The sequence below is a fragment of the Lygodium microphyllum genome, chromosome 7, assembly GCF_053477565.2.
Source record: "Lygodium microphyllum isolate KBCC chromosome 7, Lygodium_microphyllum_v1.1.10, whole genome shotgun sequence".
NCBI lineage: Eukaryota > Viridiplantae > Streptophyta > Polypodiopsida > Schizaeales > Lygodiaceae > Lygodium > Lygodium microphyllum.
The window spans coordinates 103919913-103992001 of NC_141141.1; positions in this window are offsets into that span (position 1 = coordinate 103919913).

Genomic DNA, 72089 nt, shown 5'->3' on the forward strand with positions numbered 1-72089 from the left:
AGGCCGCCTAAGAAAGTCCAAGGAGTAACTGCAGGAGGGTCATCTCCCGGTATCCATGTGGATATCTCACCCCAAAACTAGGTTTTTCCTTCTTGGTTTTATATCAGTTTTAATTCAATCATGCAAGATGAATTGTTAGGGATAAGATATATTTTGTCCTAGTTATTTACGATGAAGGAGTTTAGTTTAATTGAACATGCAAAAATGATAATGTATAAAACATAGTTTCCTTCAAATAGCATCATGCATTGAAACGAATTACGAGCAAGATTATCTACCTACTGTAGTAGTATATTTCGGTTAAATCTTGAAGGTATAAAAACTGCATCTTGGACCATTAACCCCTATTCTTTTTTGCAACGAATCATCATAGAAGATGAAAGTCATGAAAGGTTTCTTACGTTGCTTGAACTCTAGGAAGTTATCATTGCTAACTGCATATCTTAGCAAGGAAAATATTGTTATTTGGCATGAGTTTCGTTCGCAAGGAAAAGGGAAGATTAATTGAATTTACCTAACCTCAAAGCAATAAAGTTTAGGACTGAAAAATCAATTGTCACAAGGATAACAAATCGTGCTGAGGTGATCTCAATATTACCTTCTAAAAGTTCACCGAATTAATGTAAACTTAGAAATACCTATGCTGCGCAATATGCCTTGGGAATGATTTAAAAACCAAGAAAAATTTATACCTTAAATACTTGCCTACCTTCCCTGATTGTAGGGTCAATAAATCATAAATATAAAAGAACTAGGGTTTGTCCCTGAGGTTCTTAAAAAGAGACCCTAGGTCTGACAAACGTCAACTTAAGAAACTAAAATGGATTGTTTCATCGCATATTACGATGCAGGACTTGTTCAACAAGTACAAAGTCACATGGTCTTGTGATTGATTCACAAGAAGAAAGGTTAAATACCCTCAACAAGGATGGCGGATCCTTACGCAAGTTATCTTGCAAAAAGGATGTATTCTTTGATATCCTTCTAAGTAAGGAAGGTTAAAACCAGAAACTAAAGTATCCAATGAACTTTAGGGTTGACCAAGTTGGGTTAATAGGGTAACCCAGAATATAAGGGATCTTGCCAAGTTGCAAGACACCCGGGAATGAGTGCTGATGCATTCAAAAGGAAAGAATCATTCCTTAACAGTTTGCCAACAACAAGGTTGATTAATGGAAATGTTTGTGCTTGCTAGAGATTTTAGAGCACTGTTTGATTTATGAATTACAAATTAAATGAATATCTATACTTCAGGTTGAAGGCCTGAAGGGAGTGGCAGCTTTAGTTACCCCGGACTATCTGCCTAACCCTAACCAAGGGGGTTGTTGACCGCACCGGGAACGTGGACCGAACCCGCCGCAAGAGGTCTCTCCATTGAGCTCTACTTGGAGCAGGAACACGCTTGGGTGCCGGGGGGGCTCTGGCCGTAAATCCCTCGCCTTCTGGGTCCTGCGCAAGAGGCTAACGTGACTCAGGATTGGATCTCGAGGCCCGCATACTAGTCTATGGGCGGAAGCTTGAAATAGTAATCCCTGTGGATTGCTGGATAGCCTTCGGGTGGATTATGGATAAGCCTACGGGCGGAACTCCTTGTATTTCAAAGTTAAAAATGATGATATGTTAATAAAAGACTTGTTTGATATTGTTTTTCTATGTCACGTGATAAGATTACGTGAAGGAACCAGTGCTTAACGGATTAATTAAAGAAGCTGATTGTTACATGTCCAAATTAATGTGTTAGATAATTACATAACTAAAACAAACCGAGGAAAGTGCGGAGGATGGGCTATGGTTCCGTCCCAGAGTTGGGTGGTCCCGGTTGGCCGTGAACTTTTCTCAAATCTCGAGGAATAGCGGGATGATCATCAAAGGACACGAACAATGAAAGCAACAACCTAGAGTTATGTCTTACCCAATTTACGTTGTTTTAGGGGAACGGAATGGGACTATGCCTTATGGCAGAGAGGTTGAGCTTTGCATCCCCGTTTCCCATTCTCCTTGAACCAAGTGCAGCGTGAATCCGCTTCGGACCTGACGTTTCTGCATAAAGTAGTTCACTTGGGCCAACACTAGTTGCTGTTAGGTAATGACCAATCAGGAAAACCCTAATTCCGGTCGATCCTAAGTGGAGACGGCCAGAATACTTCCACTACGTGGCAGACGCGGGAAGCCCTAGATCGCAAAACCCGTAACATTCCATGGGAGTGCCAAGCGGAGCTTTCTAGACATCCTTTCCGATGGACTGCTAAGACGTGTCCTGGATGATATTAGTGGACACGTTACAGCTACATGTCTCTAAAATAATGAAAAATTAAGCTATTTTCTTGTGGTAAGTCGCGATTTAAAAATAAATAAATTCTACTATTATGTTTGTCATGAAATTGAGATACATATAGACTAGTATGGTTGTCATAATGTAAAAATTATATTTAGTACATGCAAAACATATAAAATTAAGAAATATGATAATAATTTATAGAAACTGTGGAAAGTAATGCTATATGTGGATAAAATAGTGTGTACTAGTTGCCATGGTTGGTCTTGGCTACTTTAAGACCATAAATTACAAAATAATGAGTATTTATAATATAAATAATTGCAAAAATTTAGAAAAAAAAGTAAAAAATAGAAAAATATTTTTTAATTCAAAAAAATGAAAGAAAATAGTAGAACATGTTGAGATGTATGGTGGACTATGGGACATGAGTTTTAGCCTTAGTCTACACCCATTCTCCAAATAAAGTGCTCGTTTCAGGGGGTGTCTCCTATGGGAAACGACACATAATATAAATAACACAACATAATGAATAAGTGTCAAATGAGGATTGTCATGCTACCTTTTTGCTTCAAAAACGGGCTCTAAAAATCCACTCTTAGTACTCTATATGTTAAGATGGCATATCTCATGGCTAATCCCTAGGGTGTAGGAGAGCATAGAGCCACAAGATTCAATAGAGGGATGCACTTTGTATGTGTAGAATGAGGTGAATTAGTGACCTATGTATGGAAAGATCCTTGTGCTTGGAGTCGGAATGGACAAACCATTTGACACTCATGTCCACAAATATAGTATTTAGATAGAGCAATTTAGATTATCTAGATGCTCCTTGCCATGAGATTGTGGGGGTTGTTTGGTGTGTGTAGGAGCCCGGACTAGAGCCTTAGAGGCACTGTTGGGCCCCTCTTTGGTCCCGACAGGTGTGCATTTGGAGCTAATAAGTTGCAATTTTTGAACCTTGGCTAATAAGGATCTAGTCAGTTAGTGTATGCCAAAAAGTGTCAAGGTAGATCTAATTTATATTGATAAAAACCATCAAGTCGAGATTCAATGTCAAGAAACAACTAAAAGGGCTAGACAAAGAGTAAAGATCCTTAGGAGGTATTCTCCTAAGCAAAATAGTCAAATATCACTAAGATTGAGAGGTCTTATTGACCCAATTAATATCTTGATTAGTCTATTAGGGGGAGGAGAAAGCTTTAGCATTCCCCTTTCCTCAAAAAGTCACTCTACTCCAAGTGGAAGTGTAATCCCCATGATACAAAACCCTAGAGAAAACTCGGCCATTATTATGGTACAACCAAGTGTGATACTTGGTAGGAATGGCAGATTGCTAGCGCTTATTGGTTTTTCCCTATCCATTTTTAATGGGTTAGTAGAAGAGGATGTGGAACTCCACATTAGCGAGTTCCAAAAGTTAATTTTCAATTGCCAGATTCAAGATGAAGAACATCTTATGATGTTCTTCAATATAAATTTGAAAGGAAGAGTTGCAGTGTGGTATAATGGCTTGGAAGTCAAAACTATAACTATGATAGATCTATTTTATGCAACCTTCCAAAGGGAGTTTTCCCCTAAGAGACGTGGTCAATATTGGCTACATGTAACACATCAAGAGCCTCATAAGAATTCTCGAGCTTATGCCAAGAAGTTGAAGGACGTGTTTTGCAAATTGCAAGCCTCTATTCCCATTCCACATGCTTCCCAACTACAGTGCTTCCTACATGCATTGGATTTCCACATCCAAGTACGTAGTGTTTCTCTCGCTAATCCACAAATGAATGGCCATAGAAGAGAACAAACTCTTTCAAAAGTTACCCATAAATTTAATGTCACGGTCAGACATAATCTTCATTGGCATCCCATGAAGTTTGAAGACACTATCCATAAACTGATCAGCCACTTGCTTTGTTCGGATGAATGGGCTAATTTAGTCAACTAGTCTACAACCATATAAATGCTATTACACACATGCTTCATTATAGGCAATCCTGTAATAAAATCCATGCTAATGTTGGTCCATTTTCCATGAGGAATAGGTAGTGGTTGCAGCAATCCACCAGGTAGAAGTGTGGAATCCTTGTTTTGTTGATAGGAAAGATAACTCATGACATAATCTTTAACTTCCCTCCAAATTTCTTTCCAATAAAAGATCTTATGGATATTATCAAATGTCTTGAACAAATCATGATGGCCTGCTAAAGGTGAAGAGTGCATCTCTTGCAAAAGATGGTCTCTGAAAGATGAATGAGGAGTCAAATAGACCCATCCATGATACCAAAAAAGACCATTATGCTACTTATAATTTGGATAATCTTTTTCTTTGCCTTGCTGAAATTCCTTCATCATTTTTAATGCTTTCTCGTCAAGCAAGTACTCTTCTTGAATGTCATGGATCCAATCTTTATGCATAGTGGAAATAGTGGAAATGGAACACACCTACATTCTTAACAAAGCATTCGCTAGTACATTAACTTTTCTAGCCATATATGATATCTCAAAGTCACCTTGAAGAGTGGCCAACCATCTTTGTTGCTTTTGAGACAAATTTGGTTGTAAAAGAAAGTATTTCAGCACATAATGATTGCTTTTGACTTTGATATGACTACCATAGATATAGTGATGCCACTGTTTAATAGCATACAATATTGCTAACATGTCATGCACATAAACATGTAGTTGGTGCTCCTTGTCATCAAGCTTTCGACTCTCATAAGCTATGCCTCCATGATCTTGATATAAAACAACCCCTACCCCTCTTTCATAAGCATTTGCACATATAATAAACTTCTTAGAGAAGTTTGGCCATGCAAGAATAGGTGCTAAAATTAGAAGAGCTTTCAGCTCATTAAAGGTTTTGTCAACTATGAAGTCCCAATAGAAAGCTTCTTTTTTAAGCCTATCCATAAATGGAGCCACCACATGAGCATAATTATTGATGAACCTCCAATCAAGAGAAAAAAATCCAAGGAATCCTATCAAAGATTTTGAATTTATGGGGGCAAGTCATTCATTAATACATTTCACTTTGTTTGGATCTACTCTAATTCCTTGCTCTCCCACAATATGACCTAAGTATTCCACTTGAACTTCCATGAAAGAACACTTTACCATCTTGGCAAAGAGTATGTGTCTTGTTAGGGTATCAGAGACCTCTTGCTCATGCTTTAAATGCTCATCCTTGGACTTTCTATAGATAAAGATATCATCAAAGAATACAAAGAATATTTTGAACAAGAATTACTGCAATATTTTGTTCATAAGGGCTTAAAAAGTAGTAGGTGCATTGGAAAGACCAAAAGACATAACCAACCCCTTTCAATCCAAATGGCTATTTTGAACTCATCTCCTTCCTTCATTTGAATTTTATGATAACTCGAACTAGTAACAACGTCAATTGGTCCCGTATCTAAAGTGATTAAATCCACTTTTAGGGTGCAAGTAGGAAACAATTCAATAGAAGTACATGGACACACTTCTTTACTAGACTCATAGAACCAGCTACAACTTGTATCTGCAAGGATGATTCCATATCAATGGGTAGCAACTTCAGCCCACTCAAAGAGTTGGTATTGACGAAGCTATGAGTGCTACCTGTATCCACAAATATTTGCAATCTTTCCATTAATGATACCTTTGAGTCTAAGTGTATTTTCTCCTTTGCAGCCCATCCATGCATCATGTGGAATAGCACATAAGGAAGAATGAGAATCATTAGTGTCGAGACGAATGGAAACTCCTCCATTAGATCAGAAATTTTCTCATTGTTGACATCCTCTTCTTTATGCATTACTTTCACCATTGGATAAGCATCAACATACAATGAATTGCCCTCTTGTTCCTCTTTTTCTTCACCTTCCACACCTTGAGTAATTACTATGTTGATTTTGGAAATTTTTGTCTTTATACTTTATCTTGTGATCTTGGGACCACTCCTCTCCACATTTAAAGCATAATCCTTTTGTGTGTATTTCCTAAGCTTTTCATGAGGAAGGAAGTTATTATTGAAACTATTTTGGGTAAATTTTGGAGTACTTTGAGCCCTTTAAAATTTTCATTTTTCCTTAGCCATATTTTTGAAAATTTGACCTATTTTTTGGAGCATAAGTTCCATCCTTTTTAGAAGCATAAATAGTGAAAAAACTAGCACTTTGCTATAATTACTATTATGACTATTAAAACCCTTGTTTTCTTGCTTGAAATCCTCTCTTTCTTGGTTGAAAACTTGTCCATATCTTGTAGGTTGATTGGAAGAATTACTCCCCAAACTTCTTTGTTGAAAATTTTATGCATCTATCTTGTAATTCTAAGAATATCTTTCAACCAATTGAATTGCTTCACGCAAAGTTTTGGATTGTTGAGCTCCACCTTTGATGACAACAAGGGGTCAAGACCAAATATATACTTGTTTAGCTTTGCAAAATCTGAAATGATCTTAACATACATAGAGAGATTCAAATAGGTATTTGAATAATCTCTAATGAACATCCCTCTTTGATCCCATGCATACCATCTTCTTTGAAGTCTTTGCTTTTCTAAAGGGGAAACAAAAATATCAAGCATGGCTTGCTTGAACTCTTCCCATGTGGAAAAGTGTTGTTTAACCTTGCAGATATATCGCCACTAAGTATGAGCGTAGCCTTCAAGGTAAAGAGCCAAAAAATAAATTTTCACTTAATCACTTCAAGGATAAAGAGTGAAATACATCTCAAGTTTGTTTATCCACTCCTCTCACTCAAAAGGTGAAGAAATTTTCCCCTTGACGTTGGTGATATTGATATTTTCTTTGTACTCCTTCTCATTGTTATATGGATGGCTATATGAGTGTTTCCTCCGTGAATCTTTATTCCAATAATGTTTCCTAAGGTAGGGTTGTCCAAAACTAAGTGACGAGGGTTGACCATTTGAGATGTGCTCTTTACTTGAATGATCTTGGATTGATCTTCTTCCATCATTCTTTCCATCAACATGAGCTTGGTTATTATTGACTACATTCCCTTTAGGCACATTAGTGGGTTGATGATAAAGGGATTTATAAAAGAGATTACATCCATGATAATCTTCATTCATCCTAATGTCATCTTGTTCATCTACATGTTTGTGATCATAACTAGGACTGTTGAACTGAGGACTTAAAGTATAACTGCCATGAGCTTGTGACGAAAATAAGCCATCCTTCAATTTTGATGGTTCATCTCTTTTGCAAGTAGGCATAACAAACTGAGTACTTTCCTTATCAGAATGGACTAGCTTGGAATTGCAAGACACTCTATCAAGGTCACCAAAAGATTGGGATTCTCTTTGTGATTTGTTGTCCATGTTTCTTATGGATGAAATAAGCTCTTCAAATAGAGATTTGTTGCTTTGCTATAGTTTAGTAATCCCCTTCTTCATTTGTGTCACTCCTTGAATCAACCCATCATTCATTTGTGTCAAATCTTTATTAAATTTCTTCAATTCATGAGAATTCCCTTCATTCATGTAGCTCAACTCTTTGGATAATAAGTAGTTAATTGACTAGATGTGGCTCATGACTAGCTTCAATTGTTTGATGCGTGTTGTAGCAACACCTACACTAATTTCTTCATCTTCTTTCTCATGATTTTGAGCCTTATTAGGGTAAATTTGACCCTCATGACACTCTCTAACATCATCATTTATTGCTTCTAAAACAAAATCCTTCTTCTTATTCCTAGCCATTGAAAGAAGAGTGTTGTAATAGTGGATTGCCTATCAATAAATCCTTTATTTATCCCCAAGTATATCTATAATCCAAGTGTTATATAGCTCAATAGGAAGCTTATGAGGTGGCAATACATCAAATTAAATAGGTTTCAACTTGGGGTAAAGGCCTAGGTGAAATAATATCAAACATTGTTACCCTATTATGATATTCAGGTGTTGTCCCATTGTATCCCTTATTAGTAAAATTGAAATATCTTGAGCTTTTGATATCAAATCGATGAGATTTTTGATTCAAAATGGAGATAAATATCCCCTTTACGTATGGAGCTATCAAGTTCCAATTATGGATCAATAAATAAATTTCTTCAATAAGATCCTTACTATTGTATAGAAGTTTCTTACACCCTATCTACTACATGTAAATGTTATGTTTGGAACTCTAAGAACTTCCTAGGCACAACAAACCCTATAAACACCTATAGGGGCTTGGAAAGGGTTATGGGGAACTTAGGGGGATCAAAGTAGACCTATAAAATAATATATGACTACTATTTAAACTTGTAAGACAACTTGTACGAACCTATAGGTATCAAGAGAGCAAGAAAACCTTGCTTCTCTTCCACATTGCAATGTCTAAATGGGCTTCAGATATTGCTGTACCACTATCAACCACTACCAAAGATAATGTACCTACACCTAAACTTGAAATTTGTGTGGGTTCTAAGACTTGAGGGATGTGCCAAGTTCCTCCTCAAGCTGGTTGATGCACCCCTTTAGCGTCATAGCTAGGAAGGGGGGGTCACCTCTCCATTGTCTTCCTGACTCAACTGGCATCTGCTTTTTCCTCATTTGCAGAAATGAGCATAGCAAGTACATGCTACTTGGCTAAGAAAACTATGATGCTATGCATTAGCTGAAAAACTCTTTGAATCCTTTAATGAAATGCAAGTGGAAAATAGAAATTGATTGAATTGAAGTGAGCTAAGGATAGGGTATCACCCTTTGCAGTGATGCACTACATTATGTGTATTCCACTTACCATTTTTACTAATATTTTCAATCAATATGTAGCATCAATGATCAACCAACATATCAATTTCCATGTTAGGTACAAAATGTACATAATGAATCAATGCTTGTAACCAATTTTGACACTAATCTTGAGTGGATAGGATAAAGAAATATGAAACAGTCACAATTAGCCCTATGTTAGGCTTTGTATGCTCTTCAATATCAAGCTTGATGATCAATTACTCTTAATCTCCCTTTTCCAATAATAGGATTAGCTTGCCAATAGGATAATAGGATAATAAGAGAGTTTAAAAGCATTAAGTAATAATAATATCTCTTGTTGTTGCTGATGATGAAGAGTATTGACTACGCTACAACCAATCAATCCCCCATATAATCTATCCCCAAACTGATCAAGATTGAGTGCCATAAGTTCAACTTCAATCAAAATTTGGTCCCATAATTCTTGCCCAAATATGTCTTCACCTTCGAGTAATAAAAAGTGCTCCACTGGATTATTAGAAATTTGTGCTTAAGTAAAGGACTTCAATCACCATAGGAGAAGAGACTTTGAGTAATGAAGAATCACTAATTCTTGATGGAGATCAAGAATTGATGAAGAATCAAGATACCATATATTCAATTGTCCATGAGAGTGAAAATATCACCAATCTTGATGTTATGCTTCAAAGTTGGCCGAATCTTGATGATATGGATTTCCTTCCACCTTTCTTGAGTTTCACACATCATAAGCCCCATGGATCAAGCCTCATTGAAGCTCAAAATTGAAAAAAATTGTGGCTCTTTGTCGGGACCTAAAATGGGCCCGACATTGGCTATAGGCACTAGCTGGGCCTCTCTAACACTCACAAGACAACCCCACACAGCCCTAATCGTTGCTACTATAGATATTGCATTTGTAGTAGAATGTAGTCCAAAAATTGCCCTTCCTTACTTCTCAGAGGGAAATCCCATACATCTTAGTATAATATACCACATAACACAAACATAGGAGGAAACCTCTCGGCTGAATGCCACGGCCCCACTGCAGCTCTCCTACACCTCGGGGATTGGCCCTCGATGCTTTGCTCGAACATAAAGAACATACAAAAAATCTCCACTGTTATATATTTTGAATGAACCAGGAGATTTGAAGTTTCCTTACCAAGCTTGCCCCAAGAAACCATTCATCACCCTACAGCTTGCCTTTCCTTACACACTCCACATAGGTCGATGTTTGAAAAATAATTGCAATGTGTCCAGGTTTGATACCATGTTATGCTCAATGCAAGTGTGAATGGCCATTGTGCTCAAGCACTTTATCATTAGAAACCAGCTAGGTGAAGTGCAAAAACAACCCTTCAATGATTTTTCAACTAATCGTATGTGCGGCGTTGATAGAGACTAGCACTGAATTTCTTCGTGCTACTAGTCTCCTTAACTCAAATGATAGTCCATCATATATGTTATGCATAGAAAAATACATCAAAATTTGAATCATTTTTAGAAACTAACCACTTTTACAAACCCTCTTCCCTCCTACTGTTTAGGTTTTGCATTCGTTGGGTAGGTGCAATGTTCAATTTTATGTAGATTTTTCATGCAAAAATTGCTAAAACAATACTCTAACATAGAAACAAGGCTTAACTAAGGCTTAATCCTCATGATCCAGCCTTGTTATACATTCACAAATATAAAATGTAAAATTTTCTAAATTTTTAGGCATAAAAATTAATTTTTTTCTTATTTTTTCTATTTTTTCCCATTTATTTGTTCATAAAAATGTGATATTTTCTTATTAATGCATATTTCTGATCATTGTGATTGAACATTGATTTCTATCAGTTTTTAATCCCATATGAACTTCATTCCCAATCTAAAACGAAAAAAAATCCTCATTTTCCTTCATTTATGATGCATTTCAAGTTTTAAATTATTAATTACGACTATGTACGACTACGGGTTTTGAGTTTTATCATGTATAGCCCTCAAACATACTTCAAACATGAATCATGCAAATTTTATTTCCATACGCACATAATTAAATCCATCAAACATCAAGACAATGCAATTTTCTTTGTAAAAATTGAGCATACCGTTTATTTGCATGTTGCATGTTTTTATGAAATGGTTTAGGGCAGCCAATGGATCCATCATTTGTTCCCCCATGGCAATGGGCATTGCCTCTTATCCTCCCTTCAATCATCCTTCATCCTCTTCTTGATTTTCTGTGTGTGAAGCATCTCTTGGAGGAGAGAGATGGAGGAGAGAGAAAGACTAAATTCTATGATTTGCAATCGGGCAGGCATTGTACGAGGTGGAGACGACGATAAGGAGTGAAAAAATCAGGAAGATCATTGTTGAGATCTGTTTGATGCCTTTCTTATGAGCCCCATGACCATCTCCACCAAAATCGGAGCCAAGGGGGCGGTGGCTGCAGCCACACCGTTTCAAAAATCCCCCCCCCCCCCCCAACACAATTCAAAAAATTTTAGGGGGCCTAAGGCCCCCCCAAATTCCATGCCCAAAACAATTTTAACCTTTGGCCTTTTTTCCTTTTGGCACTACCCGGCTTCATTTCTCAATTGTCCAGATGCCCCTTTTGCGTTCTGTAAATTTCTACCAGTTCATCTTGAGGTTCAAACTACCGATCACTTGCTCTAGCTCAATCTAGCATTTCGAAAAATTATGAGAAATCCACAAGTGCTCTTTGAAACCGCTTTTGAAATCCCATCTTCCGCGGCTTGAACTTCTCCGCTTGCACTTTCGCGGGCTTTAAATTCCGCTCTCATTGGCGACTACACGATAGGGAGACTCAGTCCGTCGAGCCCCACAAATAGATATGCACAAACATAATCATAAAGAGCATCAAGCTTATACAAAAAAAGCACAACAAAACACTCACAGCTTTCACCCTACCCCCTAACAAATCAAGGCATGAAAATCCAAAAGGGATAGGCCTAGCATAATCTACCAAAAATCCAAATTGAGTCTCTAACCAACTGCTCTAACACGGATTTGCTAAAAAGCCTATCAAAGAGGTCATCCTAGTGGTGGCCTGAACTACCTACCTAACTTAGGACAACTGGACTAGGACCTCCTACTAGGCAAGGACTCCTATAGCCTGGTCATCATGGTTCCTTCTTATAACACATTTTTTGTTCAGGGTTTCATATGCATGCGTGTAAATAGGAGGGAGCTGAGCATAGAGTGACCCAAGGAGAATAAGGCATCGGCCTCAGGTCCTGACTCAGTACCCATGAACCTACCAAGCTCTTGCAAGGCGACACTTAATCCTTTTATGTTGCTCACGTTTATTTTCCGTGCAATCTTTCTTTTCTTTTCTTTGCAACTAGTTGCTACCCCTAGGAAGATAAGGCATTGGCCTTGGGTCCAAGAACCTACCAAACCTCCGCAAGGCGATAATCAACTACTTGTAGGAATTTTCTTCCTTTTTCTTTTTCTTTTCTTATTGAGGGGTTAGAACCCCTTTTTACACACCTTTTTAATTTTCATTTTTAGATAGATTCAAAACTTGCTCTTTTCTTTAATACTTTGGTGGGCTTCTCTAAACTGCCTCACACTAGCAAGAACACCTAGGACAACTGCCTAGCAAGCAGAAAGGACAGGGTCACAAGGGCTAGCCTCTATCACATGTCTTTATTGCTTGACAATGTCCTAACACGAGGGAGACAACTACTCAAATCTCCCCCAGATATACCTAACCAAACCCTAGGACTTCATGCCTTGATCATCGATCCTCAACAACAAAAAGAAAATAACCCTTGCATACCCATATAACATTATTTGCTTAAGGAAAGAAAACTCGAAAAGGGGATGAGACCACTTGGAATGGCCACAAGAAGCTCCTCCATAGCAAAGGCTCCCTCCAGTGACTTTGTCAACTTGTGTGATACAATCACTAATAAATAAAAAACCATTAAATGCACCTACACCAAACATATATATGGCCCTCTTGGCCTAAAGAGATATAACATTTCACACCCAATAGAGCCGGCCCTCTTGGCCTTAAGAAACAAAACATTTTATTGCCATTCAACATAATGCACTGTTAAAGCAATCCCTTGGTCCTAACATTACTTCACTAAAGCACAAAACCAACCAAGGATGAGGCCTCATAGGCCCTACACTAAGTGCATCAGGTTATTAGTGAACCCCCTTGCATACATAGCAAGGGGTGTCGGATGAATATGATGATACACAATCCTATGCATCCATCGCAGAGTAGGAAGGTACTCACTTGCTACCTGACTCATGACCCAAACTAACCAGCACCAGTTGAAATATAGCGTGTCAGCAAGGAGACTCCAAAGTAGTCTAGAGCTGATGTTAGGAGGTAATTGCAAGAGCTCCCCTAGATCACAATTGAAAAATACATCTTCCACGAAAGAATAGTTAGCCAAGGAATCCACAAAGTGATTCCATTGTCAAGGCATTAACTGGCAAGTCATTGTCTCAAAGATATGCAACATATCCAAGGCTGCATGATGGTACATCCATAAGATGGGATCCTGGACACTATAGGTCCCATTTAACTAATTGATTACTAACTGTGAGTCACCTTTAATCAATAATCGACGGATACCACCACATCGGGCTATGTTCAACCCCATGATCAAGGCCTTGTATTCTGCCATATTATTAGTAAAATAGGGTCCTAAATAGGCTCCCATCTTCATAACAACCCTATGTCGGGGATCATTAATGACCACACCAATGCTCTCATGTTTAGCGGGTCCTCTGGAAGCTCCATCAAAATACAGAGTATAAATCCAAACTTTATTGATAGGCCATGCCATGATAATCAACTCAATCGTACTTATGATAAGCAAAATCAATCCAAGAGAGAGGGTGTATAACATGCACAATTCCTCCTTCCTCGCTGAACTCAATAGGAATACTAGTCAAAATTCATTGACAATGGTGGTGATAGACCTTAACTTCCCATGTAAAGGTTCTGTCTTGCCACTTAGTAAACTGATACCCTTTGCTCCACCAGATCACTCGACCTTGGTGTAATGTTGCTCAAGGTACGGATGCTCCAAATAAGGAATGATGCATCCCATCCGCTCCTCTTGGTACCTACTGCATGTTAAAGCTAAATCCTGAAGGACCTACATGGGCACCAAGCCCAACGTCAGCCCTTACACATAGTAAGGCTTCAAATTATTAAAGTTAACTTTAGTCTTAAACTCTATCCCTTGCAAATCTGCTAGAAGGGCCATAGATCCATTCTTTCTCAAACGTATAATCTTGTATGGTCCATCCCATTTGGGTTCTAATTTTCCTAGAAAGAGCTCCCTTCGGGCATCATATATGATACATGACTAACTACCCATTCACAAATTTGTACTTCTTAGCCTGAAGATCATGAAGGGCTTTCATTCTCCTCTTTCCTACTTCTTGATGTAGTAAAGCCTGCAATCAAATCTCATCAAGATGTGCCAGTGAAGTATACTGTTCCTGTAATGCTTCTTCCTCTCCCAACGAATGATTGAGGAAAAAACGCATAGTGAGGAGCTCTATTTCTAATGGAAAAACACACCTCCCCATACACTAGCTTAAATGGGGTGTGGCCTATGGCTCTCTTGAATGATGTGTTGTAAGCCCACACTGCCACATATAATTTCTTATCCCAATCGCACTTACTTTCTGATACGATCTTAGATAAGATTCCTATTAGTTGTTTATTCATACTCTCGACTTGACCGTTTGCTTGAGGATTATATGGGTAGTCTTGTTGTGTTTAATCTTCAAAGCTTCAGTTAGGGCCACTATAACCTTATTCAAGAAGTGTGTCCCTCGATCTAGCATAATCTCCTTCAATGGACTACCGTGTGCTCAAATACTTCTTGACTCAGCCCAACCTCACTCCCAAACAATGTAGATGGGACCCTACAAATCTATGGCAAGGACAATGCAGTGGCTGATGCACTCTCTCGCATATGGGCATGCAAGGTTTCATCCATCACTGAACTCCACCATGATTGGATTGAAGAGCTCCAAGAGGCATACTTACTTGATGCTGAATTCAACCCTCTTTTTCAGAAATTACAGCAAGGTGTCATGGATGACAACTCTCAATATTAGCTCCACAATGACCTCATTTAGATTCATGGCCATATTGTGATTCCCCATGCCTCTCCTTTCACCCAAAGGATCCTTGAAGAGATGGCATTCTTCACCGATTGCTGGCCACTTAGGGGTTTTCAAAACATATGACCGTGTTTCAAAAAGCTTCCATTGGAAAGGCCTATGGTGGGATGTTAAAGACTTTGTGTCTAGATGTGTGCCTTGTCAGCAAAATAAAGATAGCACTCTTAAACTGAGTGGATTGTTGCAGCCCTTACCTATCCTCGAAGGAAAATGGATCCACATTACCATGGATTTCATCACTGGTTTACCTACAACCAAGAAGGGTTGGGATAGCATCTATGTGGTAGTTGACCAACTCACTAAAGCAGCCCATTTCATCCCTACAAAATCTCAGTTTATAGCATCTCAAGTTGCCACTCAGTTTATGAAGCATGTTTTTAAGTTGCATGGCTTACCCCACGTCATAGTACATGACTGGGACATCAAATTTATGAGTTAGTTTTGGTAGACAATTTTCAGCTCCATGGGGACCAAATTGGCTACATCTATAGCTATCATCCCCAAACGGATGGGCAGGCTGAGCGAGTCAACAAGTGGCTTGAAACTTATTTGCGACATTTTTGTCATGATGTGCAGAATTCTTGGGATGTATGGCTACACTTGGCTGAATTTTCTTACAACAACTCCACTCATTCGAGCATTGGAGTCTCTCCCTTCGAAGCATTGTATGGTTATCAGGTGCCCCTTCCTACCGTGATCTTCAATGAAAAGCTCAACCCCCTTGGAAAAGAAGAGTTGGATCGCATGTAAGCTTTACTTCAACAACGCAAGGCAAACCTCAAAAGGGCTCAAGAACACTTGAAGCTCCATGCTAATGCAAAAAGAAGACCCCTTGACTTTCAAGAGGGTGGATTGGTACTCCTCAAGGTCCCCAAGTCCCGTTATGCCACACTAAAGGACGGTTCTTGCAACAAGTTGGCACACCATTACTATGGGCCCTACACAATCATTAAGAAGGTTGGGGACTTGGCTTACCATCTCCAACTCCCTCCCACAACTAAGATCCATAATTTCTTCCATGTGAGCCAATTGAAACCTTTCATTGGCACTCCCAAAGATCATGTAGAGGAGCTAGCCCCCATAGATGAGGAGGGCCTTATCCAGTATATTCCTGAAGTGGTCATTGGGCAGCGTGAAAAGCAACTCCGCACCCGTTCCATCCATGAATACCTGATCAAATGGCAAGGCCTACTAACAAAGGAAGCTTCTTGGTGCCCAGCATCTATCTTGGATGAATTTTGACACATCAAGGAGGCCGTATTGGCTGGAACTTAACCATGACACCTGTTTTGGGCTACAATCTGCATTTGGACAGCCAATTGTTTTGCACCAGTTTTGGTCATGACCCATTTTCAGTCCCATCCCCTATACATGGGCTAAAAGTACACCTCGAGAGCTCTACGCCAACACCTCAGTTGCCCCAATCAGAGTTTCCTAGAGGAAGTTATGGCTGTTTTTCTCCAACCATACCATCTGGGACAGCACACTAGTAACTCCTGGACAGCCCTCTATTTTGCAACAGTTTTGGTCCTGACCTAATTGTAGCCCTGCCTCACCCATATGGGCTGAAAGTACATCTCGTGGGCTCTGTAAGGACACCTCAATTGTCCCATTCAGAGTTTCTCACACAAAGTTATGGCTGATTTCCTACAGTACACCCTTACAGGACAGGACAACATCCCTTGTTTTTTAGGATAAAAACTTTATGAGACGGGATGGTTTGTAATGAGCGGGGATCACGGGAACATGGTATGGGAACATACCAGTCACACTGACGGTATATAAGGTGTAAGAGGGTATTTTGAGGTATCACAAAAATTATCAAGAATCTCTCTTTTCACCTTCTCAAGCTTCCATGGCTTCTTCTTCCTCTTCTTCTTCTTCTTCCCTTTCCTCTCTTTCTCTCTCTTCTCCTTGTCTTTCTCTCTTCTCTTCCTCTTCTCCTGCAATCCTTCTCTCTCTTCTCTCCTTTAGTTAGGACAGTTAGGTCTCCTTCATTACAAGTATGAAATATACAGTGCGGTGTGGTCACATAGGTGACATTTCCATGTCAAGTGCATCGACAAAATGTGCTCCACAATGGATTGTGGTGTCATGGCAAAGTTCGAGCAAGAGAGCCGACCGTGAGCCATGGATCCAAACACCGTTACATATGAGATGGAGTATTTTGAGAATTTGCAAAGTGTTATCTCAGTGGATTATCGTAGCTTCTCCATGACCATATTTGATGTGCATTTGTTCAAAGTGGTATTGGAAGGAGCCAAGGCAACCGTTCGGCGAGGTTCATCTAGATTTCTCAAAATAGATTCTGAGAAAAGATGGACGGATTTGCGCAACACGTTTGTCTTGTCAGTCCATTGTGAACATGTGCATGAATTGTTTTTTTTTTTAAATTTCATGACACATATATATTACAAATGTTGAATCTATCTTATATGTGATTTTGAATAGGTAATTTTCTATCCAAATCCCTGACAACCTTGATGGTAGTATGTTGTGACTTTAGGTCCTCAAAGTGCGAGAGTGTATGATGAAAGCAATGTTCCTAGCGTAGATGAGGAGAGTATGCATGTGGAGGGTCTGATATTGCAAGGGGTGGAGGTCTGGAACGTGTAGAGTAGGCAAATTTGGGTAATGATGACGAAAAGATAGGATGCCAAGAATTCTTTGAGAACGAGGTGGACTCATCCTTTTGTGGTGACCTATCTATCGACCTTTCAGTGTACATGGAGTTGTGCCAGGAGATTGACATGGGACCATAGGCTACGTCATACTTGCAGCATCTGCCTACTCAATTCGTTGATGAATTGCTTATAAGGGTACTCTAGGATATGCATTTTAAGTAACATCGTTTTTTTCAAAGTTACATTACCATGTTTTGCTTGAATCTTTATATTGATTATGTTAACATCATTTTGTATCTATGCAGGTGATATTTGTCAATATTTGGAGAGCAGGATGAGTCGAGGGATGAGCGATGAGGAGTTGCAGGAGATATTCACACATATGTCTCTAGATCAAATGGTCTAATTTAGAGATATGGCAAACTAGGAGCTGCCTCAGACACCATCATGTAGTTCCATTAGATCTACTTTGGCACGCTCTGATGCTTTGGTTTCTAGTAGACGAGGTTGAAGCTCCAGAAGATTGGTGGGCCCGAATGGAGGGAGTGGTTTTGGGGGATACTACGAAGATATGGATGCTGTGAGCCTACCGTCAGGGCTTGAGATACGGGTGCTACTCCGCACTCTCATACAAGTTTGAGAGAGGGTGGCTCATGTGGGTGTTGTGGAGGCACCGATGTAGTGTCTCCATCTCATTCTTTTGGTGGAGGCATGTCACTTGTAGGATTTGTCACACCTATTGGGACATCTACTTCAGTGACTCCAGCTTTTGCTCAGCCATCCCATAGGTGATTGGCACCCCTATGGGTGCTACTCTGAGAGATACCACCCCTGTAGGTACACCAGATGTATAGGGGTCTCCTGGTTATGCCCAAGAGCGCAGTCGTAGGTGGGAGAGGACATACCTTAGATATATCCTAGAGGGGTATATCTAAGGTGTGTCCTAGAGGGGTATATCTAAGGTGTGTCCTAGAGGGGTATATCTAAGGTGATTGGCACCCCTATGGGTGCTACTCTAAGAGATACCACCCTTGTAGGTACACCAAATGTATAGGGGTCTCCTGGTTATGCCCAAGAGCGCGGTTGTAGGTGGGAGAGGACACACCTTAGATATACCCTAGAGGGGTATGGATACCTCATAGATGATAGGATAGGAGTGGTGTTCATGAATGATGAGGAGAGAAGGGTATGTCTCGCATGAGAGAGTTGTGACAATAAGCTTTTCGACACAACGTCATGGACCATTGGAAGAACATACCCGAGGGGAGCAATGACTATACAGTAGCATCCTTGCACAATGAATTTTTGGTACCTACCCCTGCACAGAGGTTTTCCATTGGGTGGATGATGGAGTGTATGCATGCATACATGTCATACAGATGATCGAGATGCACACAAGGGACTTAAGAGTGGCACCTCAAAGCCGAAGTGGCTAGACGCAAATGACTAGTGGAGACTCAGGGAGGAGACTACAGATTCTCCAGGATGTTGGTGATAAAAGCAGGAGGCAGCGAGGGCACGATTGGAGGTAAGGGTCGTCCATCATCTTGGGAGTGGTGGCCACAGGACTAATCTCGAGGACTTTGTAAGTTTTTCTTTTGTGCTTCTCACTTTCTTATTTGCAATATCACTTGTATTGGCAATCATGTTTCTAATAGTTGTATTCTGTTTCTTTGTAGCACTTTATTACAAACCGCGATCCCACTAGCTTGGAGACTCGATATGCAGAGAGACACAGTCTCACTGCATTGATCGATAGATTGTGTGTGCACGGTGGCCCAATGAGTCAATCATCTTTCTTGTCTGTAGTTACTATTTTTATTAAAATGTATTATGTATGGTGGACTGATGTGTAGTTGTGACAGATGATTTTTGATACTGAGAAATGCTTAAAAATAGCCAAAAATTACGAATATCAAGGGAAAAATAGACTTCGTCGAAAGTGGCGGTGGCAATCAGTACAATTTTAAGCGGCAAGTCCCTAAAGCGCTAGTGCTTATTTTCATGGAAATCAAATGGTGGCAGATGGCCGAGTTGGAGTTTTCCTAAATGCAAAATGACGTCACGAATCCAATGCAAGTCTCGGATCTCCATTTTGAGGTCGTTTGATCCCCCATTTAATCCTCGCAAGGTTCATGGTTGTGAAGTAGCTACTGGATCTAGAAGTTGAGAAGAGCGTGATGGGGCCCAGCTTTGTAGATTTTGACGCCATGGAACCACCCGTCCAGACGGATCTCGAATCCGATGTCGTTTGCCCCTCCAAAAGTGAAAAACCCACTTGTCGGAATTGTGAAAGTAAAATGCATGAACTAGATAATTGGGGATTAAAGCTTAAAGCTCTAATTAAGCTTAAAAGCTCACGAAATGAAACGATGGGGGGGGGGGGGGGAGGGGGGCATCAGTTTTTTGTGCCCCATTTTTTCTCCCCTTTATCATGATTTTCTGACCGACTAAGGCAGGAGGAATCCTCCTGGTCGTGAGATGCTTCTATCCTTTGCCCTCCATCGCCATAAACGGATCAAGGAATGATGCACTGAGCAAAGAGATATAAAACCAGTCTTTCTCTCTCCTCCCTCTCTCTCCTGCATAGAGGCAATTCATGTGCAAGAAATCAAGAAGAAGAGGGGCTGAAGAATGCTTGTCCCGGCTGTGATTGGATTGCTTCAAGATGAAGAGGAGGCTGAGGAAAGAGGTTCAGCACTGAAGAATGGTTGCTGGTCGGCGGTCTATGGGCTGCCCAGAATAATCATTAAAAAACCCGCAACACGCAAGACACGCGGTATGCTCCAATTTTATGAAGAAATTTGCTTGTTTTTTTTGTTTCATGGTCCAAATGTTGTTCATATGCGATGAATTTTTGTTTGAACCTTGTTTGCATCATGTTTGAGGGCTGTAACTACAAAAATGCAGAACTCGTAATGATTTAGAACCATTATTAATTCTTTAAAACCCACAAAATGGCATTTTTTATGGAAATTAGTGGTTTTTTCCGGTTTTGAGTTGGGAAAAAGGAATGGAAATGGGATAAAATCAGAGAAAATGTTAATTTTCAGTCAAAATAATAAGCCATTACAAGTAAATCAAAAAATACCTATTTTTTATGAATAATAAATAGGAAAAAATAGGGAAAATTAGGGTTTTCGCACTCAAAAAATATGGGAAAATAAGTTTCATATGTGTGAATGCTTGACAAGGTTAAAGCATGGGGTTAAGCTTGAGTTTGGCATTGTCCTTTGTGTTATAGTCTGTGTTTATTGCTTTTTACATACAAAAATGATACAAAACAACCATTTACACCTATGCACCGCAGCAACACCTAAACGATAAGGGGGGGATGAAGTTTGTGCGATGATCTAATTACTAAAAAGATACAAATTCTAATTTTCCTCTTTGTGCATAGCATTTAGGGATCATTCCATAATTAAATATAGGCGACTAGTGGCACGAAAGGTTCGGTGCTAGTTCCTAGAGCAGCACAGCACATAACACTTAGTTAAAATTCATGAAAGGGATGTTTTCCGCACCTCACATGGCTGGTTTTTTAATCATAAAATGGTTGTGCACAATTGGCATACACCTTGCATCAAGCATGCCACGTGGTATCTCCTAGAATGCATTACAATTGATTGATAAACTTTGACCAACGTTGAGAGGACAGGAAACTTAAGCTATAGGTTTAGACGGATGCTTCCATTGGGGAAAGTTTTGTGAGGCAAATCAAGATCTCTTGGAATGCTGAATTATGAAAGAGTGGAGTTTGTGGGAATGTTATATGTGTTAGCGACGCATCTTGGGGCTAATCCCTGAGGTGTAGAAGAGTCGTAGTAGAGCCGTGGCAATCAGCCAAGAGGTGCTTCCCTATGTGTGTATTACGAGGCATTATGCATATATGTTATGGGATCTCTCTCTGAGGAGAAGGGAAGGTGAACGTTGGACTAGGTATTGGATATAAATGCAAAATTTTCATAAGCATTTAGTGCAAAGTAAGTTTTAGACGCTCCTAGCCCATGAGGCCGTGTGGTGGGGTTGTCTGTCATATGCATGAGGTCCAGCTAGTGCCATAGCCAGTGCCGATCCATTTTAGGTCCCATCAATGGTGCGTCTACCGGGAGATGCCTATAAGTGGCGGTCTCCGAATCTAGGTTGTAAAGGGACCTAAGTTTATAATTTACATTAGGAGTATGCTAAGCTAACCATAAAATGGGGTTTGTTTAAGGATGGAAAACCTTGGCTTTCCCTATACAAAACTTACTGATGGACTTAGTTAGTTATGTAGAGCATGAGTCCTCTACAGAAGATAATTTAGGTGATGAGAAGAGTAACTAGTTAGTGGTTACCCAATCCTCTAATGCGATGGCATGGGCCGAGGTTTGCCTTGGTGTGGTCTCTACCCAAGAGAAATCATGTATAACCATCCATCAACCTAGAGGGCAGGGAATAAGTATGTTGGAAGCTATGGTAGTCAGGGCATCAACAAGTGATTATGCTAAAGCCGTAGTGCCATGGGAAAAACTCGACACACAGTGGAGTGCAGTTATGGCTGAAACATCCCATGTGGTGGGGCATCGTGCCAAAATTTTAAGTATCACAAGGATGTTAGAAGCCCTAGATGTAAAGGAAAAACCATTGCTTAAAAGACACGGCCCCCAGGTCCTAAGTGCTAAGGATAAGTTTGCTTTTGATGAGGGGCAGAAGCTCCTAGATAAAGCCATCATGGAACTGCCTAGGAAGGGGCAAGATATGGAAGATCCTCTAAGAAAGGATCGGAATGATATGCTAAGAGCTATAGGTTTCCCTAGACCACTCTGTGAGTTGGCAGAAAGGGATAGCAAGGATGATATTAACCTTCCTACACCAGTAGATGTGGAAATGGAAGAGGTTGGAGACCCCAAGATACTAGAGTTAGGTCATGAAAATGAGGATTTTAATGGCCCAGTGATGATTCCAAAGGAAAGGACTAAATGCCCTCCTCCTTATAGGGATCTCCCAGTGTTTCATGGGCTGGTTAATGAGGATCCAATGGTGCATTTACGAGAATACAAGCTAACTTGCCTTGCAAGTGGGTTCAATGATATTCGTCGGATGCTCGTATTCTCAAGTAACCTAAAGGGAGAGGCTAGAAAATGGTACTGGAACCTCCCAAGGGGGTCCATTAAATCCTTCGAGGAGTTGAGTGATTGATTTTTAGATAAATATGAGAAGAAGGTGCTATGACCCAAGTTTTAGGACAGCTGATGCAGATTAGGCAAGAGTCCTATCCTTCTGTTAAAGAATATGCTAGAGCCTTTGATGATATTCTGAGGCTTTGGCCAAGAAGAGCTACTGCATTGCTAGGTGATGTGCTATGTGAGCTCTTTTTGAGTGGCTTAGAGATTAACACACAAATCCAAGTGGGAATGCGGAATCCTAAGTCATTAAGGGAAGCAAAGATGCATGCCATTGATTATGAGGGACATATTCAGAGATGTTGGGAAAACTTTTGGGCTGCTTAGTACAAGTGCATCCTAGCTTCCAATCATTTCTACAAGGAGACAGCTCACTTGTTGATAGACAAAAACTCCAAGCAGAAAATGGCAATAGTAGGGATAATATACCCCCTGGGGATAAAAATATTCCAAGCCCAGTAAGTCGCATCAAGGCTTGCAACACTTCCATGAGAGGTAGTTGTGATGGTGGAATTGATAGAACCATTAGGTCTACAAGCTTAGATGAGCGTTTTATGGGTGGTTCTAGTTGTGCTCCTAGTAAGGCTTTGGAGAGACCTTTCCAATTTATAGATGAATCATGCTTTCGAGTAGATGCTATTCCTTTTAGTAAAAGCATGGTTCCTATGGCTAAGCAATTGTTGTAGAGTGGACAAAGGCAAGTAAAGTGTCAGAGAGAGAACTAGGGAGAGAAGAAGAGGAGAAAGAAAAACTGCAGAGGAGAGAGAAAGACTGCAGGAAGAGAGAGAAATAGAGTGACGAGGAGAGAGAAAGACTAGAATTGGAGAGAGAAAGACAGGAAAGATGAAGAAGCCATGGAAGCTTGGAGCAAGAAGGGAGAGAAAGATTGTAATTGTATTGATATGTCAAAAAGATGTGGAAATTTACAACTTATCTCCTTATATACCAATGTCAGTGTGACATGGCATATTATCAACATTTTAACTATTTCCAACTTCTTACAATCCATCCCTTCCCAAAAGTTTTTGTCCTAAAAAACAAACCTAGAAACAAGCTAAAAAGGAGATGGATAGAACAGAGTACTACTCTGTACAGCATTACAAGGGATAAAAGAAAAGATTACCTAATACTCAATAGTAGTACTAATCTATACAGGAGGTCAAAATTAGCCTGTAGCCTCCCGGATCAAAAGGAAAAGTTGTATCTTTGCCATGCATAGGATCAACTTTCATAAGATCGAAATCAAATACTGCTGGAAACACGATCATCATGATAGTACTCACTAACAAAGTCTCCATTGCATGATGATCTTCCAAGTCCACATGCTGTCCATAATCTTCCTTCTTGAACTGAACTTCTTGTTGTTGAACTTCTTGTTGTGGACTCATACCAGAATGGTCTTCAACAAGATGTTCTTCATCATCTTCAACAAGATGTTCTTCATCATTTACATCATAATATTCGAATAGCAAGATTATTTTGGCAGACCTTGCACTACATGTGGCTTGGTGGTTACAAGATAGTGGCTTAGCACAACGATAGCATAAGCCCGCAGCATGCAATTCCCGTATTGTATCACTAGTAAGGTGTCTAACACGTTTAGCTTTAGATAGCAATTTACACACCTGTTCATCACCATTGGTCAGCTCTATGATAGTTTTGACATGCTGCTCATAGTCATCTTGCTGTTCATGTATAACAGATGGCTGTCCATGCTCAACATGTACAACAGATGGCTGCCCATGCTCATCATGTACAACAGATGGCTGTCCATACTCATAACCATATTGCTCATGATGTTCATACTGCATTTGGTGACAATAGCCCTGTTGCACATCAGAGGAATAGTTAGGTTGAGCATATACATTTGCTTCTACTGATGTTTGCTGCTCATATACATAAGCATGTTGCCTTTGATCATTGATCCCACTGTATTGGTCATAATCACTTGCTTGCTGTTGATCAAAGCTAGAAGTGTATTGATAAGCATAACCATTTCTGTTACATCCATAAGAACTATGTTGCTGAAGAGATGGATGCTCATAAGCATAAGCATGTTGACCATAATAACCATTCTGCTGCCAAGGTTCAATGGAATGATACTCTGCATTATGATATGGTACATCATATTTATAAGCATTAACATGCTGTCCAGATGTACTTGCATACTGCTCATATTCATTTGCATATTGTTGCTGTTCATATTCATAAGATACATGTGGATCATAGTGTGTACCATCAGCATATACATGTTGTCCATAAGCATAAGCATTTGATCCAAGTGTACCATCAGCATATTGATGCTGGCCATGAGCATAAGCATTTGATTCAGGCCTTGCTATTTTTTCCATATATGCCTTTATAAGAGCAATACACTGTTCAGTCGAAGCTACAAGTTTGTCAATATTAGCTTGTGTTTGAAGCCAACGTTGTTCACTATAACTGGAACTATTGTTCTCAGCTGCCATTGCAGTCAAGTTGAAGAAATATGTTGTTCCTTGAAAAATAGAAGTCCAAATAAGGTGTATGATAGCTTGACTCAAAGATTAGGATGTCTAGTATCAAGTAGAAATCCTGGTCTGAATTTAGGAGTAGCAATACCCCTCTCTGTTTAAGAATTTCCAGAACTGTCCACAATAAACTGCTAGTGAACTGCCGGTACCAAATAGGCTCTAGCTCGAGAAATATGTATCCAAATGAGATGTTTAATGGCTCCACGCGAAGCTTATGATGTCTAGTATCACTTCCAATTGTTCCTTTGTCGTTAGAATGATGCTACTAATTTCTGTAGCAACTTTTCCAAATCTGTCCCTGTTTGGACTGCACCCTGTTTTGGCCCTGTTCCAAGTGTTTTGAGTACTTCTTATCCAACTTGAGTCAATACCCAATACCTATACACTCAAATGAGTAGGAGATAGCATTCCATGAATATGGCATTACAAGATTGCATCCCCAAAGCATCATACCCTTGAGAATACTCCATCGGTCTTCCATAGGCAATAGGTTGATGACGAGAAGTCAAGTGGCACAAGATTCTTCAAATAGATCATTGCTGAGCCTTCAAGAAATGGTTCAATCTCTTCAATGTTGGGGAAGAACCTTCAATTGTTGTCGGTCATCACTGATGCTAAGAACATTCAAGAAGTGTTGAAGAGAAAAAGCCCCATGAAATTCTTCAAAAATTTTGAACAATTTTAGTGCTGTCCAAAACTGTCAATCCTAGAGTTCCAGATATCATTGATGATGCTAATGCAATGTATGAATCTAGATCTCCAGTGAGCCAGGAGACAATCAAATCTTCTCTGAAGCATGGGAAACTGCCATTGGTTGCATTGTCAATGGATGACAATCAAACTATTGATGCAATATGAAACCTTGCGTCTCCCAGATAACAAAAGCCTCCTGAGCAGTGACAAGAATCCTGTTCATAGCTGGCTTCAGCTATACGACTTGTAACCACATGTTTATCTGCCTTAATGATTGACAGTACTGGTTGCACACAGAGTGATGAAGAGGACGAAGAAGATATCGATTTCAATCCACTGTCACCTAGTAGTACAGGAGCACTCTTGAAATTTCTGCAACATAGAGTTCCTCATCTTGATTGCCACTGTACTAGCCTCATCACTTTTGGCAGTGCTTCATCAAGCTCAACTTCTTAATGACATTACTGGGAACCTAACTCTTGTTTCTAATTCCAACCCATCCAATCTGATATTCATCTCCAATAGAGATGTTGTTGCAAAGGCTTTGATTAACTTTGTATCGGAAGGATGCTTGTAAATCTCGCCCAATATATCTACTGGTGTATGTGGATGAAAGACCAGTTGACTACTCAGAGCTTGTTGTTGGAGCACTGTTAAGACCTCAAAGTCTGAGGCTCGCCATCATGACATCTGAGAGGTTGTTTCTTCTGCAATCCTGACTTCTGCAACCTGACAATTGGGAGCGACGAGGAGGAGGCCTGGATTCAAAGGCCAATGCATGGATGAATGTGTCAATGGGCCACCAGACAACTATTGTAGCAACCAAGCACACATGCCACTTTTAGAGCTTGGATGCTACTCCTGGAGCCTCCACAGTTGCCATTGTTACAGGAATTGGGAAGGATCAAGACTCTACTCATATGGTTTCCCAAGGAGCAAACACAAATAAGAATTCTCTGACAGCAATGACACTTTTTGGTCATTCATTGTTGATTAATGTCGTGGACATGGCAAGATTCATAAACGTTATGCAGATATTGGCAAGGTCTTCTGAAGTTTGTTCTGTCTTCCATTCAGGGTGAGAGGGAGTTCCAGAACGAGCTCTCTATTTGCCGGCACCTTGACTCTAGGTATGTGGTGAAGCTCTTAGGGTATTCCTCCCATGGTGAGAAGGTAGATTGCTCGTCTATGACTGCATGTGCAGAACAGAAGTTTGCAAGAAGTGCTGCATCTAGAATGCGACCCTCCTATCATCCATGGAGATATTAAACCAACTAATGTGTTATTAGATCAGAAATTTTCCCTATCTCGTTTAGGATTCCATTCTGTGAAATCTTCCATCCTGTAGGATTCAGGATTCCATCCTAATTTGGTCCTGTGAAATCTTCATTCCTATAGGATTCAGAATTTCATCTTGATTCCATCATGTGAAATCTTCCTTCCCTCAATGAGCTTCGCAAGGAGTCTCACAAATTGGCACTCTCTACAGTTCGAGCCAGCACTGGTTCACCACACGTCTCCTTGCTAAAGAGGGAAATAGTGAAGCCTCTAACACAGCAGCTCGCAGTGATGAGGTGATCAAATCAGAAGCGCTTCTGTCTCGAATGGTGAAGGTAAGGGAAGGACAGATGATGAAGCCTAAGCAATGATCTGAATAGGAACTTCTCTCATCTGAGTGATTCTGCAGATGTGAATATGCTTTTGGAAGATCTGATGAAGTTGAAAGAAGGAGACCCAGGAGGTGACAGCATGGAGGTCTTGCAATATGGTCCTGAGATTGATCGATGGATTGATTGATTTGTCATCTGTGATTCTGAACGGGGTGCGGTTATGTCTTCCAAAGCAGAAAGCATAGAGGGTATAATCCTGAATTATCTCAACGAGCACGATCGGCCTTTAAATGTACAGAATGTCGCAGACGCGCTTCAAAAGTACGGGATTAAGAAGGCCACAGTTCAGAAGGTGTTGGATACCTTGGCTGATTCTGGTAAGGTCTCATTCAAAGAGTATGGAAAGCAGAAGATCTATCTTGCCAGGCAGGACTAGTTTCACTTGTCACAATGCCTTACACATCATTGCTCGGAACAGTGCTGTTGATAACCCTCCAGCTCGCGGCTCCCTTGATAATTCCAACTCTTGGCTCCGTATTCGCAACAACTCTGACAGCCATGGCTTGGATAGAAACCCTCCCTGATTCAATTCTGGACTTAAGATTAGCTCCAGACATTTTGACCTGCACTCCCCTGATATTTCGCCCTCCTCGGTTTCCACTGCCGATTGAACACGATCATTATCAAATGATCTTGTAAAAAAGGTAGGTCTACAAAGTTGCTAAAACAGTCCTGCGCAAGACCTCTGACATCAGGGACTGTAGCAAAGACTGAAATAAAGGAGCACTAGCACGTTGAATACCCAAGGCAGGCTTGAAGGAAACTCGAAACACCACTGTCATTGGTGTTGAAATGTTTCAGAGATTGTTAGATGAGGCCATGGCAGGTAGCAATGTAGGACTTCTTCTGAGAGGTATACAGAAAGCTGATATCGCTAGAGGTATGGTTATTGCAAAGCTTGGGACCATCTCTGACAACTTCTCTCTGTGGAGCTTCCTGATGTCACCTCATCTGCTAGTCTCCAGCATCTCGATGAGTACCTCCTGCTTGTCTTCACTGAAACTAGACTTGAAGAGTTCAGGTAAAGAAGCATGAACCTGACGATGCTTCTCACCAGCAAGTTCTGAGACAAGGCTAAATGGTGCTCAAGGTGGAGCTCTAAGCATAAGAAATCAAGTCGTGTATGCCTTAAGAGTCATGGGAGTCCTGGGAGAGAGGTAGGAGCAAGAGGTCCTCCATGGGAGCTCTCAAGAAAGCTTGAAGGAGGTAGAAGAAGACTTCTCTTTGAAAAGTAGCAGTGGTTTAACTCTCCCTTAACTCCTGTGTAGATTTTCCCAAAAAGAACCCTAAAATTTTACCTCAAAGTTGAAAAACGAGCTGCCATTTTGTCTCCATGCCTTCAAATTTGATCAAACCTCCAGACATAGCTTGTGTGGAATCCAAGAAAGCTGCCATGTCTAGTACTTCTTGACTGCTGTAGTTCTTCAATGATGTACCTCCATTTTTGCATGAAATTTGATGACGTCCAGCCATTTAAGCCTTTACCCGCCATATCTGACCTTGAATAACTCCAGATGTAGTCATTGCTAACTGTAGTTGTCCTGCAGCACTCCACTAGTCACTGTCTTGTACCATTTTTGTCTGAAATTGGTTTTGAAATAGGAAAATGAGAGTGAAAATAGAAGAAAATAATGGATCAAAGACTGAAGCTCTGATACCACTTGTCAGAGAGAGAACTAGGGAGAGAAGAAGAGGAGAAAGAAAGACTGCAAAGGAGAGAGAAAGACTGCAGGAAGAGAGAGAAATAGAGTGACGAGGAGAGAGAAAGACTAGAATTGGAGAGAGAAAGACAGGAAAGATGAAGAAGCCATGGAAGCTTGGAGCAAGAAGGGAGAGAAAGATTGTAATTGTATTGATATGTCAAAAAGATGTGGAAATTTACAACTTATCTCCTTATATACCAATGTCAGTGTGACATGGCATATTATCAACATTTTAACTATTTCCAACTTCTTACATAAAGACATCTCGTGTAGAGAAGATGCGGCATGCCAAAGGTCCACCTGTACTAAATAGAAGCCATAAGGCTGTGAGGCCATTTAGTAATGGTGATAAATCCACAGTGAGTCCATTGGATCAATGTGGGCAGATGAGGTAGTCTGAGAATATGAAAAGGAATATGAGATGGGTTTGGAGGCCCAAAACCCCTAAAAATATTGTTGGTGTGTCAGATGAAGGACTAGGAATTGCATGTGGACATGCTTTGATGGATTCCCAAGAGGATGCAACTAAAGGCCATAATGCGACATCTAACAATAGAGACCGTCGCCCTCAGATGCATCTATGTGATGGGTCTAGGCTTAAAGCTCTGTCTAGTTTGGATCGTATCATTGACATATGTAATGGTCCAATTAGAGAAGAGCTGAATGATCATAAATCCATGATTCTCCCTATAGGAAGAGTTACGGGAAAGTTGGGACAAGCAATCCGTTTGAATGACAACCAAGGGGATGAGATATATCAACCTAATGATGTCATTCATTCAGCTCATAGTACCCAAGAAGAGATGGCCATTATTACTGAGATATCAGTAGAAAGACTTGGGCTAGTGGATCTACAAAGAGCGTAGATCAAGCTTTTAGCTGACTCGCATGAGGAGCATGAGGCTAGTCCTCCTATTTTATGCTATCCTTGGTATCTTGATTAGTTTGATAGGATGTGCTGTATATTCCAAGGAGATCATATATTGCATGGATTAGAATGAACTATCCATTTTCGGCCAAGAGGGCCAGTTAGTTTGCAGTGAAATATGCTATTTCTTTAGGCCAAGAGGGCACTATCTCTGTTTGGTGCATGTACGTTTAATACTTTGTTGTTTTAGTGATTGCACCATATAGGTTGACGAAGTCGCTGGAGGGAGCTTTTGCTGCGAAGGAGCTTCTTGTGGCCATTCTAGGTGGTTTCGCTCCCTTTTCGAGTTTTTCCCTTAAGCAATTAATGATATATGTGCGGGTGAGGGTTACTTTCTTTTGATTGTTGGGGGCTGGTACTTAAGGCATGGAGTCCCAGGTTTAGGTTCTATATGTCTTGGGGAGGTATGAGTAGTCATTGCCTCCTGCAAGGCATTGTCAGGCATTGAAAGACCTATTTTAGATGGGAGTTCTAGTGACCCTGTTCTACTGACCTGCTAGGCGGCCGTTCTAGGAGTTCCTGCTAGTTATGAGGCAATTAGAGAAGCTTACTAAAATAATGATGGAAAGAGACAAAACCCTAAAGATGTGAAAGACAATATATGAATATACGGAGGTGTGTAAAAAGGGGTTTTACCCCTATAACAATAGAAAAGCAAGAAAAATCCTTGAGCTGTTGTTTATCGCCATGCGAAGGCCTAGTAGGTTCCTGGGGACGAGTAAGACCCGGGGCCGATGCCTTATCTTCCTAGGAGTGGCATCTAGTAGAAAAATAAGGAATATAAGAACGTTGGAGCGAAAATAAAAGTGAGCGTTAGAAAAGGATTAAGTGTCGCCTTGCGAGGGCTTGGTAGGTTCTTGGGTACTGAGACAGGACTTGAGGCCGATGCCTTTTCTCCTTGGGTCACTACACTCAGCTCCCTCCTTTTTACACGCTCGAGTATGGACAATCAGACACTAAAAGGAAAAAACTGTGCTAAAAAAATAATAATACTTTTTGATCAAGCTATAGGAGTTCTCACCTAGGAGAAGCTCCTGGTTGAGTTGTCCTTAATCAGGAAGGTAGTTCAGACCACCACTTAGGGTGACCTCTTTGATTGTTCTTTATTAGCTTGGCTGTGTTGGAGCAATTGGTTAGTTACTAGCTTTGGGTCTTCTATCGGATTATGCTAGGCCTACTCCTCGTGGATTTCATGCCTTGGTTTTGTTTGGGGGTAGGGTATGAGCTGTGATGTGTTGTGTTGAGTATTTTTTGTACCAGCTTGATGCTCATTTTTGTTGTTCATGTGCAGATCTATTCGTGGGATTCAATGGGCTAAGTCACCCTATCCTATGGTCACCAATGACAAATGATTTTTTATGTCAAAAGTGCTTAAAAATAGGCCAAAAGTACGAATATCAAGGGAAAAATAGAATTCGTTGAAGGTGGCAGTGGCAATCAATACGATTTTAAGCGGCAAGTTCGTAAAGCGCTAGTGCTTATTTTCATGGAAATCAAATGGTGGCGGATGGCCAAGCTGGAGTTTTTCTAGGTGCAAAATGACGTCAGGAATCCAACGCAAGTCTCGGATCTCCATTCCGAGGTTGTTTGATCCCCCATTGAATCCCTGCAAGGTTCGGGGTTGTGAAGCAGCTATTTGATTCGGAAGCCGAGAAGAGCGTGACAGGGCCCAGCTTTGTAGTTTTCAACGCAACGAAACCACCCATCCAGACAGATCTCGAATCCGATGGAAGTGTGAAAGAAAAATGCATGAACTAGATAATTGGGGATTAAAGCTTAAAGCTCTAATTAAAAGCTTAAAAGCTCACGAAATGAAATGATGGGGGGGTGTCAGTTTTTTGCGCCCCATTTTTCCTCCCCTTCATCATGATTTTCTGATCGATTGAGGCAAGAGGAATCCTATCCTTCACCCTCCATTGCCATAAACAGATCAAGGAATGATGCACTCAGCAAAGAGATAAAAAACCAGTATTTCTCTCTCCTCCCTCCCTCTCCTGCATAGAGGCAATTCATGTGCAATAAATCAAGAAGAGGGGCTGAAGAATCGGATTGCTTTAAGATGAAGAGGAGGCTAAGGAAAGAGGTTCAGCACTGAAAAATGGTTGTTGGTCGATCTGTGGGCTGCCTAGAATAATCATTAAAAAACCCGCAACACGCAAGACACGCGGTATGCTCCAATTTTATGAAGAAATTTGCTTGTTTTTGTTGTTTCATGGTCCAAATGTTGTTCATATGCGATGAATTTTTGTTTGAACCTTGTTTGCATCATGTTTGAGGGCTGTAACTACAAAAATGCTGAACTCGTAATGATTTAGAACCGTTATTAATTCTTTAAAACCCGCAAAATGGCATTTTAATGGAAATTAGTGGTTTTTTCAGGTTTTGAGTTGGGGAAAAGGAATGGAAATGGAATAAAATCAGAGAAAATATTAATTTTCAGTCAAAATAATAAGCTAATACAAATAAATAAAAAATACCTATTTTCCATGAATAGTAAATAGGAAAAAATAGCGAAAAATAGGGAAAATTAGGGTTTTCGCGCTCAAAAAATATGGAAAAATAATATTTATGTGCGTGAATGTTTGATGAGGTTAAAGCATGGGGTTAAGTCTCAGTTTGGCCTTGTCCTTTGTGTTATAGTCTATGTTTATTACTTTTTACATATAAAAATGATACAAAACAACCATTTACACCTATGCACCGCAGCAACACCTAAACGGTGAGGGGGGGGATGAAGTTTGTGTGACGATCTAATTGCTGAGAAGATACAAATTCTAATTTCCCTCTTTGTGGATAGCATTTAGGGATTGTTCCATAATTAAATATAGGCGACTAGTAGCACGGAAGGTTTGGTGCTAGTCCCTAGAGCAGCGCAGCACGTAACGCTTAATTAAAATTCATGAAAAAGCTATTTTCCACACCTCACATGGCTGGTTTTTAAATCATAAAATCATTGTGCATAATTTTCATACACCTTGCATCAAGCATGCCATGTGGTATCTCCTAGAGTGCATTGAAATTGATTGATAAACTTTGACCAACGCTGAGAGGACAGGAAACCTAAGATGTAGGTTTAGACAGGTGCTTCTTTTGTGAGGCAAATCAAGATCTCCTAGAACGCTGAATTATGAAAGAGTGGAGTTTGTGGGAATGTTATATGTGTTAGTGATGCATCTTGGGGCTAATCTCCGAGGTGTAGGAGAGTCACAATGGAGCCACGGCAATCAACCGAGAGGTGCTTCCCTATGTGTGTATTACTATGCATTATGCCTATATGTTATGGGATCTCCCTCTGAGGAGAAGGGAAGGTGAATGTTGGACTACATATTGGATATAAATGCAAAATCGTCATAAGCATTTAGTGCAAAGTGAGTTTTAGACGCTCCTGGTCCGCGAGGCCATGTGGTGGGGTTGTCTGTCGTATGCATGAGGTCCGGCTAGTGCCATAGCCAGTGCCGGCCCATTTTAGGTCCCATCAAGTTGTTCATTTTGCAGAGTTTGTTCAATGCTCCTTTGAGTCAGGACGAGCTTTCGGATGGTGAGGATCTGTAGCTCGCGCTTGGATTCATGGAGGGCACATCCTCTTCTTTTTTGATCTTATGATTTATGTAGGTATCTTCTATGTACTATGTTGTTATCATCCTTCATATCTTGCCATAATTCTATGAGTTTTCATCAACAATCTTGTACTTATTACATATATCAATCTTGTGGGTTCAAGTGCATTTTGTGCTCATCTTGACAACCATTGCAAACCTAACATGTAATTCATTTGTAGAATATAAATACATCATATAGTGCTATATGTGGCACGGCAGCTTGCTGCCCTTTCACAAATTTTTTTCTCTATAACCGTTGCTATTAGCATCACAAATTTATTGCATACGTCGCTATTGGCATCGCAATATGGGTCATAAATTGTCACTATGTGCGTCCGTATTTGCATCGCAAAACTGACAAAAATTACGACGCAAATACTAATGCATATAGTGATAATTTTATGGTGACATTGATATTGACGCGTTTAGTGACAATAGGGGCAATTTTTTTAATGAACATTTTTGTCACTTTGAACGTCGGTATGAGGCCTATATCTTGTAGTGATGGCCTATGCATCTCTCTCTCTCTCTCTCTCTCTCTCTCTCTCTCTCTCTCTCTCTCTCTCTCTCTCTCTCTCTCTCTCTCTCTCTCTCTCTCTCTCTCTCTCTCTCTCTCTCTTAGTCGACGTAAAGGGGGGGTATGTCTCTCTTTCAAGCCTCAAAGCTTCAATGGATAAGGGAAGTAAAGAAATTTTGCTAGTATCATGAGGTCTTCCTTCTTGCTTTTTTGTGAAGGAGAGGGGGTGTATTTATAGGCATAAGGGGGGATATGCAGTCGACTGATTTATTTGGCTACTCGTCAAGAGCCAATTGAGCTTTATTAAATATTCATTTTGATCGCTTACCTGTTAGATGGTGGCATGGGGATGATTATTTAATGCTTTCTCTCGTGGCATGGGGATGATTATTTAATGCTTTCTCTCTCTCCAAGCATAAAAAAGTCATGTATTTTGGCCTACTGTTTCAAAAACGTTTTTTCTCTTCAAAACGACTTCTTGTGGTGGTTTTTGGCCTAGTTACTTCTTAACTTACCTAGTATATAAAGCCATGTCATGCTCTTTGACACTTAACTTACTCAATATCATGCTTGTTCTTGTACATTCTTCATCTCCGATTGAGGCTTTTGCAAATTGTGTTGTGGTTACGAAATCAATGTGATCCTCGATGCATTAAATGGAATCACGAATGCCAAATCAACGGAAAAAATTATATGATCAAGCCGTCATAATATTATTTACGAGGAGTCTTTGCTTTTTGTTGGCTGGGAACATTGAGGCATCTTCTTGTGTTGGATTGCCGAATTGATTTAATGTGAGACTCAATATCAAGAAAATTATGTGTGATCACTTATGTGACAGCTCAACGAGTAATTTTTAAAATGGCTCAAGCCCAAATTAATTTCTTGATATGAAGTGCTCTAGCGGGAATATTACAATATCAAATTCAAGTGTGAGATCCTACCATTGGATGCATTTGGCAAGATGGAATACTATTGCAAAAATTTATGGTGGATGTGTATTGCAGCATTGAGTAGTATAGGTTAACATGGTGTCATCTTCATCAATCCATTTTGGATGTTGAAGTTTACTCATGATTTGTTGGTACTATTTTTTCTGATGATAGACAAGATATATTGTTTCTGGGACATCTATTGATAAACACATTGTTCTTCCATTCTCATTTATGGGAGGCCCTAGGCACATGCACCAACTATATTAAGATGCTATAGCGATAGTTTGCAATAGAAGTAAAGGTAAAACAAATCTCTTCATTACATTTATGTGTAATTTAAGATGGGTGGAGATTAATGATGCTTTCTTACTTAATTAGATAGTGCATGATAGGCTGGACTTGACCACTAGAGTCTTCTTTCAAAATCGTAAGGACTTGATGGAAATACTTGTGAAGAAAAGTTTGTTTTGCAAAGTTGTAACATGTATGAATATAGTTGAGTTTCAAAAATGAGGCTTGCCACACTCGCATACACTTCTCATATTATGTGAAGATTTCAATGAGGCTCCAAGGTTCTTTAATTGCAAGGAACCAAGACATTTCAAGAGGTAGTGCCCAAAGCTTGGCACAAACAACCACCAAGGGCAATTTCAAGGGCAGAACCAAGCTACCAACGACAAAGTTGTTGGAGTATCCTTGAAAAAGATTAGTGATGATAAAGATCCCACGATGAAAACTGATATGGGAAGAGCAAGAGTACAAGCCACTCTCAATAAGAAGGGTCCAAATCATCAATTCTTGGTGATCAAGACACCAACAAATTATCAAGGTAAACCCTTTCAAATTTTAATTGATTGTGGGAATACCCATCCTTTCATATCACCAAGATGTGCAAAAAAGCTAGGCATAAACACTACTCTTGCACCTAGATTGCTTGTGGAGTTAGCAAATAGTAAGGAAGTTCTTTCAACACAACTAGCAAGGTAGAATTTAGCTTGGGTGGCAGTTCTTCCCAAATGAGTTTTTGGATTATGACGCTCGGGGCTTATGAATGCTTGCTAGGTATGGATTGGTTAATTCCAATAATTCCCATATTCATTGCAAAAAGGATCAAATTACATTTCAAAACTTAGAAGGAGAACAAGTAACCACTTAGGGAGAAGCAGGAAAACCTAAGGTTCAGCTGGCTAAAGCTTCTCAAATAGTGAAATGACTAAAGAAATATTGAGTGTTGAAATGACTTGTTTTTTGGCTGATTTTTGTTGTTTTTGAGAGCTGAATGGTTGATTTTATGAGATGATTGATTGATTTGGAAGTGGTTTGAGAGTGTTTTAGATGATATTGATTGTGTTTTGGAAGATCATGATGTTTGTTGGTGGTTCTGTGATGTTCTGATAGGTTCTGAATGGTCCTGTATACCTTCTGTTTTGCTCTGTTTTGGTCTGTTTTGTTCTGATTGTCTTCTGTGAAGAGGGATAGAGTATTGATTGATGAAGAATGAGATATTGTGAAAGTTTATTGAATGGTTTGTGAGAGTTTGGAATGATTTGAGAATGAGTTATGATGTTTTGATGACCTTCTGTAACCTTCTGTAGGTCTTCTGTAGAGCTTCTGTTCTGTTCTGTTCTGTACTGTAGCTGTTCCGGTACTGTTCTGTAGACTGTTCTGTATGCTTCTGTAAGTGTTCTGTGGAATGTATGTGTGACTTTGGGAAAGTTTTCTAGCCTTGGAAAGAGGTGAATACAAGTGCAAAAGAGCTGGAAGAAGTGGAAGAAGTAGCTGCTGAAGACTCAAGTGAAGACTAGAGTGAAGTGACAGTAGTGAGCTATGAAAAGACACTGTAGTGGCTCTGGTGACTCTTCATATCAGACATACCTCTTGGGAGGGGTATCCACGACCTAAGAGGGATTATTGAGAGTGATTTTTGAGAGATTGTAGTGAGGATATGATGTATTATTGATGGAGAGAGAGAGAGAGAGTCAGAGATAGCCAATTCTACTCAAACAGAGTGATTGTATATGAGAGATTGAGAGAGAAGACTATGAAGATATTAAAGATGAATACTATGTGATGTATTTCCATTCAAAGATGGTGTATTCCTTTGCTTTCTTTGTTCTATTGATGGATTTTGTGAAGATATTGAAGAATATGGTTGATTCTATCAAATCCGTGGGAGATCTACATAATGCTGCATGAAGATTTGTTGTGCCTGGTGTTCTTTTCTTCATTGTGATCATATGAAACATGATAAACAAGCTTGTTGATGTTACAAGATAGATTTTCTTGCAAGAGAATTCCCTTTTCCTTGGTGTTCCTCTTGGGGCTCCATGTTTTTGGTGCGCAGCCGGGGAAACTTCCCATCAACAAGCACCAGAAGAGGCTGAAAATGAAGGAAATGGCATTGCCAAGAAGAGAAGAATTCAATGGATGTTTGTAAAGTTCCTTCTTCCACTGAAGAGTTGGAATTTCTCATAATAAAAGCCACTTTCCACAAGAAGTTCATCCCACAATGGCGGAAACACATCACCATCATGATGCATGCTCTATGTGGTGGACAGTTTCCTCTCCCTGTTGAAGCAGCAGAAACTTGCATCTTGGTGGCAAACTGTTTGGGAATAAACTGAAGAGCAGAAACAGAGAGAATGACCATCCATGGAAGATTTGGCATTCATTGATAAGTTTCCAGACAACATCAAGTGGGAGATTGTGAAGAAGCTTCAGGAGTCTTGGTCTGTGGAGGTTCACAGAGACAAGAAGGAAAAGAGTTGGAATTTGTTCATGGATGCTCAACAGCAAGATACATGGGATGCTTGGTGCACTGATAATCTTCTGTTTGTTCAATTAGCAACCCACTGGAAGTTGGTAGACAGAGTGTTTTTCACAACATACACTGTTGAAACCATCAGAAGTTGGCATTACTATGATGATGGCACCACCGCAATGCTCAGACGTATGCATTTTGACACCTTCAGAACCGAATACCTTCCTCTGTGCAGTGGCATGAAAGCAGAATTCAGAGATGTTGAAAAGGAAGAAGTAGAAGAAATGTTGGCAAGAGAGTCCTACAGAGACTGAAGCCTTCTGTTAACCCTCTGTGGAGCACTAACAACATAGTGGAGCCAACCCCCCGATGAATAACGCAATAAAGAGGCAAGCGTTAGAACGGGTCCAAAGGTATGTGAGAAGAGAGAAAGCAAGAATCAGAGCCGAGAGCGAGCTCGCAGCAGAAGCCGCCTCTAACGCCCTTGCGGAACTCTTTACAGAAGTCCCAATGGCACATCAAGCCCTTCCTCCTCCTGCTGGAGGTCCACTTCCAAGCCAGATCCATCCTGGAAATATTGATGACAGGCCAGCGAATGTAGTCCCATTGCCAGTTTTTAAGGGAGAGTACAATGAAGACCCCGATCTTCATGTAGCAGAGTTTATGGTAGCATGTGGGGCTAACAATGCCAGAACCCCTGAGCATTGGTTAGCAATATTCCCCGCCACTTTCAAGGGCGCGGCATTTCAGTGGTATGAGAGACAAGCAGCAGGAACTTTTGGCACATGGGACGACCTGAAGTTGGCCTTCCTCACTAAATTCAGGCGTGAAGGTTTTGAAGAGCGGATGCGAGAGGAATTTATGAACCTAAGTCAGTCTTCTGGAGAAAGAGTGGAAGCTTATGTCTCACGAATGGAATCCATCCTGAAGAGATGGACTAACCATAATCTAGATGATGGTATTCAGAAGGGGGTGTTTCTCAGAGGATTACAACTAGAAGTTCGTAAGTTTGTGGAGCTGCAAAGACTAGCCACACTACAAGCTGCAACAGAAGGTGCACGACTGTACGATGAAGTGGAAGCTAGATTGGCAATGAATGCAGGAAGAGGAGTCCTACCTCCTCTGATGCCAGGAATGATGTACCCACCAAATGCAGTTCCAGGGACTGTTTCCTACCCCTACCAACAGATGCCCCCGATATCACAGTACAGTGCACCAAATCCACAGTGGCCACAATCCATGCCTCAAATGATGGTTCAACCACAACAACAATGGTCCCAACCAATTTCCTCAATGCCAAATCAGCAGCAACAGTGGAATCCTACCAACTGGAGCCAACAGCCAACAGTTCAAACAGGAGCTCTGAATCAGAACCAGAACAGAGACCCCTCTGTACCAGCCCAACCCGTATATGCAGTGATTACAGAAACTCCTCAAAACCCTCCTTCCAGTACGTCAGGAGGAGAAAGCTTGAAGGATTACTTATCCAACTCAGTTGCAAACATCAAAAAGGAGTTGATGGATGTGATTACAGAACAACTACAGACGTTGAAAGTGAATACCGCGAGCATATCCAACGTTGCAGAAGCAGGAAGAGATGTGATGCGATCAAATACTTGGTGTGGTAAGTGTCATCAAGCAGGCCATTTAGCCACTGAATGTACACGAAAACCAACTATTCCTGGGGCCTTCTGTTCCTACTGTTTGCGGAAGAACTATACAGATGACATTTGCTCTCTGAAAGAGATGCATGATAGGAGAAGGAAGGAAGAAGACGCAAGATTCAACTTGTTGGAATCCAAAATGACAACACAGGATATTGGACCCAAGCCTAGAGAGTTTGGTCCTAATTTCAGACCCAGAAGATTTCCCTCTCAAAGTTACAGAGGAAGACAGTCTGGCGGTGGTCAGAGATCAGAAGTGGAGTGTTACAGATGCGGAGAAAAGGGACACATCTCACCAAATTGTCCAAATCCTCGAAGGTCAGTGGATTATAAGCCCTTATGCAGTCGATGCAAAGGAGAAGGCCACACTGCAAAAGACTGTCCAAGCCCAGCCCCAGTGAAAAACAGTGCTACTGATAGTCCGGCCAAGGCCCAAGAGCCTACCTCCAATTTAGTGGAATTGGAAGTTGCTGCCATCACGCGTGCAAAGCAGAAGGAACCACCTATCCAGAAAGAAAATAACCCTCCTTCCAGAACAGTGAAGTTCAATCTTCCACCAGAAGAACAGAGCAGAACAGAGCCTGACAGTGCCGTACAGAGCCCTACAGTGCCACAGAGAGTTACAGAGACAGTTACAAAGACAGGACTAGAGGTCCAGGATACAGAAGAGGAGGAAGTGCCACAAGTGGCAGAAGAAGTTCCTGTAATTCCTCTGTTGGAAGAAAGAGGGAAAATGAAAATGGGTGTTGCCCCATTCCCTAACCGATTAGAGAAGCCAGTGGATCCTATTAAGGAATATGATCTGGTCTGAGATCTAGATACCTTTAAACCAAACCTTACATTCCGACAATTATTGTTGTTGTCTCCCAATTGCCGGAAAAGGTTCAAAAGTATACTGACAAGAAGACGTGGTTTAAGGATTGCTCCCTCAACAACAACAAAGTCCAACAAGGCTCCAGAGCCTGTAAAAGAAGTGGATGTGGCTAATGCTTTCCTAGATCCGGGTACTCCAGAGACTGGCGTGTGGATTGAAGGCTGCTTTATTGCAAATGCACTGATTGATGGAGGTTCATCAGTGAACATTATGACGGATGTTACAATGAAGGATCTAGGCTTACAAGGTATGCAACCAACCCAATGGCTCAACAGACTGGCGGATCAGAGTAGAATCAAGCCTTTGGGCATTCTCCCATATGTGAAGACTACAGTGGCTGGAAAAGATTATTGGCTAACCTATTTGGTGGTGAAGCCAAACTCTTATGGTACATCCTATCCTCTGTTACTGGGCAAACCATGGCTTTTTGAAGCCCGAGCAAGGACGGATTGGTTCAAAGGAACCTTGACCTTGGGTAGAGGACCCAATAAAGTGGTGCTGAAGCTATATGGTTCTCAAAAAGGACATGGATCCACCTCCTTGGAATTATCTTCTGACTCCCCTAATGAGGCTACAGATGGAACATCAACAAACGAAGATGCTGTCAAACAGATCCTTCCCAGGAAAACAGTGGCACATTCCTTAACAGTGGATATTGTAGGCCAACTTCCAAAAGATGCAAAGCCATTATCAATGGGTGAATACTTCCTGCCTGAACCGGGAATGACTTCTGAAATCACTTCTGATAGTGAGATAGAAGCATGGATGTACTGCTCTCCCTGTTACATGGCCATAGCAGAGCCAGCGACAGAGGCCGAAGAGGAAACTGAGAACCTGTTCTTCTATTACAGAGCGCCTGTAGAGACAGAAGCAGAAGCAGAAGCAAAAGCAGAAGCAGAGACAGAGACAGAAGAGGATGGATATGATATGGACGAAGAAGATTATGAAAGTGAAACGGAAGAGTCTATCCCACCTGAAGAGGATACATTTGAGGAAGAAGTTCCAGAAGCATCAGAAGCAGACGAGCTCATGCTATGGGACAGAATGGCAATGGTACCATTTGGTTTGGTAAATGGATATTCTCATATGCAAAACCTTTATAAGACGTGGATTAAGAAGAAAAAGCCGTCTTTCAACAGTGGCTCATGCCGTCCTAACCCATCCTTGCCGAAGAAAGATGATGATGATGCACCGTGCCAACAAGCACAAGTCCGACAAACCCAACAGAAATTAGAGGGTCCCTGTTATGTGACGTTCCTGGATGTGTCATCTTCAGAAGAGGAGTCTTCAAGCCAAGAGGTAATTAATTTTGAAACCAAACCCGAAACGGCGCTTATCCCATTCCAACGTCTTAAGGAGCAACCTAAGTCTCCACCAAAAGAAGAAGTTGGTTCTAGTGGGACATCAGAAGAGGACATCACTCCCTTGAAGGAGTCGGATCTGTATCCAGAAGCAGTCCGCGGGACCTTTATCCGTGAAGTAGAAGGTGAAAGGCAGTTAACCTTTGTGGATGCAGAAGGCACTGAACGCCACTTGAAGGTGGGTAGCAGTCTCCCAAAAGAGGAGTTGTCAACCTTGTACAACTTGTTGAAAGAAAATTTGGACGTGTTTGCATGGTCCTACAAAGACCTAAAGGGGATTGATCCCACAATATGTCAACATCATATTGACTTGGAGCCTGATGCCAAGCCAGTACGTCAACGACAGAGGCGAATGAACCCGAATTATTCCACATTGGTGAAAGCGGAGCTGCTAAAGCTTCTAGAAGCCAAGTTCATTTATCCAGTGGCAAATAGTGAATGGGTTTCACCCATCGTGGTTGTACCCAAGAAGAATGGAAAATTGCGAATATGTGTGGATTTCCGAAAGCTTAATTCCAAGACAAAGAAGGATCACTTTCCTATCCCTTTTACAGACCAATTGTTGGACACGGTGGCAGGACATGAACTTTATTCTCTTCTGGATGGATTCAGTGGATACAACCAAGTCCAAATCGCGGAAGAAGACCAATCCAAAACAACCTTCACCACAGAATGGGGAACCTATGCTTACCGGGTGATGCCGTTTGGGCTCTGCAATGCCCCTGCTACTTTCCAACGAGTCATGATGGCTGCATTTCAAAATCATCTGCACGACTTTATTGAAGTATATTTGGATGACTTCTGTGTCTATAGTTTGATCCGTGAACACTGGGAACACCTGGAACAATGTTTTGACCGATGCCGGGAGTATGGGATTTCCCTCAACCCCGACAAATGCATCTTTGGGGTTTCTTCTGGAGTTCTGTTGGGCCACATTGTCTCTGCACAAGGAATATCCACAGACCCTGCAAAGATTGAAAAGATCGCAGCTCTGGCAGCCCCCACCAACCTCAAACAGTTGAGGGGATTCCTAGGCCATGTGGGTTACTACATAAGGTTTATAGCCCATTTTGCGACAAAGGCAACCTCCTTGCACAAGCTTCTGCGGAAAGATGCAGAGTTTACTTGGACAGAAGAATGTGACAAAGCCTTTCACACTCTGAAGCAGTGTCTGATTGAGGCACCCATTCTGCAACCTCCTGATTGGACGAAAGAGTTCCATGTACACACTGATGCATCTATTGAAGGCTTAGGCGCAGTCCTCTGCCAAAAGGGCTCTTCGAAGTTGGATCAACCGATCTATTATGCAAGCCGAAAAGTCACTGATAGGGAGCGAAACTATACAGTGACAGAGCTGGAGTGCTTGGCAATGGTGTTTGCCCTAGAGAAGTTTCGCCATTACCTCCTATCTACCCACTTTAAATTTTATGTGGATCATGAGGCCCTGTCCTTCTTGATGAACAAAGTAGATGTGAAAGGACGAATGATGAGATGGCTCCTTCTATTTCAGGAGTTCGACTTTGAGGTGATTACTAAGCCTGGTCGTTCCCATGTTCTGGCTGATCATCTGTCGCGTATCCCACAAACTGCAGACGAGGAGCAAGATGATCCAGACCTCCCTGATGCTTCCCTGTTCTTGGTAGAAACTGTAACTCCCTGGTATGCAGACATTGCCAATCTGCTAGCAACCCAACAGTACCCTCCTGGCATTTCTAGTCGGGAAAGGAAGAAGCTCATGCTAGAATCAGCCCCCTACACCCTGCTAGGCGGTGCACTGTACAAGAAAGGCAAAGATGAAGTGATTAGAAGATGTGTTGCAGGAGAAGAGATTGGGATTGTTCTGAAGGCTTGCCACGACGAGCCATGTGGAGGTCACTTTGTAGGAGAAGCTACAGCTAGGAAGGCTCTGCTAGCAGGATATTGGTGGCCTACAATTCACAAAGATGCCTATGATTACTGTAAAAGATGTGATGCTTGTCAAAGAATGGGGAAACCCACGAAGACAAGTGCCATGCCACTGCAACCTATCCTTCCCTTAAAGCCGTTTGAGAAGTGGGGCATTGACTTCGTAGGTCCAATCAATCCTCCTACCAGAAGGAAACAGAACCGATACATCCTCGTATGTACGGATTATGTTACAAAGTGGTGTGAAGCTAAAGCCCTAAAGCGGGACGATGGTAACAGCGTGGCCCTGTTCATGTACGAAAATATTATTACCCGTTTTGGCAGTCCCTTAGAGCTGGTAAGTGACAGAGGCACTCATTTCCTCAACAAAGTCATGGAAGAGTTGACAGAGTTGTATAAGATCCGCCATCGCAAGTCCACTCCTTATTACCCTAGAGCCAACGGCCAAGTCGAAGTCACCAATCGCATCCTCTGCTCGATCCTGACAAGAACGATTGCCGCACATTGTCGTGATTGGGACGATCGACTTACAGAGGCCCTCTGGGCGTACAGAACCTCCCATAAAGCCACAACAGGACAGACACCCTTCCAGCTGGTGTATGGAACAGAAGCCGTTTTTCCTGTTGAATTGGAACTACCCTCTTTGAGAGTGGCTATCAAAGAGTGTTTGGGGGATGATGATTCACTGCAACGCCGTCTCCTGCATTTGGAATGTTTGGACGAAATTCGTAGGATGGCTCTACAGTGCATGGAAGCCACGCAAGCTCGATGTAAGGCTTACCATGATAGCTTCATCAAGCACAAGGAGTTCAAAGAAGGTGATTTGGTCCTAGCCTATGATTCACGATTTGGCAAGTTTCCTGGCAAGCTCCAGCAGCGGTGGATGGGCCCCTATAAGGTACTTGCCGTCAACCCTAATGGTTCTGTCCAAGTGCAGACCGTTGATGCCTCCGATGATCCCTTTCTGATCAATGGATATCGCCTGAAGAAGTACTTCCCTCCTTGGGGATCTTGACAATTACGGTCACTTGATCTTTTCCCTCATTGGCGCGGCACCGTACTTGTTATAATGCTACTTTTGATAGCCATTCTTCAGTCACTCCTGATGAAGTGGACACAACCCTCTGTCCCCTCAAACCCCCCTTCCAGCCTTGATCTCTTATCCTCTATTTTCCACCAGCAACAGTGGCGAGGTGGGTTCTGACAAAAGGTTTTTCTACCATTCCCTTGCTCAATTTGAAGAAAAAGAAAAGAAAAAAAACAAAAAAACAAAACATATCGGTTATGGGAGAAAAGGACTTAGGTCCCTGTCATGCCGACCTATTCTTTGAGAAAAGGTGGAAACACCCTCGGGAATAGGAGAAAATAAAAGAAAAAAAAAACAAAACAAATCTGTTATGAGAGAAAAGGAAGCAATTCCCTGTCATAGCAGGCCTCGTTCCAGGAAAAGGTGGTAAACACCCTTGGGCGAGAAGCTGGCTGTGGAAAAGGTGGTACCACCCAGTAGTCCAGAAAGGAATTCATCAATTGATATTCCCAGGATCCAATTCCGAAGCTGCCTCCCTTGGTATGCTGTGTCCTGGGTCTCTCTGCAAAGTGACTACCTGTCCTCCAGCAGACGACATGTTCCTGTCCAATACAATATTAGATTTGATGGCTACCTCCCTGGGTACGCCTCTTCATCAACTGATGACGCGATCTTCATCGACAAACAATCGAGTGATGTGAGCTTTCATCCTAACCGGATGGGGAAGTGAGTAAGGTTGCCCTCTTGTATCTATCTCCAGAGCGTGAGACAGAGGGTGGGGCGAGAGACCAGTCTTTTCCCTTCAAATCAAATGAGAGGTGAGAAGTGTGAATGAAGTGTTGCACGCACGGGATGGGCCTCTCAATGCACAACGCACGATTTGTTTCTGTGCACTACACCATAAGGCTCCCTGGCCTTCCTTCTTGTACCGTATGCCGGCACAGGGCGGGATGCACAGTCGCACCATCAAATGCGCACAAGGCATACAATCTTTGCACAAGTGACCATGAGGATTACATCAACGAGTTTCAGGAAAAGGCTGCCCTTTTGTATCTATCAACAGAGAGTGAGACAGAGGGTGGGCTGAGTGTGACTGGCCTTTCTTCAATCCATTACCGAGAGGTGAGATTGAGGGATGTTACGACACTTGGAGTTAGGTATGTTCCCGTTTCCCTATGCACCCACGGGATGGGTTTTTGCCGTCATCACAAGACACATCACCCTGTTCTGTACACTGCACTGTAAGGCTCCCTTGCATTCCTCCTTGCACCTATGCCAGACGGGTTGGACGCACTACTGCACCATCAACTGTGCACCCTGGCATACTCCTTCTGCACCATTCCCCCCTTGTCGATTCCTCAACCGGGTATGCAATATGGATTTCAATCCTTTTTCCTTAAGTGATATTAGTCATGGGGCGAGTGACTGTTCTTTCATTGCAATTGAGTGATTGCGAGTTGAGTGAAATATCCCTCATCATCGACGCATTTCCTGCGACTCCTTCCATCAGCTACCTCCCTGGGTGCTGCTGCATGGTCCCTTCCATGACGAACGTGTGCTGTAAAGATGCCTTGGTCCCTCCAGCGCCGACAACCACCATGGACGTGCCGTCGACACTCAACCTTGATTCTTGACGAAACGGGCCAAGTTTTTCTAACCCTACACTTTGGTTTCTTCGTGACGGTCATGTTTTAAGTGTGGGGACATTAGTGGATGGTCTATGGCGTGGTCCTAGGTCCCTGTTGCTCGGTTAACCCTATCCGTTAAGGTCTTAAGTGTGGGGACGCGTCCCTGCGCGTCTACCGTGCATACCTTTCTGCATCTGCCTTAACCTGTTCATGCATGAATGCCTTGACTTGCTTTTACCCTAATGGGATCCCTTCCCACCCACCCGGTTATGTTCCACCCACCCTTGGGGCTGTTCCCTTGCAGTTTTCCTTCATTCCCTGATTTTGAGGTCCTGTACTATGAATGCACCCTACGTTCACCAACGTCCAAATCCAACTTTATAGCCCTATTCCTCCCTTTGAACTGATCATTTTTCCTTTTTACCTACCCTTGTTCTGGTGCACGATTTTTGAGTTATTAATTTTTGAAGCATTTTGCGTAATTTAGCCGGTTTTCCATGTGAACGCACTTTTCGTGTTTCCGAATCATGCTCTGATGTCATAGCCCTGACCACCACTTTCCCCTTGACATTTTTCCTTTTTATTCCGCATCATTCCGCTACACGGTTTGTCCGTTATTAATTTTCCGGTTTTTTGCGACTTTTTCGTGTGTATTTTTGACATTTTTCCATGTGAACCTGCCCTATTTGCATCAGAATTCCAATTTGATTTGACAGTCGTGTCCCCTGTGCCTTCCCCCACCTTTTTCCTTTTTCCTCCTCCCTTTTTCGACTTTCGATTTTTTACTTATTAATTTTTAAATGAGTTTTCGGGAGTATTTTTGGAGTTTTTCGCATGTGAACCCCTCCTACTTCCGCCGGAACTCCGGTTTAATGTGATCACCCTATGCCACTCCTCCCTGCGGACATTTTTCCTTCTTACTGCATGTCATTCCGGTGACCGGTTTGTCCAATATTAATTGCCGATCCCATTTTCGGGTTTGTTTTTTGGGTTTTTCCCATATGAACGCGTCTTATCTCCGTCGGAATTATGTTTTGATGTGATAGGATTGTCGGGTATATCTTTCTGCACAGTTTTCCTTTTTTCTGCACCTCATTCCGATGCACGGATTTTTCGATATTAATTTTTAATTGGATTTTTTTGGTTCGTTTTTTTGGGTTTTTTGCACGTGACTGCCCTTTCCCCCCCGGAACCCCCATCCCGTATTTTCCTTATTTTTCCGCCTGCCGTCCTACCCACTTTTTGTTTTTACGCTATTTCGTTTTGATGTCCGGATTGGGAGTTATTAATTTTTCTTTATTTTTACGTGTATTCGCGCGCCCGTTTTGCGCGTGCACGCGCCCTTTTTCGATTTTATGCGTCTCCACGTGTCCTGGTCATGTCCGCATGACCCATATCGTCATCCCAGTGCCATCTCAATCCCGTCACGGTAAATTTTTTTACCCCGCCCCGCGCACGTGCGCGGGACGGGGGTACGCGCCTTTGTCCCTTACCCCCCTATTTCCCATGTCCCTACCCACCCCTTACCCTCTTGACCCCTACCCAACCCATGGCCCCCCCATGGGCCCCCTCCCCTATTCCCCCCATGGGCCCCGACCCCTTCCCCCCAACTGCCCACCCCTTCCCCCCAACCGCCCGACCCTTTCCCCTCTCCTCCTCCTCCATTCCCTCCCTGCTTACTTCCTCCTTTCCTCCTTCTCCCTCCCCTCCATCGTCACCTCCTCCCTCTCCATCATCTGCTCCTCCTCCCTCCTCTTCCCCTCCCTCCCCCGCCTCCTGTCTCCACCCGCCTGTCGCTGCCGTGCCAAATTCGCCACCCGTGGAAACAAGACAAGAGGTCAAATCTAGATCGCTGGTTGTGGGAACGGTTGGATGGGCCACATCATTACTCTGATGATCATGGACTGTACGTGGCAGTAAGACAGCTCGCAGGCAAGCGGCCATATGGTTGATACACTAGGTTGCACTCGCTGGACGTACCGCTTTTGGTTCACTGCGACTTGAGGTAGCGGAACCAACTGTGGATGGAGCATAAACTCCTGGCTATTACTCTCTGACGCCGTACTGCTACCGTCGATGTGGGATAGCGATGATGTCGTGGACGTTGTAGTAGAAACTGGGCTCCCATCTTACTTCCCATGTTGCTGACCTTTGTTCGCTCCATGATTGGCAGATGCACCTCTGTTGATCATGTAGCTTCTCCACCGGACGTTGAAATCCTGCCAGGCGAGCTGTTGGTGCACAACACTATGTGTTTGGGCATTATTGAGGGAATGGTAGAGCAAGCCTGGAGATTCATCTTCTTTGCAACTCGTCAAGTGTAATCATGTGGAGCATTAGTTCTTGATCTTCCCACCATCTTTGCAAGCATAGCTTCATTCCTTTCCTCCTTGTCATGGCAATGGCTTCAAAACCCCTCTTCCTTGCAAGCTCCATAGCCACCTCTTTTCCCCGACTGCGCACCAAAAACATGGAGCCCCAAGAGGAACACCAAGGAAAAGGGAATTCTCTTGCAAGAAAATCTATCTTGTAACATCAACAAGCTTGTTTATCATGTTTCATATGATCACAATGAAGAAAAGAACACCAGGCACAACAAATCTTCATGCAGCATTATGTAGATCTCCCACGGATTTGATAGAATCAACCATATTCTTCAATATCTTCACAAAATCCATCAATAGAACAAAGAAAGCAAAGGAATACACCATCTTTGAATGGAAATACATCACATAGTATTCATCTTCAATATCTTCATAGTCTTCTCTCTCAATCTCTCATATACAATCACTCTGTTTGAGTAGAATTGGCTATCTCTGACTCTCTCTCTCTCTCTCTCCATCAATAATACATCATATCCTCACTACAATCTCTCAAAAATCACTCTCAATAATCCCTCTTAGGTCGTGGATACCCCTCCCAAGAGGTATGTCTGATATGAAGAGTCACCAGAGCCACTACAGTGTCTTTTCATAGCTCACTACTGTCACTTCACTCTAGTCTTCACTTGAGTCTTCAGCAGCTACTTCTTCCACTTCTTCCAGCTCTTTTACACTTGTATTCACCTCTTTCCAAGGCTAGAAAACTTTCCCAAAGTCACACATACATTCCACAGAACACTTACAGAAGCATACAGAACAGTCTACAGAACAGTACCAGAACAGCTACAGTACAGAACATAACAGAACAGAAGCTCTACAGAAGACTACAGAAGGTTACAGAAGGTCATCAAAACCTCATAACTCATTATATGCATAGGCACTCTCATACTGATTCCAAGCCTATTCCAAAGTTGTGCATGAATGTCAATGTTAGCATTGATTCCCAACAGCTGGAGATATTGTATTTTCATGCCCTCTGTTTGCCTAGCAGATACTTGGTCCTGTTGGAAAGGATGTGCTGTCTCCAATTTTTTCAAAATCCTCCTAAAAACTTTGTAGATGAATCCTTATCTATGGATCGCTTCCGACAACATCAATCTTTTAAGAGGGATCATCTTCATTGATACCTTTCCAATGTATAATGGAAGTTTTTAATGCAAAACTCTCTTTTTGAAGGAGTCATTCAGATGGTTCTGTTGTGTATTAGTGTTTGTGTTGTGAGTTCATTTATGTCAAACGAACGTGGTGGTTTTCTATTGGATTTCGTGTATGAGCTACGTTTTGGAGATTTGTGGTGTTGGGGTCGTGGTTGGAGAATTGAAGCAGATGCAGATGAAGAAGAAGAAAACTTTTATATCCTTTACAAATTTGTGGTGATTTTCTTGTTTGATAAGAGGTGTTAATTTCAAAAGGGTTTTCCTTTCTTTGTATTTTTATATTAGAAACAGGTTATAAGTTGGGGTCGTGGTGGATGGATTCTTTGTGAGAAAATATGGACGATCAAAGTTGAGCTTTTCCCTAAACTTGTATTCCCTTTTTCCTGGGTCGCGAGGACGCTTCCTTATTAAGTGTGGGGATATGTTGAGTGTTGAAATGACTTATTTTTTGGCTGATTTTTGTTGTTTTTGAGAGCTGAATGGTTGATTTTATGAGATGATTGATTGATTTGGAAGTGGTTTGAGAGTGTTTTAGATGATATTGATTGTGTTTTGGAAGATCATGATGTTTGTTGGTGGTTCTGTGATGTTCTGATAGGTTCTGAATGGTTCTGTATACCTTCTGTTTTGCTCTGTTTTGGTCTGTTTTGTTCTGATTGTCTTCTGTGAAGAGGGATAGAGTATTGATTGATGAAGAATGAGATATTGTGAAAGCTTATTGAATGGTTTGTGAGAGTTTGGAATGATTTGAGAATGAGTTATGAGGTTTTGATGACCTTTTGTAACCTTCTGTAGGTCTTCTGTAGAGCTTCTGTTCTATTCTGTTCTGTACTGTAGCTGTTCCGGTACTGTTCTGTAGACTGTTCTGTATGCTTCTGTAAGTGTTCTGTGGAATGTATGTGTGACTTTGGGAAAGTTTTCTAGCCTTGGAAAGAGGTGAATACAAGTGCAAAAGAGCTGGAAGAAGTGGAAGAAGTAGCTGCTGAAGACTCAAGTGAAGACTAGAGTGAAGTGACAGTAGTGAGCTATGAAAAGACACCGTAGTGGCTCTGGTGACTCTTCATATCAGACATACCTCTTGGGAGGGGTATCCACGACCTAAGAGGGATTATTGAGAGTGATTTTTGAGAGATTGTAGTGAGGATATGATGTATTATTGATGGAGAGAGAGAGAGAGAGAGTCAGAGATAGCCAATTCTACTCAAACAGAGTGATTGTATATGAGAGATTGAGAGAGAAGACTATGAAGATATTAAAGATGAATACTATGTGATGTATTTCCATTCAAAGATGGTGTATTCCTTTTCTTTCTTTGTTCTATTGATGGATTTTGTGAAGATATTGAAGAATATGGTTGATTCTATCAAATCCGTGGGAGATCTACATAATGCTGCATGAAGATTTGTTGTGCCTGGTGTTCTTTTCTTCATTGTGATCATATGAAACATGATAAACAAGCTTGTTGATGTTACAAGATAGATTTTCTTGCAAGAGAATTCCCTTTTCCTTGGTGTTCCTCTTGGGGCTCCAAGAAAGGATTATATGTCTATCTAATTAAGCTCAACAAGGACGAGCATGATAGTGAAGCCAAGGAACAACCATCTTGGCTAAAAGATTATGTAGATGTTTTTTGAGAAGACATGATAGAGCTTCCTTCGACAAGAGAGATAGATCACGAGATCCAACTCATTCCAGCAGGCATTGCTCTCGTAGCCAAGCGACCCTACCAATTCCTTAGCTGTTTGAGACTCCTAATCAAGACCTAATACATGAATAGGAATCTAAGTAAAAGAGTTTTATTATTCGATGAAAAAGGTATAGCTTAATGGGAGTTCAACAAGAAAGAAATCTTAGAATAAGTAGGGGTTATCGAAAGGTGAGATAAATTTGAATAACTTCTCTCTAGCTGCATATAAACAAAGAGGATTAAAAAAATCAAAAATTTCAAAAATTTTATTCAAAGAGGATAATTAAATAACTCTCCAATAAATTTAGTAATAATTAGGAAGTAAGAAATATCTTCAAGAATATTTCTTTTAGCTATAGGAAAAAGTGAAAATTTGTATCAAGAATATTTATTTAGCTATAGGGAAAGTGAAAATTACATTAAAAATGTTTCTTTAGTATTCCAAATTCATAAGTATAGAGGATTATTTTCTTAGTATTTATAAATCATATAAACATAGAGAACTAGTTTCTCTTGGTATTTATAAACCATATAAAGTAAATTAAGAAAATTAAACGATTATTAATTAAGTCAAAATTATTAAATCATATACATAGTTCATTTGAAATTATTGAATTAAGTGTGTAACTGTTAGAACCTAGGATATTGAAACCAATTCACTTTGCCAACATAACAAAGTGAAACATGAGCCCCAAGTCATGAAGTAACCAAAAGGACGATAAAATTTTCCTTTGACAAAAATAAGACTTTAAAAATTCCTAGGAAAAATACTTGCCTTGTTGACTCATGTTGCCTCCAAAGAAAAATCATGATTCCAAGGTTCCAACTTAGTTTCCATAAATTGAGATAAAATTTAATCATTTTCTAAGTCTAGAAAAGTAGTCAAGACTCATAATAAGGTCAAGCAACCAAACTTTAATAAGGGAAGGTTACAAGCAAGATTGTGAAGAAAGACTAATGATAAGCAAAGAAGGATCCAATGAAGGAAGACTACTCAAAAATTAAATTTCAAAAATGGAACTTAGGAAAGAAAAATCCAAAGAGAAACTAGGAGGAATCCAATAAGCTAGGAATAGGACCAAGTTAGAAAGAACTACCACTAAGTTAGGATCTTGAAGAAGAATTGCTTGGGCTTGTAAATGATGCATACGAGTTTAACTTGATGTACTTAGGAAGTTGATCGAATTGAATCAAAATCCTAATGTACTAAGTTTGCAAAAAATGATAAAAAGGAAAGCATGACCTTTAGAGTTCCAAGAAGGAGAGTTGGTCTTACTGAAGGTGCCCAAGTCTAGGTACTCTACATTAAAAGATGGATCTAGTAATAAGCTTGCTCACACGTTTTATGGCCCTTATCGGATCCTTAAGCGTATTGGAGACTTGGCATATAGATTAGAGCTTCGCTCTTCCACAAAGATTCACAATGTCTTCCATGTTAGTCAGCTCAAGCCTTTTTATGGTGATCTAGTGGATATAGTTGATGAGTTGCCACCTATTGATGAAGAAGGTCTTATTCAATACATCCCAGTGGCTGTTATAGGTCAGCATGAGAAGAAGCTTCAATCTCGTTCTATCATGGAATATTTGATTAAATGGAGAGGTTTACCACTTGAGGAAGCTTCTTGGAGGCCTGATTCTATATTGGATGAGTTTCCTTTCTTAAGGGATACATTGGTGGGGCTGAAGCCTATTGATTATGGAGCTAGTGATGATGCAAATAGGATCAGGACAGCACGTTGTTTTAGAACAGTTTTTATTGTATTCCGTTGGCGAATACAGTGGATACTTCCCTTTCTGTTGGTCTCTCATCCATGGGGATTCTCTTGAAGAGGCTCCTCACGTGGGTCACGTAATCTCAAATATCCTCTTTCTCTTTTTGCTTGATGTTCGTAAGTCACACTAGCAGGTTATCAGAGTATCCAGGTTAAGAAGATCTCTTAATGAAGAGATTTTTCAAGCCATTGAAATCGGCATGCTCTACAGTGTCTAGACTCGTGTACCAAGTCCCGACCCTTGTCGCCTAAACACAAGTCTCTATCATGAACAATCACCTGTGGTAATCCACGTAGTCTAAAAATCTGCTCCATAAACCGATTGGCCACTTGAGAGGCAGTAAACTGAATCTTGGTTGGAATAAAATGGGCTGCCTTGGTGAGTCTATCTACCACCACATATATACTATTTCATCCCTTCTTGGTAGTAGTCAAGTTAGTAATGAAATCCATAGTAATATGAGTCCATTTACTTGTAGGAATAGGTAATGGCTATAACAAACCTCTTGGATTATGGGTGCTATCCTTATTCTGTTGACAAGGCATACACTTCATGACAAAGTCCTTGACATCTTTCCACAGTCCATTCCAATAGAAACTTTTGTTGATCTTGTCATAGGTCTTGAAAACTCCTAAATGTCTAGCTAAAGGCGAAGAATGTAGTTCCTCCATAATTTTCCGCGTAAAAGAAGAGGTAGAAGGAATAAAAATCTTACCTTTCAACCAAATAAGGCCATTTTTGAACTGATAATGCGAGTTTTATTCCATAAGACCTTACTGTAATTTTTAAAAAATATGGCTGAATTCTTCATCCAAAAGATAAGCCTCCTGTAGTTCTTCGATCCAATCATTATGCAACTCAGTCATAGTTGAAACTTTGTAAGCCCACATACGAGAAAGAGAATCAACCACTATATTGTCTTTGCCCCTCTTATGAGTGATGCCAAAATCATAACTCTGTAGTGTAGCTACCCACCGGCGTTACTTAGGAGTAAGATTGGACTGAGCAAGGAAATACTTAAGAACCCTGTGATCACTGTGTAATCTGAACCGGCTACCATACAAGTAATGGTGCCACTTCTTAATTGCATGCAAGATAGCCAAAATCTCCTGGTCATAAACATTCATAACCATTTCTTTATCTGTAAGCTTACGACTCTCAAAGGCAATCACTCCATGCTCCTATAACAAAATAGCCCCAATGCCACAACCACTAGCATCACACTGTATGGTAAATTCTTTGGAAAAGTCCGGGCATACTAAGATAGGAGCAGAGGTAAGGAGTCCCTTTAACTGGTTGAAGTTACTATCTATAAGAGCATCCCAAAAGAAGGCCTCCTTCTTCAACCTATCAGTCAAAGGAGCTGCAATAGCCTCATAATGCTTGATGAATCGGCGATAGAATGAAGATAAACCAAGTAATTCTCCAAGAGAAGTAGTAGTATTGGGTGTTGGCCAATCTTTTATACATTGCACCTTCTTGGGATCAGCCTGTATTCCTTTTTCACTGACAATATGTCCCAAGTATTCCACTTCAGTCTGCATGAAAGAACACTTCTTCTCCTTAGCAAAAAGCTTGTGATGTCTCAATACATAAAAAATCCTCCTTATATGTGCCAAGTGATCTTGTAAAGTCTTATTGTAGATTAGAATGTCATCAAAGAACACCAAGACAAACTGAAAGAGGAAAGGCTGTAAAATCTTATTCATCAGGCTCTAGAAGGTAGCTGGAGCATTTGTAAGCCCAAATGGCATCACTAAGAAATGATAGAGCCCTTGATCAGTCCTAAAAGTAGTCTTGACTTCATCACCCTCTTGCATGCAAATCTAATGATATCCTGACCTCAAATCAATCTTCTTAAAGAATCAAGCCCTCTTGAGCTCATCAAGAAAATCATCAATCCTGGGTATCGAATACATGTTCTTCACTGTGATCTTATTAAGATCCCTGTAGTCAATGCACATTTTGAAAGGTCCATCTCTCCTTTTGACTAACAGAACTGGAGATGCATAAGGTGAAGAACTTGGTCCAATGAATCCCATCTCAAGAAGTTCCTTGATTTGCTTGGATACTTCCTCTCGTTCACACTTTGATAATCTGTAAGGTGGCTTATTAATTGTCTTTGAGTTGGGCTCCAAATCAGTAGGGTGATCTACTGCTCTCTTGGGAGGCAATGAAGTAGGCATCTCAAACAAATCCCGATACTCCTCAAGAAGAGTTGTAAAGGCTAGATGGTTTGCTAAATTATTGGGCTGATCTTGCATCTCTTTATTCAAATGCAAAAATAAATATTTGTGAGTGCCTCTTGTACTCCCTTTTGAGTTGTTAAATGGTAACAAGCTGAAAATCTGATCTACTAGGAATTCCCTGTAAATGGATGAGCTGTCCATTGAAGATAAACTCCATATACAATTGTGAGAAATCCATAGTGATCCTACCTAATGTCATCAACCAATCACAACCGAGTACGATGTCTATAGGCCCCATTTCCAAAGTAATTAGGTTTACTTTTGTTTAAAAATTTTCAACCAGCTGTAAAGAAACTTGTAGGCATATTTGTGTGATGATTTCCTCTTCACCATTGGCCACTTGAACTCTAATGGGTTGCTATAAATCTACGGAAATACAATTCAGCTTGTCCATGATGGACTTATTCACAAAACTATGGGTACTGCCAGTGTCTATCAGAATGAACACTAGCTTTCCATGAATGTTACCCTTCATACGGAGTGTATTAGGGCTCTTAGATCCTGTCCAAGCATCCATGGAAATAGAACAACTAGTGGCAGCAAGTGTGTCATTACAAGTCCCACCTGGATCAAAAGGTACACTTCCACCTGGATCAAAAGGAAAGGAGTCAGCTGGCTCATAGAAATACTCTTGCCCAACCTCTTTCTCAAGATCTTCAGTTTCAGCATTGAGTGCAATTGCATTGGCTTCATCCATCTCATCTTCAAGATCCTCAAAGACTAACATACTTTGAAGCTTGGGTTTGACATTTTTATATACACACTTTGAGGCATGATCGGGTGTATACTTTTCCCCACAATTGAAACATAAGCCTTTCTCCTTTCTTTCTTTGTAAAGATCCATAGGAATGGATTTAGGATTCATGTTGGCTGAATTGGATTTAGGCTTGCTATCCCCTTGTTTGAAATCAGCTCTAGGACTGTTTGCTGTCTTGAAATTAGTTTGAGGTCTAGAAGCATTGAATGGTGGATAAGTTGTCACCCTTAAGCTCTCATTTGGCACATGATTGCTGCCATAAGTGTTACCAACTTGCCCCTATTTAAAACCAGTCATTGGTTGTCCAAAACCAGGATGAGATGAAGATTCTCTTCCATATTTTCTTCCATAGTGCTCCGCAAGCTCAATAGCCTTAAAGAGGGAAGTAGGGTTTTGTGCCATGACATCAGCTGATAAAGATGGCTCTAAACCATACATGTACTTGTGGAGCTTAGCCTCATCACTGATGCTTTCTACATACATGGTTAGGTTGAGAAATTGATTAGTGTACTCTCTTACACTTAGGCCTCTTTGTTCCAAACCATACCATCTTCGTGCCAATTTCTTTTTTTCAAGAGGGGAGACAAATACTTTAGCCATAAGTGCCTTGAAAGCTTCCCAATCTCTACAAGTATGTTTTCCTTTTTTATCTACCTCCACCAAGTATGGGAAAATCCCTCCAAATGCAAAGAAACAAAATGAATCTTCATGTCATCAGTTTTAGGGAATATGTCAAAGTAGGATTCCATCTTAGAGGTCCACTCCTCTAAATCAGATGGTGAAGATGATTGATCACTAAATTTGGCTAAAAAAACTTGTTCTTTTAGCTCTCTTTCATGGAATGGTTGCTGTCCCAAAATAGACTGATCATGAGCACCATGCATTGAACCCCCAAATTGAGATGGAAATCTCCCAATAGGTGGCTGAGAACCACTATGCAATCTTCCTATTGGTAGAGGACCCCTAGGAATTTGAGTATTCAGCCCAAAAGCTTGAGAGTTAGCTCCATTCAAACTGCCCAAATAGTCATCATGCCTTTGTGAAGCCTCACCTACTTCATATTGGCTATTTGGGACGCCTCTTCTTCCAATAATCCCATGACCATGACCATTTTGGTTAGATGGCTGAAGTGGGACTGAAGGCTCACTGCTTGAATAGGCTTTCTCCTTAGCTTCTTTAGATCCCATTTGCATCTGCATCCATTGGGAGAATTGTGCCATAATTTGAGCATTAGATTCCACCAACTTGTCAATGGAAGCCTTTGTTTGAGTCATTGAATCTACTAACTTCTCAATGGAAGACTTTGTTTGATCAGTAGACAAAACCATTTGCTCCATTCTTGATAATAGGGCCTCATGACATTCTCTATGTCTTTGTTCATGTACGCACAGGGTATTATTGAGTATACTAACTTCCCCTTATTGTTGAGGCTCTTCAAGGCTCTCTTGAGGTGCATTATCCAACATGGAATCTCTGATTTTTTTAGCATAATCATCCTCGACCTTATTTTTACCCTTATGTCTTGCCATAGTAGTGCAGTCCTGCAGTAACCCTTATCAGAAAAATGGCTATAAATTTTGCTAGGGAACTCCGATTTCAAAACTTTTTAGTTCAAATCAAAGACAAGAATGCCTTCTTTGAGTGATAGCATGCTATAACAGATTTAGGATAGAAAATTCCGCAATTCAGTTTTTGAGTCTAAACTGTCTAGGCCTGCACCCTGTTTTAACCTGTAAGTGCCTTGTTTTGACCCTATAAGGTAAAATACTAACCAAAAATGGTTACCAAACCCTGTAGAAGGCTGAGTAGGACCTGTGGGTACCCTGTAGTACCTGCACTTGTACTTCAATAATGAAGAGTATACCTGTAACAACCTGTAAATGCCCTGTAGTGCCCCCTGTAAAATCCCTATTTTACCCTATTTTGATCCTGAAGATACTTGAGCCTTTGAAAACTCTTCAATCTTCAATTCTCCATTCATTATACCTGTGTGAGGGATAAAATAGCATGACAGGCTCCCTACACGAGCTTCGAATCACCAGGAGGTGAGCAAAGTTCCCCCCGGGTCGGTTGGTTGCACCCCTTCGGGATCTTTGATAGTGAGGGAGGGTCACCTCTCTTTTGTCCCAGTATCTCCCCCGACATCCACCTTTTTCCTCGGTGGGTATGAGATTGCTAATCTAATCAATCAGCATGAAATGCATTTCTGAAATATTCATTTAGCCCCTTTCATGAGATGCAATTGTATAGAATTTTACAAAACTGGATAGGATAAGGATCTTACTAATGCAATTGATTGCTAGTACTTACCCTTTTACAATATTTCAGCTTGGGTAAAAGAATTCAACCAATCAATGGATTAGAGTGAGAAAATTCATCAATCAATAGATTCAATCAATTGGATTCAAGTGTTATGCTGGAAATTCATCAATCAATAGATTCAATCAATTGGATTCAAGTGTTATACTGGAAATTTCAGATTGAAGCCTCTAATTTACTGATTAGAACTAATATACATAGATCAAACATTGCATTACATGAATGGATTGATTCAAGCAAGGGCTAGCTGAAATTCGATGGATATTATTCAATTATTTAATCACGCAATCAAATGGATTAATCTCAGCAAATGGATTAATGAGAGAGATTAAGAATTGAAGAAGAGTACCTTTGACATGGTTGATGATGACTTGATCAATCTTCATATGCTTGATAAAGCCTTTGGTGGTCCAATGTTGCCAAAATAATCTTCAAGACTTGTGTCTTTAATGCTTAAGAACAATCTTTAAGCTTTAGATGCTTGAGATTGAAGCATTAAACCCGTTTCCCCCAAATTTTGGCTCCATGGAAGCTCTTGAGCTTCAATCATTGACCAATTGTGCTTAATCCCTGCAATTTGTTGAAGAATCCTTACTCAAGTGATCCCACTAGCTGAAAAGATGAAGAATCTTCAAGAAATTGTTGAGAAATGAAAGCTTGGGCTGAAGCTTTCATGTTTGCCCATGGACTGTTCATCTAGGGTTTCAAGAGAGTGAAAGGATGAAGAATATAGCCTCATTTGAGAGTTTACACATCAGAGAGTTGAAGTAAACCATGCCAAAGATCATTGAGAAGCATAAGTGCTGAATATTTGTTGAAGATTGATGAAGAACAAGGCTGGAAAAATCATCGCAAAATTCAGGCTACTGTCTTGCACACGTGGCTATCCATATAGTCATGAAATTGATGCTCTACATGTTCCATTTGATGCCTAGAAGGCCATTATGCATGCCATTGTTGAAGAGAAGCAAAGATTAGTGAAGGAAGAGAAGATCTCTACTGAAAAATCCATGGAAGCTTGGCCAAAGCTTGGAGAAAGAGGAAAAGAAGACCTCTTTTAAAAGTAACCACATTTTAACCCCAAATTAAGCCCGATTAACTCTCCTTTACCCTAGTTACCTCCAATTTTGCATGAAATTTGATGACCACCTATCACTTTAGCCATCCTCTGCCATATCTGACCTTGGAGATCTCTAGATGTAGTCTTTTACTAACTGTAGATGGTCTGCAGCACTCCACTAGTCACAGTCTTGTAGAATACTTGTTTGAAATTGATTTTGATGGAAGAAAATAGGACTAAAAATAGAGGAAAAAAAATGGATCAAAGACCAATGCTCTGATACCACTTGTCAGAGAGAGAACTAGAGAGAGAGAAAGAGAAGAGAGAAGACTGTAGAAGAGAGAGAAAGATTGTAGGAAGAGAGAGAAAGAGAGTGATGAGGAGAGAGAAATACTAGATTTGGAGAGAGAAAGACAGGAAAGAGAGAGAAGCCATGGAAGCTGTGAGCAAGATGGGAGAGAAGGACAGTAATTGTATTAATGTGTCAAAAAGATGTGAAAAATTACATGTTCTCTCCTTTTATACCAATGTCAGTGTGACATGGCATAATATCAATATTATTTTTACACTAAGTCCTTATTCCCAACTTCTTACAGCTCTTGGAGAGTTCAAACCAATCCTAATGATGAGAGATTACTTCGTAGGGGGATCCTTGGACTGGACAAGTTGAGGGTGCCAAGGGGGCCTCTAGCTAGTAAACTCTTAGAACCCTAGGAATCATCCAGACCCCTATTGACTTAGGAAGCACTTCTTGAATGAGGGCCTTGGTACTAGTTAAGGGTGGAAATCTTGGAAAAATAAAGGCCTTTGTTACGTCTTCCATGTGGAAAAAAGGTGAACACTTGTATAAAAATATCTATTAAATAAAGAAGATGTTTTCCAAAGAATTGTTTTCATTGCTTGTGTGTTGTGACTTAAACTATATGAATGAACACTATGACTTAAAAAATTAATTAAGAAATTTGATTTTATGTGTACAGCTTAAATGTGTTAGGTAAGTAGATGAATAAAACTACCCAACCGAGGAAAGCGGGAGGGCATGATTTCTTACAAATCCGCCCTAAGGAAAGGTGGTATTGGTAAGCTGAGAGCTTCTTTACAAATTCGATGTGTTATAGTATAGGAAATATTGACCCATAGAAACATTTAGAACCTTAACTCTATATTTTTTTATGAAAACAAAGTGAGACTTTGCCTTATGGGCAAAGGGGTCGATGTACATATACTCCCTCTTGTTTCTCACTCTCCTTTTGAACCAAGTGCAATACGATTCGGCTTATGTTCTCAGACAATTTAACATAGGCAGTTGCTTAAAGAACGATGTAGTAAACCTCAACCTTATTTTACTTAGAATGCAAAATTTAGGTTGATTCTCATAGGAATGGCCAAGACTTTTTGTTACAAAGTGGACTCCAAGAGTCTATGTATCAAGTCTTGTGTCATTCGTAAAAGAGTATTGAGTAGTGTTGCCTAGAAAATCATCTTGATGGATCACTAAATTGTGTCATTGAGGATGTCTCAAAGTGGGCACATCATAGAATGGGAGTTGCTAAGGCTTAAAGTTAAGATAATCTATCCCTATATCAAATGCCTAAAATTATATTGTGTTTGACAACTAAATATGATGATTCAAAGGAAGAATTAGTACATTTTCTTACTCTTTGTCTTCCTTATGATTATCATCAGCATCTTCTTCTTGTAAAATAATAACCTTGCTCTTTGTCTTGCTCTTAATCTTCATCATCATCATCTTCTTGTTCTTGTAAAACAACTATCACGGTTGGCTACTAACGTCAATTTTGAAAACAATAGCCCATTCTCTACAAAATCATCAGTTCAAGTTTATGGCATCATGAGCAATTGACCAATAAGAAGCTCGAAGCTCTATTTTATCAACCTCATTCAAATGATCTATCTCAAATTTCTCATTACTCATTACTCATTCTAATAAACCACCTCGAATTACCTCCCTTGAATTTGAGATATATATATATATATGTATATATGTATGTATAGATTGATAAGTATGCAATTGCCTTTTCATTACTTACAAAAAAGAAGGGGCCATTGGGTCTTCTTCAAGTTCACACAATAGCCTCTTGAGACTCTTGGTGCATGCCTCATGAGCCTTATTCATGGGCAATGCCCTCTTGCACATGTTGCACCTCCTACCCACATACTATCCTTTGTGATGATCCTTTAGTTCCTTTTGTGCTTTCCTTAATATGTCCTCCAACCCATGCTCATTACTATGTTGAAAATTTTCTTTTATTATTGTTATATGTGTAGTTGTCTTTGTATTTTAATCTAATCTTTTTGCAGTGTACGTATCTTTCTTATCTTATTTGTTATAGGAATCAACCCATTTATGTTGTAATGATTCATTTAAGCTATTTCTATTTGTGTAATAAATTAATACCTTATCTCTATTTTCATATTCTTTATTTATTATATTATTATCATACAATTTCTTTTGTCTAGATTGAGCTATGCTAGTGTTTTTTTTAATTGCTAGTTTCATTGATGGTTTTTTTGTTTTAATTATAAGTACAAATTAGCTGCACCTTTATATTTGTGTTGTGTTTTTAGTAAAGGTATCTCTAATGAAATAGTTGTGTCTCTTCCATATAATGCCCTAAATGGACTTATTTTAGTGGATGCTTGTATTGAATATGTATATATATATATGAGTTACGTAATATGGTAGTATTTCATCCCAATTTTGATGTAGAGGATCCATATACATTGAAATCATTTGTTTAATCATTTTTAAAAGATGTTCGTTCTATTAACCCATTTGTTTGGGGGTGAGAGTGATGTAAATGATTTGTTTGATTCTTAATGTCATGTTATATCCAAAAATGAAATTACCCCTTATAGATCTAAGATCAAAGCTATCATGGCCCTCTCTCCTCCCACCAATCCAAAGGGGCTCCAGGTCAAACTAGTTACTATCATCATTTTGTACTCAATTATGCCATAATCACTCAACCACTTTATACGCTATATTCACTTGGGCATGGACTGAGGAATGCCAAGATACTATCATCATTTTGTACTCAATTATAATATAATCACTCAACCACTTTATAAGCTACTAGTCACTTGAGCATGGACTGCTAAGGAATGCCAAGCTGCCTATGAAGCATTGAAGAAGGATCTCATGAAAGCACATATTTTAAGAGCCTTGGACTGGATGATCCATTTCATGTGCACATCAACGCATCAAAGATTGCAAGGCATAGTGTTGGGCAGCTTGGTGGACACTATGGATCTCCCTATGAGATTTGCCAACCAACAACTCACTAAAACTAAGATGGAACATTCAACCACAGAATGGTAGGGAAACTTAATATAGAAGCCTTTAAGGAATCTTATCATGCCACAGGAAGTAGAAGAAGATATGTTACCATGAAACCACAAGAACTTGGCCAAGATAGCCAGAATGGAGATATCCCATCCTAGAAAATGACAAGATGGCTTGGTAGGTGGTGAACCCACTCCCTTGCCCCTACCCTTATTGACACAACAAAGAATACAAGGAAGGAGAACATGGTAGGTATAAATTTTCCAAAATTCCCAGTGTAAGAGCTAATGACAACAAAGAAAAAGACCTACCTCTTCCAGCCCCTTGACCCCATCCCATCTTTTACCATTTTTGGGATTAGATTCACTAACTGCCCCACTCCTTCTTTTATCACCACTTGCAACTATCTTTTCCTTCTCATTACATTACTTCAGCAGCCCATCACACCATATGGGGAGTAACTTTGACCATTATTTTTTAATGTGAATATAGGGATTGACCAAAAGGTGATGATAAGGCTTCATTTTAGAGCCCAAACTATTAACTCCATATTGTATTGAGTTAGTGGAAGATATGGTGGTGGATAGTTGGCCCACTCTATGTACACATCCCTTCTACCCTAAGTCGCACTTGCAACTATGCTATTTGCTAAAATAATACATGGTAACCATAGGATGCCTTCAGCATGCACTCATGCCAATTCTTGAGTAGCATGACTAATTTTTAAATTATTCACTCAAAAAAGAAAAAAGAAAAATATAAAGAAAAGAAGCATAATGTCATGCTCACAACACCCTAGGGGTTCATCCCCTAGCCCATGCCACCACACCATAGTCTTGGAGTAAATGAAGGGTAGGACAATGCGAGCATACTTGATAGACCTATCACCTTACACATAGCAGCACACTTAAACCTACACTAACTAGGTCCTCAAAAGTGGGAAAATGTCCGAAGTATACTCAAAAATTTGACCCATCTCCCAGTTGCACAACACACACACTGCACATGGCACTAGTTAGAAAACATACCCCTTAGGAAGTGCACAATAATATGATAAGTAAAATGGATCATTTGAAGACCCATCAACAATCGATGGCCTAAACTTTCTTCTTCCTATAAACGCCTCCATCTCCCTTCTTCTCTCCACCCTAACCAAATTTCACCATCACCATCCAAGTACCCCCTCCACCAAGATCATTGCATTGACCATCCAATAATACTACATTAGCCCCATTATGCTCTCTGACTGGAGTGTGAGGTGCCCGCCCATCAGCTTTCCAGGCACTCTTTTAGCGGTCTATCGAGAAACAAATCTAAGCGTCGCTGCCTGGCACTCCCAGGGAATGTTCTGAGTTTTGTCGCCTAGGGTTTCCCGAATCCGCCTCGCAACGGAACGCTCACGACCGAACCCACTAGGATAGACCTGAAATTTAGGTTCCTAGTTGTCAAGGTCTCCTGTTAGCATTCTAGCGTCGGGTATTGGACATCCTACTTTACGCAGAGATACCCGACCCGAAGTAGATCTATGCCGCACTTGGTTCAAAGAGAATGGGAAACGAGAGGGATGCGTTGCTCAACCTCTCTGCCCATAGGGCATAGTCCCATTCCGGTCCCCTAAAACGGCATGAATCGGGTTCTAACCTATCAATACCTAAAGGTCGGATGACTATAAAAACTTGTGAGAAGCCTCCCAGTTCTCTGGGACCACCCTGCCATAGGACGGACCCGTCGGGGGTTCCGCCCACCCGCTTCCCTTAATAGCTTTAGTTTTCTAATTAGGTCCTACCACATTTATGTGTGACACTTAAAATCAGCTTCATTAATTAAGCCTTTTAGGGAACAAGGTTCGTTCGCATAAATTATAGCATAGACACGAAAACAGAGCAAAGCAATCTATTGACAAACAAGATCAAACAAGTTCCTTAACTTATCTTCAAGTTAATCTTTGTCTCCCGCCCATACAGGAGAAATTATGTTTCACTTCTGTCCAACAGAAGTATCCCTTCTGCCCTGCAGAAGTAACTGGTCCAATTCACATGGCACCAAAACTCAATCCTTTATCTAGAATAGGATCTCCCAACATGCCCAGATGTTGGGGGCCACGGAGGTCTTCAACTCCATTATTAACCTAGCAAGGGGTGTCCAGAGCTCCAACTGACCCGCAAGCTGTCTAGGAGCGAAACATCATTCCCGTGGTTGGCCTTTTCACCACTCGACCTTCGGCCCATGAATCGAGCAGTGCCCTTTCGGGTTAATACGTGGTGCGACCATGGAGGTGATCCACCCGTACAATATATCCTTCCTTAATTAAATCCTTTAATAATCAAGCACAAACAAGGCATTCAGCCTAATATCATTTTCCAAGGAAACATTCCTTTAATCCCATGGCGACTTGTCATCACAGACCCTTGCCATGCATTTACCATAAATCACAAGCACTTGGAATAATCATCCAAACAACAACTAACAACCAGTTGAATGTAAAAGCATTTAGGATATTGTTTGATCAACCAACAAAACCAATTGCATTCTTTCCAAAACAATGCAAGAGTAGATGAAATAATATTTCCCATTGCATAATTGCTCTTCCCCTTGGGATCTAAGAGCAATATTATGCAAAAATGTTCTTAACATTTCCTTCCTTCGACTAGGGTATATGTTAAGGGTTCAAACACTATTCATGATGTAAGTTCTATAGGTCACTTACCTTGATTGATAACCCAACCCTGAGTTTGGATTAGCAAAAGTCATCGTTATCCGACGGATCTCAAGATATCTTAGTTTTAACCCTTATGATTAATTTCTTGTACTAGCTCTTAGTCAAGTCATGAGGCAATTAGAAAATTATCCTCATATATCAAACATGTTATAGGCATAACGTGTAAATACTTAATAAGATAAGTGCGAGATGATCTCAAGTAATTAGACTCCAATAGACCGTGCATTGAGCTAGAATCTAGTTTTCTTAATATTCGGGCTCTTAGGCTAAGTACCTTTGAAGTATCTAACTTTCAACTAGTACTTTCTATTCATGATTCTCAATGTCATATTCTTTTAGTAATTATGCTATTTATAACCCTTGACTATACTTTAATCTAACACTTGTATGCCCAATCTTTTAATGTCGTTCTTTTTTTACGACTATGGCATTCATAATGCTTGACTGATTCTTCCTTGTAATTGCTCTACTAGCAAATAAGTCATATGTAACTAGGTGCAATTATCTTCCCTTGATATATGCACTTCACAAACTCCATCTTCCGAGTAAGCGAGATGAAATTTATCCTTTCCCATGACCTATACTCGTGCAATAGTATGGGCTTAACGTATCTCATACGAGAATCAAAGCAAGCATCTATCAACTTGAAAATACATTACTTACAACCGGAACTATAGTTGGATTGACAGTGATGCCCTTGCTCGAAGCCTTGTTGTCGGTTGCGGGATTGTCATCCGCACGCGACATTCTTCGCTTGGAGGCCATCGTCCGCAGGTAGACTCAAGAGATTAAGAAGGTGGAGTAGATTCAAGATGGGAGAGCGTAAGAGAAGATGGTTAAGTCAAAGATCGAGATAGAGGGAATTGAGCCAATTCTCTTCCTTGCAGCCTCTTGGGGTGACTCTTCTCTCTCTCTCTCTCTCTCAAGCTCTCTTTCAAGCTCTTCCTCACAATCTCTTGGAGGAGTATCCTCCTCTCTACCTCTCTCTCGCAGCCTCTCGGGGTCTCCTTATGCTTCCTATGCCTCTCCCATGCCTCATATTTATAGTGAATTAGAGAAGAGGGCTTGTGGTTGAGAAGTGGAGCTCTTTGTGGAGGGGGATCTTGGAAAGATCAGTGATCTGATGCTCAGATCATAAATCTGATGGTTCCATTGGCTCCGAAAGGGGGGTAAAACCCCAAGACACTTGATAAGAAAGCTCTCAGTTCACTCTTTCTTCTTTTCTCTGTTCTAAGTGCTGTCTACTGCCTGTAAACTGCGATCGCGGCGCGTGCAATTTCGCCAGTCACTTTTCTTTATTTTTCTTTTTATAAAATCTTCAAACTAACTAAAATATCTCTTGTCTTTTCTTTTAAATGACATCTAGTTTCTAAAAATCTCCATATCTTTTTTTAAAAGGATAATATCTAAAATATCTAAAATATACTAGCTTTGCCCAAAATCTAATGTTTTTGGACCTTTCAAACTATACACATGAACTTAGTGATTAATATAACTCATAAGTCTCATTCACGTTGTAATTTACGTGAAGGGTAGCTACGTTCTTTGCCAATTCGAGAAAAACATCGAATTTACGACTCTTGATTTTTCTAAATAAAATATTTTTAATTAAATAAAAATTATCAATAATTAATGTTAGTTAGTTTTTACCTTAGTTAGTCTTTAGTTAGTAATCTTACTAACTTATTAATTGACTAGCTAACTTACGAACCAACTAACTAACTTTTACTATGCGGAGATATTACATAGAGTGAGTGCCATGGATTGGCACTCAACTAGGAGGGGGACAAATTTTAACTGGTTGAAGAAAGAAACAATTGAAGAGAAAGAAGAACATGAAAGCCACACTTTTTTTTAAAATTACTATGCCTTGGAAAAGAAATATATTGTGGTAAACAAGGGCTAGGATCTCTCCCATGCAAATTGTACTTAATTCCAATAGCACACACCATAGGAATATGTAATTTCATGCATGCTTAGAGGGAAGATCAGTCTTTAGTCCAAAAAATGGAGTAGATGTCCAAGGGGGATGGGGAAACCCTAACCCTTAAAGTTGTATAAAATTAGATAAAAGAGAATGGAAAAGGCTAGTCATATGTGTAGTTATTTCTTGTTCTCACTTTCCTTTTTTCCATTGTGAGAGAGAGAGGAGAGAGAGAGTGGGAGAGAGAAACAAAGCTTGAGTGAGTGAGAGTGTGAGAGTGAGGGACCAAGGGTGAAGCCCACATCTCTTCTCTCGAATTCTCTCTCATGCCTATCCTCATGCTCACTCTTTTCATGTCAAGGATGTGGAGGGTAAGAAGTGAGAGTGGGTGCTTGTATGAGTCATGAAGCCTTCCAAGAGCTACCTTCATTCTTGGAGGGCCAAGGGATCTCACTACGATGGTTTCAAATTTCTTGCAATGTATAAGAGTCTAGCTAAGAGTGAGCTTAAGTATTTTGTGCATCAAAACTCTTGAAATAATAGGAGTGTGTCTAATGGTTCCAAGAAATTGACAATGTATTACCCAACAACACATTGCCTTTAGCAGAGGGTCCTCAAGCTTTAGTACGGGGATCTATTGGTATAGGAGTTGATAGAACCAAGTGAGGCAAACCGGAGGAAGAAATGACACCATGTTGCACCGTCTAGTCTAGGGTCTTTTGAATAGATAGTGGATAGATAGTGGAATGTAGCTCCATAATTACTTTGCTTCTGCCTCTGCATCTACTAGAAGTTGGCAATGATAATTCTCAAGCACCTCAATTCACTCTAGAAAAAAATCCCATTTTTTATCAAGAACTTGATAATGGAAGTGCCAACTAAGAAATCGAAGAAGTCGTAGGCAAGGGGTCTTTGTGATTATGCATCATCACTGAGGGGGATGAGCTTCACTTTGAACACTTCCTTCCCTTTACTAGATGAGGTTGTGTGCCATGGGCACATCTTGGGGAACACAAGTTGTGGTGGGGGTCTTAGCCTCCCACTAGAATTGGCTACCAAGCTTGTTGTAGAAGGAGAGCTAGCAAGGATCGAAGAAGAGGGAGCACCTATCCTAAGGTAGTGGCCATCTAGGAAGGGAAAACTAGAAACAATTGCATTGGAGGCTGAGAGTGCACATTTGCATCTGGATCATCATCTTGAGGTGGCAAACGTGGTAGCTACAAACAAGGATTTACCAATGCATCCTAGACTTCAACCATACCTAATTTTCCTTTTACAAGACAAATAGAAAGGAGAGTTGATTTGATATACTGCCCCTCTCCAAAGTAGCATGGTTGGATTTTGAAAGCCATTGGAGCTTCAAGTCCCCAAAGGTCCCAAATGTCAATGCCAAGAAACTTGAGTCAAACTATTGATTTCAACCAAGGGACTTGGTGCAATGTTTTGCTACCTTTCTTAGTATATTCACAATCTATCTAGATCTAACTTTCTTGGTTAGTTGTGACTACTTGCATCTATGGATCTTTTCATTAAAACAAACCACAATCTTTAAGAAATGATTAATATTCTTATTCTTTGATGCAAATGAAATATTTGACCAAATTCCAATGAACAGCCTCATCCTTCATGCTACATTCTTACTAATGGAGTTGTTAGGAGACATGGTTGAGAATATGTTTGCCCATTTTTCCCACCCTTTCTTCCAAAGTCTCCCATTCAAATACACTGGTGCTTCCATTCTTGTTCCACCTTTCAATTGATATCTATGTGGGCATTTGAGGAGCTTCCCTGACATTACATTCATGCAAGGAAGAGCTTGACTTACAATTTTCATGGTAGTCCCATTTCAGTCCACCTTGAGGTATGTATTGGCTTTCCTACTTTCAACACATGTTGTAGCCTAGTTGAGGAGCTTTCGAGGGCCTAGTTGAGCCTTATTGAGTGCTTAACAAGCTGAGAAGCAGGCATTCTATCCATTTTGAGTGGATGTAGAGCATGTTGTAGAAGTCTTGGAATAGCTATGGTAGCTTGAGAGCATTTTCAAATTTTGGCCATAACTTTTGCATGCGATATCGTATTGAGATGTTCAATAGCTCAAAACTAAGAGTGCAAAAAGAACCACAAATCTAAGAAATCATATTCTATGTAGTTTTTAGTTCTATATTTTATATAAAACAAGCTATAGAAGAAATGATATAGGAAATGAAAAGATCCAATTTTAGCCTTTCTCTCTTTTGTTTCTCTCTCTTCTTTGTTCCTTGTTCATATGGCTATGTATGAGAGAGAGGGAGGGTTGATTTGATGAATCAAGAATGGATGATGGTTCAGAAGTATAATGGCACATAGATCAAGTGATTTTTATGTGTCAATGGCTTCACTTTTTTGAAATTCGAGGTATACATAGGCATGTTTTAGAGTAAGTGACTTTTATTTAATTTTTATGATGAATCTTTTGTGCATATGATGGAAAGATGATTAGAAATGGTTGACATATGTTTGTTGATATTTAAAATTTCAAAATTTTATTCATTTTCTTTTATGCATATTAAAAATAATAAAATCACAAAACTCAAAACACGAGATTTAATGAAAAATGGTGTTGTTCTTGGATTTTGGAGAACAAAGGATGTTCACATGGCATGAAAATGAGTATGTTGATGGATTACACTTCACATAAGTCATAAAAATCAAAAACTCAAAAAAGTTAAAATTTTATGTTGGAATAAATGGGAAAATTTATGAAAAATAGTCAAATAAAGAAAAAAATTAAAAATAATTTGTATGAGTAAAATTATAAAAAATTAGAAGAATGTTTGTGATTGTATAATGAAGGTAAAGCATGAGGGGTTTTCTTAGTTTACCTCCATTTGTATATGTTAAAGTGTGTGTTTAGAGCTTGTTTCTATGGAAATTATCCACAAAATCCCTCTACATCTGTGCAAGCAAGCAAAACATAAACGATAGGGGGTGTGGGACTAAAATGGACAGATATTTGATTAATTTGGTGACCTTTTTGTATACCTTAGCATATATAGACCATGTTTTACATAAGTTTTAAGGAGTTTAGTAGCATGGGTTAGCTGGTGTTGTTCCTTAGTAATGCACCACCATGCTGGTGGAAAAAGGTTGTTTTTGCACTTCACGTTGGCCTGTTTTTTGTAAGTTGTTTGGGCATACAATGTCATACACTTTGCATATGCAATCTAAATATGGTATTCGAAAATAAATTTCTCGATGCATTGCAATTGTATGTCTAAGTGGGGATGAATGTTGAGAGTGTAAGATCTCTAAGAGAAAAATTTAAACATAGGGTAACTAATGAACAAGGGCCAAATAACACAAATTTAAGGCCAAATTTAAACTTTGATAGAAGTGAAAGGCGCGGATCTAACAATTTTAAGTGGCCGTGGAAGACAAGAATTCAAATTACTTCAAAATATAGACGGCTAGAACCTTAGAGTCAATATTGAGCCCATTTTTAGTCCCGAGAATCTCCCTTTGCTGTAGGATAGTGTGATATCTTGAGAAACTAATTAATGAGGAATATATTACAGTCTTCTGGATCACTATGTTTATAGTATGAGAGGTCTCTGTTGTTATCCTTTTGTTTTATGTTGGAGATGGTGCATCCTAGGGCCAATCCCCAAGGTGTAGGAGAGCTGTAGGAGCCATAGCACTCTATTAGGGGGAGCTCTTTGTGTATATGAATCAAGATGTGGATCACCGATATATTGGGATACTCCCTCTATTGGAGTCGAGGAGAAAAACCATTAGACTACAAATCAATACAAATGTATGATTTATTTATAGTAGTGTATAGCCTCTAGATGCTCCTAGCTATGAGGTTGTGAGGGTAGTTTGTGAGCATAGGAGGCCCCTGCCTAGAGCCCTAGAGCTAGTGTTAGACCTGTTTTAGTTTCCACAGGTGGTGTATTTGGTAGGAGCCACTAATAAGTGGCATTTTTTAAATCTAGGTTAATTAGGGACCAATGTATATGCCAAAGAGTATTGAAATAGAATCGTTATTTCCCGATAGAC